Genomic DNA, 57,094 nt, shown 5'->3' on the forward strand with positions numbered 1-57,094 from the left:
GCCTAATTGCATGTGAATGCGGGACAGTGGGCCTGGCTAACCCAACCCCACTCATATCTACAACATGGCTCACCTCAAACAATCTCTGTCCAGATTGGTAGGAGGCCTTGAGAGTTGAAACACAAGTGCTGCAAATATTCCCTGGACAATTTAAAAATAGTCTACAATTCATCTTAATTAAAATGTTTGATATAAATCATGATTTATAAAGGGCTGGCATGCTACTAACACTCATGCACTGTATGTCATGTGCTCTATGTTGTTCTGTTAAACATCATGACTGATGAAAGAAAATTCATCTTCTTTGACACTTTTTGTGTTATGGCAGCTTGACTCAATGCAGTTTAGCCTGGATATAAATACAAATGTCAATTTCAAAATGCAGCTAGCATTTTTTTATTTTTTTTTTTTGCACTACTGTCATATCTGATTCACTTTCTTGCTAGAACTGTGTACTAGTCTGTGCTGCACTATATCTTACTGTGCCTATTATCCTGTTTTGGTAGTCATTGTACTGTCGTGCTGTTTACACATGTTTGCACGTGCACTTTATGTAAAAAATGTGTAGTCTCTTGTAGTTCTGTGTGATTTTATGTAGCACCATCGTTTCACTGTAAACTAACTAGCTGTATATGGTTAAAATGACAATGAAGCCACTTGACTTGATTTTGAGTTTCCAGTGATTTAGCTTCAGCCAGATGCACACAGAAACCTCCACATCTGCATACACATAAGACATTAACATCTCCATATGTGTGCATGTCCATGTTTCAAAACATTCTATTAGGCTTTTAGGGGCTTTGGGCAGCTAACAAATGACTTTTAGCCAATTAGACCATGAGAAATTGAATCGTTGCAGCATGGGGTCGATATAATTACTGTTAATTTAACGCTCAGACACTCAACTACAGACTACTAATTTGTAGGATAACTTAAATGGAAAAAAAAAAAAACAACCAGAGCAGAGCAGAGCAGACTACGGATTTATAAAGTGAGATAACTGCAGGCTGGTTAGACTGCGACTCCTAATAACGGGTTGCGCATCATTTATATGTTATTAAGTCATGTAATTGAACCATCCACAGTTTGCATATTACTCTATTAAACTAATGTGTTCTCTGTCTCGCCTGACACGACTGTCTTAGAGTCGACGGCTTGTAATTATAACAATTACATCCCGATTACTGCAAATGTTCCTTCTGTTTGAGCGGTTCATACCCACTGTTCATCCCACTCTTCATTTATATATTATTAGCTCTAATTTGAGGTTGGTCATGCACTATAAGCAGTATTATATACAGTATAAGCTTAGCCTGGAAGAATATAGGCTATGGAATAGTCTATCACGTGCATGTTGATATTTTGAGAATGTATTTTTTTTATTTAAAAAAATTAAATAAAAACAAGTTTTAAAGGGCTCTAGAAATAATAATAATAATAATCATAATAATAATAATCATAATAATAATAATAATAATAATAATAATAATAACAATAATAATAATAATAATAATAATAATAATAATAATAATAATAATAATAATAATAATAGGCTAGTAATAGTAAGCTCTAGTAATAAACCTGCAAAAACATTATTTATGACAACATGATGAGATGTGATGAGAAGGTATTCTTCTTTTTCTTCTTTTCTTCTTCTATTTTTTTTATCATAACAAAATGTGGGTCAATGCGTTTGTTGGTGTCTGAGTATATAGTCTATAAAGATTCATATAAATGTTATTATCATTATACTCAAGGCTATAAGCAGATTATAGTACTTTACAGTACAATATGACAAAATGTTATTTATTTATTTTTTTTGCCAACCTCTGAATTTTATATATAAGTATATCGTGTACAAGAATTTAAAAAAGTAACAGGATCTGCACATTCCAGCTGAAGTGCAGTGCAGATGCTGCAGAGGGAGATAGGCTACAGTTTACATTTTACACATAAAGTGTCTGTGAGGGTTCCTGAGCATGCAAAGCTGTGCGTCCTGAATGCTGACAAAAGAGCGAAGCCTACACTTTTGGACAGGAGCACATTCACCTCTCCTCGGCCCCGCGGCCGGAGCTGCCCTCAGCTTTTTTTTCAGCCTTTGTGTGGTTTAAAATGCGCTCAGAGAAGCGGCTCCAGCAGATGTGACGTGGGCGGCGTTGTTTTCATTCACATCTCGCCATAGCAACACGCAGAGGCCCGAGAAATATGTCCCATAGTGCACTCTGACTGGATGGTCAGGGACAAGGTATAGAGGGGAAAAAGATGTGTGAATAATAATAATAATAATAATAATAATAATAATAATAATAATAATATGCATTTGTACCCTTGCCTTTTCAAAGTAAGCGCATGGTTTAATTTCAGTTGAAAGTTTAACAGGGCAAAACAACAACAAAATGAAATGTTAAGTGCAGACTCTAGCATTATTTGCTGTAGGCCTAATTCAGTACCTATTCCGTGTTTATTGAGCAGTCAGCTGCAGCCTTGCCTGACTAATCAGCTCCAGATACAGAACAAACAAACCAACAAACGCTGTGCAACTCAGAAGGCTAAACCAAGAGTTCAGATAATCTAAACTGACAGGTAAATTGAGATTTCACTTTCAGTCCGCGTAAGCATTTGAAGTTGCGTGTTGCTGATTTTATGTAGTTCAAAGTCTCTTTTCCCGTCACTTCAGCTCCTCTGTGTTGGCGCGCAGCCTCGCGCAAAACTTCAAGCACCGTTCGCCAGGAGCGCAAGTGGTTCTAGCATCTCCCGTGACCAATGAACGCGTCGCTGTCAGGGGCAACCGCGTCTGTCAAGCCTTTCTGTCCAATCACGAGCGGAGCGAGGCAGAAACGCAAGGCGCGCGCCTTCACTCGGCGCTGGGGAGCCGCCTGTGGCACAAAAAAGTAAGCGTGAAACGCGTCGACGCGAGCAAAGCCCCCCTCGACTCTCCCTCTCTGCCTCTCTCACTTTCTCTCTTTCTGTGCCCTGCTGGAGGCGATGGCGACCGCGGCGTCCAACCACTACCGCCTCCTGACGTCGAGCGCGTCCGAAGCGGGAAGCATGCAGCAGGCGCCAGCTTACAGGGACGCGCCGAGCCTGCTGCACAGCGACTACACGACGCTCCAGAGCGCCGCCAACCCGCTCGGCCACGCGCACCAGTGGCTCGCGGCGCTCTCGCACGGCGACGGCTCTCCGTGGTCAGAGCAGGACATCAAGCCCGCGCTGCACGGCGACGCCGACGAGCTCCAGCACTCGCCGAGTCTGCAGCCGCAGCAGCAGCAACAGCAGCAACAGTCGCGAGCGACTCATCTGGTGCACGAGGGCGCGCATCACCAGGATCATCACTGGAGGGCGAGCACAACGGCGCACATGGCCAGCATGACGAGTTCAAACGGACCGAGCATGATCTACTCGCAGCCGGGATACGGAGGCGAGCAGGGCATGCACCACCATGCAAATGCCCTGAGCGAGGCGCACGAGGACGAACCGAGCCCGCGCATCAGCGAGCACGGCCACGCGCCGAGCCTCCGCCCGGGCCAGCACGAGCACTCGGACGACGACGTGCCCACCTCCGACGACCTGGAGCACTTCGCTAAGCAGTTCAAGCAGCGGCGCATCAAGCTCGGCTTCACGCAGGCCGACGTGGGCTTGGCGCTCGGCACGCTTTACGGCAACGTCTTCTCGCAGACCACCATCTGTAGGTTCGAGGCGCTGCAGCTCAGCTTCAAGAACATGTGCAAGCTCAAGCCTTTGCTAAACAAGTGGCTCGAGGAGGCCGACTCCACTTCGGGCAGCCCCACGAGCCTGGACAAAATCGCCGCGCAGGGCAGGAAGAGGAAAAAGCGCACCTCCATTGAAGTGGGCGTCAAGGGCGCACTGGAGAGCCATTTCCTAAAGTGCCCTAAACCCGGTGCGGCAGAGATTAACGCTCTGGCGGACAGTCTGCAGCTGGACAAGGAGGTCGTGCGGGTCTGGTTCTGCAACAGGCGGCAGAAAGAGAAGCGGATGACGCCTCAGTGCGCTCCGTTAGCCGACAACAAGGACGTGTACGGGGACACGCCGCCGCACCACGGCGATCGGACACCAGTTCCGTGATTTTGGGGGCGGCGGGGGGATTTTCCGTGATTTTTTTCACCACCTGCACAAGCTCGGACCGTGTCTTTGTCTCCGCCACAACGGCTCATTCACGGTGGACCGAGCCGCACGAGAGCCTACGTGACACCGCATAGGTGTTGCATGTTGTTGCCCGAACAATGCGGACAAGGGCGGGCGACGGGACGCATGTGTCGCATAAGACGCTCGCGCTTCACGGAAACCCAAACAGGCGCGGGGCCATGACAAAAACGCTTCATTCAAGCTTAGAAGCCCAAGGATTTGTGAAAGCACGTCTCATCGGGTTGGAGCAGAGAGCTGAGGAAAGGGCGTTCAACACGCCATCTTCCCGTCAGGGCCACAAAACGTGTCAACACGCGCCGATGCGGTGTCTGCCGTTCACTTATTATTATTATTATTATTACTATTATTATTATTATTACTCTTCAGCTACGTTCCAACCTGAGCTTAGAGGTGTAATGAGTTCAGTCTGCCTCTTTTGTGTAGTAAAGCCTGATGCTGGTGTTTAGGTCCTGATCATAACAAAAGGCTGCTAAGTGCTGTTTCCCAACACTGCAAACCAGTCCAGCTTTATGCAGGTCACGAATTCACACTGCTGATGTGCCCAGCAGAAATCCTTATCAGTGTGAGGTATGAGTACGTGATTACCAGCAGTAAGTTAAGTCTACACAAATGATGGCTCTGTGCAATACATCTAAATCGCCCTAAATCGGAATATAGGAGCAGCTGACATAAGACAGGCGTGCACAGTTCAGACAAGTGCCATTATAAAGACATTTCACATTTGGAATCTTAAATGGTTATTTTATACTGGGTTAAAAAATAATGCAGTTCTTCATATTTAGAAGGAATCAGGTTAAACTGAGATTTAAAAATGGTCTATAGGTCCTGGGATTATTATGGTATTGTCTGATAACAGATAAGTGAAGATTCTGACAATTAAATTAAGACAAATATAACACTTTGTTATATATATGGTAGGCCTAGGCCTTGGAGTCTGTCTTTACAGGTTTATTAATTAAACTGAACCAAAATGATCCATAAAAAAGAAATATAATAATTTCCCTATCAATAATAATAGGCACAACAACAACAATAATAATAATAATAATAATAATAATAATAATAATAATAATAAGCAAATACGCTATTACTGACCACGTCTTACTGTGATGGATTTAAATTATCTATAAGCTTCTTATTGCAGCGTCACCCTAATGTATATTTATACTTGTTTGTGTTTTGTATTTATCTCTTGTTTAGGCAACCAAATTGTTCCTTTGACCCTTACTGTCAACACAATGCGCCTTTCCTGCCTTCTTTTTATTGTCAAGAGAAAATATCCGACACCAGCCCTGTGCTCAGTGGAAAACCTGTCACCATTCTGATCACCAAAACAGTTATCTGACACCTCGACAATAAGGTTGCTCTAAGCTACTTGGGTTGTATTATTATTATTATTATTATTATTATTATTATTATTTGTATGGGTTTGTCGATATTGTTTGTTCTTGTCCGCTTATCTTGGCGCAGCCAAAGCACAACTTCGATGTAGCTCTAGAGCCTGTGAGACGAGCAATGATTCTGGATTTTTTTGAAAATACTTGACTGACAACTTGCACAATTTTTAATATCTTTTTGTCATTAAAGGAAATACTTGCTTTTACACAATATACTAGTGCATTAATTAACGGTAGTGATGTCAGTTGTTTTGTTTTATTATTATTATTATCATTATTATTATTAGTAGTAGTAGTATTAGTATTATTAGTATTATTATCATCACCACTGTGGATTATCCAGCTCTGCGAATTTAGAGGTTCACCTTTATCATTTTTCATTTCATATTCAGGTGCGCTCATCATCAGTGTCCATCACACATGGCGTTTGAAATGTAAATGACTACAGACAGCCATTTCTGTTTATGCACACATGGCAATATTCTGAGTGACAACCTGACAGTCTTAATATGATCTAAGATAACTACAGATATCATGTTTAGGCGCATACACTCTTCCTTAAACACGCTAAATACCCGGTCTGCTCCAGTACTGAATGTAACACAGTGTTTACAGCCTATGTCAAGTTAGACACTGTCCACCTGTTCATTCTACCCTGAAGTATTAATTCAGCACTGTGAGAATAAGACTACAGCCATTTCATAATTTCATGCACTATTCATTTATTGCACATATCAGATCAGATCAGATATATATATATATATAATATTATCAGATATGGCTATTTTCATTTTATTTATATATATATATATATATATATATATATATATATATATATATATATATGTACATATGCCCATTCTTTTTGCCCAGGAGAGTGTATATATATATATAAAATGGCAGCTATTATGCTTTTAATGATCTTAACAACAAATCATTGGTCAGAAAATTATCAACAATTAAACAATGCACTCCTGAGAGCTCCTGTGCCACCATTTGCTCGTTTACTTTTGTTGCAGTGAACTGTTTGTTTGGGGAAAAGGAAATTCACAGGGAAATTCACTTATATAACCTTCTCGTACGCAAAGGTAAAATCATAATGATTAAAATGTTTGATGTAAAATTCAAACTAACACGTGTCTGGTTGTACAAAATATTCCTGGGATGTTTTTTCTTAAAAGATTAGTCATTATTTGGTTATCTGGGAAAAGCTATCCCATAATAAGTTCCTTTATCTAATTGTGTAATTCTTGCTAATTTCCTGGCCAGAGATTTGTTGTTAAGATCATTAAAAGCTTAATATTTTGTCATTTTGGGCTTGTCCCCCCCCCCCCTTTTTTTTTTTTTTGCCCAGGAGTATATATATATTTTCCTGTTTCCTTGTTTTCGCGTTATAGTCATATTATATCCTATATATACTTTGCAGTGAATTTTAAAACCTATTCTCTTTTTTACTGTGCATTCTGTTAATTTAGGCCAATTGAAAATGCGTCCAGATTCATTTAACAGCAGAAAATGCGGTAATTAACAGCGAACTGATTCATATCAAATTAATTATTTACAGTAAACCAACCGGAGAAAAGAAGAACACACACAAAAAAAGGAGATTACTTTTAATTGAATTGACCAGTATCCTGATCCAGGAGCCGATTCATTCAGACATAATAGTGTTTACTATCTTCTGCAAACCTTATAATCAGTAAATCAATAAAACTGTCAATAACAGGCTACATCATGCCTGACATATCATATGACCGTATACTGTTATAAGGAAATCTGAAGTAGGCGTGGTTATTCTTGATCATGTCACAGGAAAAAAAAAATAAAAAATCTCCAGGGCTCAGAGATTTTTAAATCAGGGTAGCCTGCACTATAGGCTGAGGTTTTGTATAGTAAAACTATCTGGACCCAAACTGATCACTGTAAGTGTTAATTCAACACTAGCCTATATGTTTTGCTGTGTACTGTGATTTAAGTTTTAAGCAGGTAGTACTGTGATATGCCTAAAATCCTGATTGTACAATTATCATATCATTCCACCCCTAATTTGTAGATCACAAATAACAAAGAGAAAAAAAAAGCTGTGATTAAAGCTGTGACAACCTGTCATTTTTGTATTTGTATTTATAAAACTGTGATTTGAAACTTATTTAATAGTTCTTAGTTCAATCTGTTGTGTTTTGTATGGCTAAGAGGAAGTGATCTTAGACCTTGCCTTGGATTTACATTTCTATTATAGCTGTAGTGAATGATAAAACACACAAAAAAACACACAAAAGCAGGGGATATTTGGGCGTCTCTGCTGTTTGTTTGGTTGGTTGGCGTTTTTCTGAATAATACACAGTTAAATCAAACTGTCAGGGGACTGAGAAATAGGTGATTCCTGCTTAACATCAATAATGAATGCGCAAGGCTGAACGAGTAAGGTTGAGTGCGCATGCGCCACCCCGTGGACATAACACAAGTTACAAACCTCTAATGTGTATATATTGAAAGAAAGCAAGAAAGAAAGACAAAGAAAGAAAGAAGGATTACAGCACTTTCTGTAGAGCTTAAATGTTTTACTTCATGTCAAATGATCTCAAGTGGATCTCAAGATGCATTATTTAAAAGTGGACCAGTCCTAAAAATGATTTTCCAACACAAACAATGCGTAATTTCTTTTCCTAATGATCATTAAAGAAATCCCTTTTTTCCAATCCTATTTATATTACAGTGATTTTGAGCTAAGAGTACAGCAAATTTCAATAAAATTTGTTTGTAAATATGAGACAAAACAGTGATTTTGCTCACTGTCTCATTCCTGCTCTTATTTACACTCACACCAAAGATATTTCTAATAACTGAGAAATGAATACACAGTTTATTGTGAATTATTTTGAATAACAATATTGCTGAAACACCAGAATCGATGGATTGGGAAACTGACATTGGTGGAAATCGATGGCTACATGAGAATATGAGGGTTAAGGGCTTTTTCGGTGAATGACTGACACTGACATGAAGAACAGGATCCAAGCAGTTGTGTGTGTAAAAAAAAAAAAAAAAAAAAAAAAAAAAAAAAAAAAAAAGGAGAAGACGACGACGAAGAACTGCTATGGCACAGCACAGAGTGAAATTAGCACAGCTATATTTAATTAAATATTCTTTGAGTACTTGTTTTCACACAGTCATTCATCTCTAGTTACTATACACCCATAGAAAGAACCTAATTCATCTTATTTTACAGTGGTCTCCATCATATACATAATCCCCTTCCCAAAACATTACGTACATGTTTCCCAGAAGTCCAGACAAGGATCATCATACACAAACCACAAAGTCTAGAGTTGACTAGCTCTCATACACACACACACACACACCTACAAAGATAGACAAGATGAGGTTAATCTTCTGACCTCTGTTTATTGTTTGTACCCGTTTCCTGTTGCTCCTCTTTCCACTTCTGTACTTTATTTAATCTGGTTTCATGGTGGCTTCCGTTGCTTTCTATATTCATTTCCAGTGTGTTTTTTCCAACACACAAGCCTTACCTTAGGAATTGTTCAGTGTTTTTACACACACACACACACACACACACACACACACACACACACACACACACACACACACACACACACACACACACACACACACACACACACACACACACACACACACACACACACACACACACACACACACACACACACACACGATTTGGACTTGTTTGCTTTGAGATAGATGGTAGGGAAATGGAATGTTGCACATTTACACAACCATGAAACTGATGGTTGTTCTAAAATAATATTTGACCATTCAACTATTTCATATCACATTTAATAGCTTCCTTGTCAAACCCGCCAGACCTACGCGGTAGATATTTTGAGTATACACTCCCCAAATGGCCCAGACTACTGTAATTCTACACTGAATTGTCTGATTAAACAGGACTTGTCAGTTCCCTATGCAGCCTTTGTTTTAGCCACACACAGCTCTTCACACACACAGGACAGCAAGAACACAATATTTGGCCAATCTGGGATTAGTTCTAACCTGCACACATCCAGACCACATACTCCAAGCAAAAAATAAATAAATATATATACATAGTTTAAATCAATGTTTTACATTTAAAAAAATAGATTAAAAAAAACACCAAAATAAATATACATAATTTGAATAAACAATACATCAATATAACCAAAACATTGATAATAATGAACAATAAATAGGAGAAATAGAAATAAATGTGCATCAGGCACAGGACTGAACGTAATTGTACGACAATATTCAAAGGCTGTGTAGCTCCCAGTGTTGAAGTACACTGCAGTGGTCTACTCATGCGCACACACACATACACACATACACAGAGAGAGAGAGAGAGAGAGAGAGAGAGAGACAGAGAGAGAGAGAGAGAGGAAGAAGGGGAACTGCAATAAAGAGAAAAATAAAACAGGCAAAACAAAGAGGCACACTTAAGGAGAAAAAAAAACCCAGGCTGTACTATTCACGGTATAAAACGGCCATGTGTGTCCTGTAAACAAGATCTTAGTTAAGTTCTGAGTGTGTTGGTTATTTGGCACAGTAAGTAATCAATGCCACAATAATGCCTCTTTAATATTCATTACACACAAACGTACAGATCTATTACTCAAAGCCCAGTTCCAGTTAAGTGCCATATTTTCGAATGTGTGTAAGCTGCAGTCGCTGTACAGATCACTGCAGTGCAGAGGTTATGGAATAAATGTGTGTGTAAGCCACCCATGAGACAACTGCCTCATAAGTATGTGTATTCATGCATGACTATGACTCATTCATGCACCAGATGGACACACACACACACACACACACACACACACACACACACACACACACACACACACACACACACATACAAATTATACTTCACTATCCTGTACCACGTACCATGAATTTCCACAATAAAATCACTAGTGCTGAATTGACTTTTTCACTTCACATTAATTATGTGAAGGATCTGAAGAAAATTAGAGAAAAGTGAATACACAATGACGCTAACGCAAGCAAGTTTGTTTACTTTGGGCAACAATTCTTTAAATCTGGGGTTCCTGAACTTAAGCAAATATCAGTGCGTACTTTTTAAAGCAAACCCAAATACTTGCAGCAAAAAAAACATGGATGCGAAGCATCACGTGTGTTCAAATCAACTCTAAATCAACTCTAATTCAACACCGGCAATTTTATCTGGAGTCTGAATAATAATCGGTTCTAGTCTAGTCTCCAGTGGAGTCGGATGTATTCAAGTTGTCCTTTTTCTAAATATGCAAAAAATAAAGCTTTGAAAAAGGGAAGGACGGCCTTGAACACGCAGTACAGGTGTCTGCTGTCTGACAAACACATGTATTAGTCACTCATTCAAAACAAAGACAAATACAACTCATAGTGACTTAGGGATATTTCTGCATTAAACTGTTGGTCACTAGTTTACTCAGTGAAAATCACTGCAACGTCATACAGCAAAATCCTAATCAGTGTATCCAGCCGTACGTCACCAAATCTTATACTTACCCATGATCATGGCAATTCAATACAACAGACAAAATGTCTCCCTTTGGTCTTCATGACTTATGTTTTAGTACTAGTGAACAGCTCATGCATGCATAAAACACACAAAGAGGATGGATCACGTGGACAAATATGACAAGAATCAGTCAGGTGTCTTCAGACCGGGTCTTCAGACAAGCCAGTGCAAGTTCCAGAATGATTAATTTGTTTAAAAAAAAAAAAAAACATTTTTATCACATATATACATATGTGAATACACAGACACTTCCATTCCCTTCCTTCAGTTACAATGATCACTTTGCTCTAATTGTTAATTAACTCGATTATTGTATAAGAAAGAAACTGGTTTCATTCAATTTCTATAAAACTCCAAACATCACTTTTTTAAAGGGACAAAAGTGTTTTTTTCCATCAGTATCAGGGCAGTTTATGCTATCAGTATAACAAGCTTGGGTGACTTGAAAGGTCAAAAGGAAAGCATATCAAGTGCTCTCCAGATTCAAACCTACATCGATATCCATACAATAATACACTTTAAGACAGGAAGAGACAGTTTTTTCAACATGGCGAGAGGACGATGAGGAACAGTGATCTGTCACGACGACGGGAATGATTCAGCAGTGGCGTCATTCACTCCCTTGGGTTTCTCTCTCTCTCTCTTTTTTAATAATTCCCTTGCTTTGTGATTTGACTTGGTTGACATTTCTTGGCTTTCTCTCACTTCTTTTCTTTTTTCCTTTCCCATCCCTTTATCTTTTCCTACTACCTAATTTCAAATGTATTTCCTTGCAAGTAGGGGTGGGCAAAATATGACATCAAGATATCTGAGGACATTTACAATACACGATATGTATCATGGTATCTAGTTTGATCCACAAAATGGCTGCTAAACTGTGACGCAATATTTCATTTGTTGTCTAAAGAAAAAAAAAAGTAAATGGAAGGAAAAATGAAAAATGAAACTCCGGTATAAAAATAGATTTTTGTCCAATCAGCTTCAAGCCATGTGACCCTGGTCAGTGTTTATCACACCCCACAACATCAGAACGATTTATCGCTATGTCAAGATCATACTATAATATACTATCATACCCAGCCCTACTTGCAGGTAAACAGGAGATTCATCAGCTTTCACACTGTCTATCATAATACTGCACACCTTTCATACTTCTCTTGCTGTACTCATCCCTCTCGTGCAGCCAGAATTTTCAGAAGCCCCGTCCTCCTCAGAAAGGTAAACTCTATCCTTATTGAGAGGGGCTTAATGGAGGACAGAAATGCCTGAGAAGTGGCATCATGACGGAATAAGTGGTTAGCACTTGACCTGCTCCATCTCTGAGTACTCGCCATCCATGTCGGAGTCGAAGAGCGAGTGTCCAGTGCGATCGCTGTCCAGCGAGTGTGTGGTGTTGGAGCGTGAGAGGCTGCTGGGCTCCTCCGGGAAACTGTCACTGCGTGAAAACAGGCCCAGGTCAAGCAGCTGAGACGGAGAGTGTGGCTCTTCACTCAAGCCATCATAGAAGTCATCAACGTCCACAAACCACTCGGGCCAAAATTTCCTCCGGATGCGCTCACAGTACATGGCTAGATTAATGAACTCACCTGCACAAATGAGAAGAGTCTGATCAGCGAGTTACACGACAGATTATTTGGGTGGATTTTGTAAACTCAGTTCCTGTATTTGTTTATGGACTACTTTTATAATCTCCCAAACAGCTCTTATTCTGGACTCATGCAATGAAAATGCATTTAATGTTTATGAATATGTATATATTTATTCAGCTTCTGTTGAAACCTAATTGCACAGAAAGGCACATTTGAGAGCACAGATGCCAAGAGAGTGCTGCTACTGATGTCCTGTCACTAGTAGCTAGATGTAGTTCACAATCCTGAATCTGAAAGCAGGCAACATGACTGTTATGTACTTCACAGTAGTTCTCCACATCCTGCGCACATTAATTGCAGTGGATTGCAGATTTTTTTTACTCTTTCATTATTTATTTCTTCACTTCACTGTTTTACATTACCTTTTTAGCTTGTTCTTGGATTGTCTCCAAAATGCTGACAATAAAAAGGGATTAAATTTAGTACACTACCACATGGGGAGCTCCTCAACTACATTGTCCTGATGGCATCTATGAAATGTGGAACATTTCATAACTAGAGCCTCCCAAAATTAACCAAATATTGATGACAAAACAGTCTGGAAGACTGGATCGGCTCTACTGTATCATGCTAATTACAGCTATAAACTATAAAAGAAGATTATGTAGTCGAGCCTGTAACTATCTGGTCTAAAGCCGGGATTTATCATGTAATTCTAGAATAATTGAGCTTTATAATATTTGAACATTTGAGCCAGTAGACCAAATAAATATGCCCATAATTATGTGTGCACATAATTAAACTTTCCCTATCACACAATTGCCAAATTGTCAAAAAGTCTACTTTGTCAATGTATTATAATATTTAAAAAATATGCATCCAGTATGCATGAATACAACCTAGTGCAACGATAAATAATACATATATTAGAGATATATTAATAAACTAATCAATTAGGATGCATACATTTCTTACTACCATACAAAACTGTGTGTTGTTTTTGCCTGGCCCTTTTAACCCCAAATTTGGGTGGCATCAGTACTGTCTCTGTTTTGACGTGCGTTCCTGTTCCTGGGCTTCCAAAAAAAAAAAAAAAAGAAAAAAAATCAAAGAAAAATGCAATGCTGATGGTCCGAACTGCACTGCAGTCATCTATCAGTTTCTCAAATCAACTAACTTTTTGTATATATTTTTGTGCACAGATTTTTTTTCTGCGCAGGAACATCACATATGCAGCTTAGAGGGAACAGTGACTGGAGGAAACCATCATTCAATCTTAGAATACCTTAAAACTGCACCTTTTTGGCCCTTTTCTTTTGTAGAGTACTAAGTAATAATCTAACATTAACATTAATTGTCAGCTACAATTGGAAATGGTGATGCCCTTTACATGCACGCACACACAACATACAAACGTAAACACAAATGTGACTTTGTCCCTTTTGCATTCAGTTGCAGAAGAGTTTCTATTTCATCATTTTATGCACATCTTTCTTTCTCATCGGGGCCAAGCCGCCCTGTGGGTTAATCCCATTTATACCACAGCGTGGTTGAATTCTCGAATCAGAATTTGTGCGTTCATTCTCTATAACAGTAGCTCCGGCTGTAACATAAATGACTATATAGTAATTAATAATACAGTTTGGGGTGGTAACCACATCACTCCACTCCAGCGTGGTTTATTTTCATATTACAGCACGGTCTGCTGTGTGTTACTCCTCACAAATCACCCATAATACTGTGTATCGTACTATATTATAAACTGTGTTGTCCTTGCTGAGCCCCAAAACACAGTACACCATTCTAAATAAACCACGATAAACCACATTAGTGCTGCTCATATACCCTGTTCTCACTTTCTAAGAGCGTGTTTGACCAACTTTTGGTAAAAATGGCACGAGGGGTGTCTATGTATAGGGATTTGCACAAGTGGTCGGTGGTTAATGAGCTCACCCTTAATGAGCTGCTCTGGCCGCGTGCCAGGTAAAGTCCACATGGCCTGGGCAAGGTGGCCAAATACTGCAGCATCAACCGTGGAGACTTTGGGGCCCATGATGTACTTCTTATCTCCTGAAACAGATAAACGAGGTATTAAAAATGGCCCAGTGTCAATAATGCAGCACTTTCATAGCACCCCTGTGCTATTATCTCCGCAATAATACATAAACAAAGACTGCTTATTTGTTAATGGCTCCCTCTTGTGGAAAATCCTACACTTGCTAATGAATAAGTAGGTGAGAAAATAATAACAAAGCCAGATCTGTATGATTCTTTGGATCGAAAAAAATTAATAAATAAATAAAAACAATAGAAGTTATTACCTCTATTTGTTGCATGTTATGCTCATCTGTATTTATCTAAGCTGCAACATTACTGAGGGTGCAGTACATTCTTCTCAACAAAGGGTGTCAGCATGCGCGCACACACACACACACACACACACACACACACACACACACACACACACACACACACACACACTTCACATTGCTTTCACCAGGACATTTTTCCACAAGGACATACTGTAGGGCAACCTGCAACCTGGAAACCCTTTTAACTGTAAAATACATTCCACTCTAGATGCTTCCTCACTAGATTTATTTTATGAACATATATCCAACTATTCAAATATTATTTATTATAATCTAAAAGTTTAATATATTGTTTTTGTTTGTTTGTTTTTTTATTGGAGCCTTTTCATTTATAGCTTACATTTGTTTTAAAAATTGTGATTAAATTCAAATTATTCATTATTTATAGGCCAAATTATTTTTTTTTAGTCATTAAGGTTTGAATTAAAGCAGTTCAATTCAAGTGTCAAATCAAACAGACTAATCAGAACTCAATAATAATAATTATACTAACTTTAATGGACGTGAGAAGGCATTTTATATTGGGGGTGTGGGAATTTTATACAGCATGCACTGTGATGTTATGCGATATAATGTCAGTAATTTTGGTTTGATGGGCTTCTGGAAAAATTCAGATAATCTCTTTTGTGACATTATGGTTGCAATTTGCTTAGGCAATTACCTTCAGCACCGTGTGACTACACTTCAACTGAAAATTGTCTAATGTAATAAGTTTAAAGTTAATTAAGAAAAATTTATAAAACAAAAACAATTATTATTATTATTATTATTTTATATATATATATTTTCTAAACAGTTGCAGTTAAAGGAATCCTGAAAGTCAGGGGTGCTGCAGTATGGTCAGCACTTCCTGCGTCCTTTCTAACTATGAACCCTGGCTGTAGGGCACTGTGTAGGTACTGCAGTATTATCTGAGCTAGACTGCCAAGAATCATTTAAAACAAAAGTAATGTAATCTTTTTACAGGTTCATTTGTAAAAACAGGTCTCTGTTAATATTTATCAATTTCTCTAGCCATATTCTACAGTGCTTCCTAACCCTAGCTAGTTTTAATGCAGTTATCAGACTGGCCTTGTAAATATGGCTCTGCAAAATGTGTGTGTGTTCCTGTGCACACACTAAGCTGAGGTTTGCCATAAAGCACAGGATTTTAGTGCTGAATCATACAGCTCTGGACGTGCCATTAATACGTTTCTCTTCCATCTTGTTCATGTGCTGTCTCTCAACACAACAAACTCAATGGCAAGATGTGTCCTTTTGAAAGACAACAAAATGTCCCTGTGAAAGCTGCAGTAGTGTCTTTCCTAATCCTTCACACACTGACCGAGCAGAGTGGCCAGGGTGCGCATGTCCTTTTCCATCAGAATGTAGATTTCCTCTTTAGAGAAGCGCCCAATGCCATGGCCATACATCTCTCTCTTCACTATGCCACCATTAATGTGACTCAAAATCCATCTGAGCATGTCACTCAGTGGCCCAGTCACTGCCAGCATCTTCTTAGTCTCCTCCAGGTTATCGACCCACTGACAGTAGGCTATTGTCCTACAACACACACAGGTATAAAAAAAAAATAGTCACTTTAAAAGCAGCATGTTCAGGCAAAATACTATCACACCCATAGGCTTGTTTGATATGAACTTTTCCCTGATCGCAATTTTCCGTTATAAAATAACTCGATAATGGATTTAATCATCCAGGCAGGAAAGTGAGCATTTCTACCATTTCAGGTTTAAGAAGAAGGGGGGTAATATATGTAATAATATTACTAGCTGTGGAGTCAGGAAGTGTGGCAATCACGAAAACTGAGCTGGATGGTGGATTTTTAAGTGATTCTGCAGTAATATGCAAGACACATAATCCTTTTAGAAATTAATTGTCTAATGTCCACATGGCTGACATTTTCTCTGGTGATGCTGCTCAGTGTTGAGCAGGAGAGCTCCTATCAAATAAAAGGGTATTTAATTCTGTCTAACTGTACTCTGGCAGTCTTTATCAGACATTAAAATAATTCATTTGTTTATTCTATCACCGTACGTCTGTTACAAGATTAGTCAGGACACTGTTGGGTTTCTGTGTCTAGAGTATCATGACTCTGTGTTTAGCTGCTGGTGAGCAGGGCAATGGGAAAGGGGAGGGGGGTGAGCCCCCTGCTGGGCAAACAATTCACACCAAAAGAATATTTGAGAGTAAAACACTGTATACAACTGGCACAATAAAATTAAAACATTTAAACCTAGTAGGCTAGGTAGAAAAAGAAATAATTATGAAAAATTGCAAATTCATAAAGTCCTGAGTGTCTAATTTCATGTGAGCCATTAACCACTACTGTGGAGTGTGACATCATAAATTCAACGCTGAACATGAGCACCCACAAAACAAATTTGGGAAATTTTTTTGGTAAAAAGAGTTAAACATTTTCTAATTATCATCACCATTAACATTATTAAAAGTGTTAGATTTGACACTTTGTTGTAATCCTATTTACATTTTTTGCTTCAAAATCTTATAAATAAAAAAAATAAAATAAAATAAAAGAGCCATTTTGACCACTTTTGGCCAAAATGATTCTGTGATATCTGTAATCAATATAGTTAACTAAACTTAAATATATGCTTGTCTAATGTCTGCTATGTTAAACATATACTGATAAAATTGTTTTCACATTAATGAAAAATATTCTCCATTTATGAGATGAGAGCATATGAAATGAAGGGGGCGGAGCTTCCAGGATGTGTCTTTTAATATTCGAGAATTCAAAACACCTCTCACCTCTCGTTTTATTAGAGAGGAAAAGACTATTCTTTTGATGCATTTTCGAGTGCTAACTCATACTAGCATACAATGATGATTTTGCCGGAGCTCCTACCCAAATTGTATAATAGTTGTCAGGTCTGGTAATATAATATAATATCATTTGTGATAAACGTCATTGGATATTGTGGGAGTATAACATGGTGTAGGGACGATAATAACATTATATCACACGAGCCTACACATGCACCACTTCAAAGCATGCACAGTGGCTTGCATAAATTTTCTGCAAAAATATCAGAATCCAGCGGATCCCAGAAGACTTGCAGCTGTAATTGCAGCCAAAAGTGGTTCTACCAAGTACTGACCCTGGGGTGTGGACAACAAATGTTTCATTAACCTTTGTGTCACAAAAAATAATATGTTGTACCTTTAAATATTATTGTGTAAATTAGATGGTAAAAAAAAATTAAGTCCATTTCAGTACCAGGATGTAACAATGCAAAATGTGGAAAAGTTCAAAGGGGGGAATACATATGCACAGCACTGTAATACATATTATTATGTACTTATACTGTATATCCATTTCATGCATTTCTGACAAAGCAGTGCTGAATTTGTGCCACATTTAAATGCAACAACTGTTCAAGTATTCTACAGAATTTGGGGAACAATGGGAATCTAGTCATCAGGTAATTAAACTGTTTTACTTTAAAAAAAAAAAAAAAAGAAAATGTAAAAATCAAAGCAATGCAGTGTCAATTTTCATTCCACTACATAAAAATAATGGGTGGATTTCATGTTAATTACACTTAAACCTACAGTATATTCTTACACATATTAAATTATATATAAAAGCCAACCAAATTTAAAAGCTGAATTATATTAGCTTCTAAGCTGAAATGTTAGATAAGCAACTGTGAGTAAACAAACTTCAGCAATAAGAGTAAAGACTTATGATAACACTGAAAGGCGTCCTTGTCATTTAAACTACAGGTAAATATGTAGCATGTTTAATATGACATCATGATAATATTGTAAATTATATTGTATTTATCATGCTACAGAAATTTAATAGACAAACTGAATACACTTTGCATCATATTCCCTGGGAAAATATAAGCCACTGCTATGGATTTCATTTCGGAGTCTGTTCATTCTCCTCGACTACATAAAGCATGAGGAAGCAGATGTAACAGGAGATACAGGCTTCCTTCAAAAGGACACAATGACAATATGGCTGCACTGGCATCACTGATTCAGTTACACAGGCCTGCTTTCCTACTTTTACTGGCTTCTGCCTACCTTCTGGCTATTACTTTTAAAAAAAGCATAGCATGTAATAAGCAAGGACTGGCACTGTTTATTAAACTAAATTAATTTCAAGGTCTAGAGGTCCAGTGCAGGAGAAAGCTATGGTGAGAAATGGGAAGGCCAGCTAGTCTGTCTCTCACTGCAGAGAAGGCAGAAATTATGTTACCTTTACATACACACTTGCACATGTGTGTGTGGTGGCATGGGAAAACCCTACACATGGAGAAATGTTGACATTTTCACGATGTATAATTCTGAAAATGACAGACTTTCTTGAACTATGCTGCATAATGTCTGGTTTCCACCAAAAGTGAAAAGGAGGAAAACTGCTTTTAAAGATTCTATCCAATTGCGACACGTGATCATCATGGATATTTGACAGCCGCTATCTGATTAGAAAGGGAACTGATTAGGATTATGTCCATCTCGCTGGGGCATGTAGCTATCCAACAACTTGATCCAACCTTGACATTCACCATGTGAGGAAATGTAACTTAACTAGCAAGGGTTTGTAGACCTGTAGGCAGACTGACTGTTTTAGACTGGCTTACCCAAGGTTTCCTTCACAGGAAGAGAGCCTAGGCAATGTTACAAAGTTAACAAACAGATTCCCAGGTTGTTTTGGTGAAATATCGTTATGGTTTCTTAAACTATATTGTAGTCAAAAGCATATTCTTTGTCTTTTTTTGGGTGTTTACTAAGAGTGTAACAATCCAATTCAGATCCGTGCATCAATTTAGAAGGCAACAACTGAAATGAATCAGTGCAACAAATAAAAATAGACTATTATCAATTATAACTGACTATACAATGATGATTACTGAAAATAGCACAAACAACTCCTATGTAAAAACTGATGTGTAAATAATTTAGGCTAGCAAGGTGATTTGAGCGTAACTGATCATTTTAAAATAGTCCGTCTCTACTCCATCAGTCGTGAATTTACAATAGGCCTACCCCAGATTCTGTACAAAGTTGGTCATACATCAAGCCGAGGCTACTAAATCAAAGCAGATTCAGCCACCTTATGAATTGAAATTGTATTATGTTGTGCAGAAGCCTGAGGTTTGCACCCTCAAGCCTGAGGTTGGATGTCACTTAACCTGAGTTAAGTGCCACACACATGCAATGTTTCAGCTAATCAAGGTCTTCAGTGGATTTTTAGTACAAGGAAGTACAAAAGTCTTAGACTGAGCCTGACAAAGCCCTGCAGCACAAAGAATAGACTAAAACCCTTATTTATTCTCCTGTGTACTGATTTTGGCAAAAATATCCATGACACTTCTAAAATCTATAATATAATCTACAATATATAGTTTTGTACCAGTCATATGCATCTATATTGGATGGGGCAACAAAAATGCCTTCAACCTTCTGCCGAATTATAGAATTTTTAGAAATAGCCTTAACTTCATTTTGGATTTGATGTTACACCTTAAGTGACACAAACAGTGCAATTGAAAAAAACATTTCATTGCAGGAAAAAAGCACAGCACCACAGTGTACATAAATCAAGTGGAGTATGAAGTTTGTATTTCATGTTTTGCTTTTGCTTGGTGCAAAAATATGATGTTAACATTAATGTCACTTTTTTAAAATAACTGCACAGACACAAAGCACAACTTCATGACAACATACTCCTGCATTGTTTCTGACTCTGATTCTGTAATGTGCCTTTAAATTCTAAAGATATATTGAGGACAAGCTGCTCACTGGTGTTCTAAGATCATAGATTTGTGGTTTGAAACAGGATATATGCTACAACAACCCTGATGTTCACAAGCAAGACAATTCTTAATCTGTTCATTGCTTGCTATTGTCAAAAATTAGCACATGGAATTTCTGCTCACGTTTCCTGTCTCGAGACTTCGGAGTCATTTTATTCCCTGTAGGAATTAAAGCTCTCTACCTACCACTGCAAATCCTCAAAAACTCATTTATTCTGTGCTCAATCTGACAAAGCTGTCATTTGTTCGACATTGTGCTGTTTTCCCTTTCATGCTACCTCTCAGGGTTGATGTACTGAGAACGGTAAAAGAAGACTCGCTCACCAGTAGAAATGCTCCTCCACCATTTTGGTGATGGCGCGTGACATGGCTCGCTCCTCGGGACTCAGGTTACTGTTCAGGTTCACTCCAAGCTTCTCCTCCAGGAAGTCAATGATGAACTCAGAGCCGCTCACCTGCTCCTGGTTGTACTCAATCCACGGCATCTTCCCCTGCGGAGAAAGCTTCCCGTCAAAGTAGTTCTGATGGGGAAAAAAAAGAAAAAAAGAATGAGTTAAGTAACAGATTACTAACAGATTCTGAGAGTTTTTAGTTATTATTATTATTATTATTATTAGTGTCTCCAAAGTGAACACACAAGCACCTGGTAAGGCAGGTCTACCATTCGCAGGTAGGTCTCCATCTTGAGGCAGAAAGGGGACAAGCTGGGAACGCCGTTCTTGGGCCGGGAAAATTGGTGGAGGATGATTGTGTCTTTGGAATCCAGTTCCTGCTCTTTTCTGTGCGACAAGAGGAACACATCAGTGAAGACAGGTGGACTTAAAAGATAAGCATTAGAGCAAAAGTGAGCATCAAATGCAATAACATTTTCCAAACCCTTGAATTCCCGACCCTTATTATTGGCAGGAAAACACTGCGTCTATAAACCTCACTGCATGTACAGTATATAGCCCAAGGAGATATGTTGCTTTCCTATATGTATTTAGATCAAATCAGATGAATATTCTCATATCCTAGGCCGTGAAATACAGCTCGGCACTCTATGTCTGACATAATTAATGGTGTAATATTAATTTTTTATTTCTTACTTGCACAAATAATATATAGAAAATGATAAAAATTATGTGATAAAATCATGATAAAAAAAAAATAATGGCGTATTCCATGACCTCAGGACAAAAGCATTAAGGGGCTGAGAAAACCCATTTGGAAAACTGACATCAGCAGAAAGCTTGTTTGTGTTTGTGCTTTATAGATAGTCTACTCTACAGGCCAGTGTCGATCCTGGGGATGGGGTTTTGTGAACATGGGAGGGAATGGGGGGGTGGGATCAAGGAGTTAAAAAAAAATCATTCAAATATCGAACCCACCTACTTAACCATTAAAAATGAGTCTTAAAAATTGGACTAATCTTACCTAACTCTACTCTATCATATGATCCTATATCTTTCTCAGTGCAGGGGATGGATAAGGAAATATACTAAATAAAATCACTGCATGATCGGTACAATTATACTGATAAGTCTGAAAGAATTTGTTATTTAATCATTTAAGGCACAATTTTTTGTCAACCAATCTTACATTATATAAATCACATAAAATATTGCCATAAAATATCTTTATGACAGGTCCAGTGAAACTGATTAAAATATGATGCTAATAATAGGGGGGAAATTACATTTTAACTTAAAACTAGATCTACCTTTCTTTTTCTCTTCCTGCAGGAAACCTTCATCGCCTGTCACCTGAGATCAGAGTGTAGCTAGCTGGCTTTCAAACAGTGATGGGAAACATGTATAATTCTGACTGGTAAATAATGTTTCTCACCATAGTAGCTCATAGTCAGTAAATGTGATTAAACAAACTAAGGGACACATTTGATGTATGGTGTGGTATGTATAAGTAATCATTATTATGATTATTACGATTACTCTGTTTACCTTTTACGAACATTATTATAGTACAATTACTGTGCAAAGAAATGTTATCTGGCCTTGAAATATATTTCTACACAGCAGTTTGTGCTACAGCGATGTTCTTAAAAGGTATATACACTATAAGGCCAAAAGTATGTGAACACCTGACCATCACCTGCCCCACATGTGCTTGCCCATGTACATGTACTTATGCTTGGCTGGGCAGCAGTAGCTCACTGATTAAGATGTTGGCCTTCTGATTGGAAGGTTATGATTTCAAATCCTACCACTGCCAAGCTGCCACTGCTGGGCCCTTGAGCACGGCCCTTAACCCTCAACTGCTCAGCTGTATAAATGAGATAAACGTAAGTCGCTCTGGATAAGGGCATCTGCCAAATGTTGTAAATGGCATATCATATACTGACGGAACTCATTCACTTCTCATCATATTGGTTTGCACTGACCTTTACCACAGTATACATGTGTGCATGGTATTGTATCATTTTGCTTTGCTTTATGGAGGTAATATGAACAATTTGCTGTGTATACACACACACACACACACACACACACACACACACACACACACACACACACACACACACCCCTTCCATTTTTGGTCCTTCCTCCTCCATTTTACATACACACGACATGACATGACTTGGTCGCTGTCCATGTGAAGTGGTGCTGAAATGTGCACGAGCATTATTGTCCACTACAGCAACACTCTGGTCACTGACACCTCACCAAGCTCAAGCTTACAGACAGCACCACCGACTACGACACTGATATTATATCCGGATAACATTTTAATAACATGCTATCCAGATAACATTAATAATTTGAGTCATCAGCTAAATGGCATTTTCTGCATGCATGCATGCACGTGTGCTGATCTGTGCTTCCACAAAAAGGGGGAAGATTTTTCTATAACACATTTTCTATCCAAGAATCCTTCTGAACAGACATCAGCAAAGGTCAGCAAAAGGTCACACTGACACAACAACAACAACGGGAGACATTTTCCTCTAGGGGAAGCCATTGGAAAGATGTTGTCCTCGGAGCAAACCACAGTGTTTTAGGGGGGGGACAGACACTATAAAAGCTATGTATTCACTGTGCATTAAGCTATTCAATTTCTCTCTCTTCCTGTATCGCGTATCAGCTCTAGCAGCAGCCCCGGGAAATTATCGACCATTTCACACTCATGTGACACATTATTTCCTCACAACACCAGGACGGACCCCCCCACACCTCCATCACCGTGCTCTCTCCTACACTCAGCTCCTCTCCTAGTTACGTAATATTGTGTATTCTCATAGAGACGCGGCCCAAAACTCAATAACAAGGGCAATGAGGGACTACCCGAGTACACACAAACACTGCACTGGAGTGTCATGCATGAAACCGCGACCCAGCAGCTACCTGACGACGAGCAGCTCGTGCAGTAAATAAGCAGCGGCGGCGAGCAGCGCGCCCCCGGTGATGTACAGCGTCTTCCGCCACCACGAGTCCGAGCCCAGGGCCGCCATGATGCCGCCGTAGTCCTGCAGCGGGTACGCGATGACGTAGCCATAAAACGAGAGCTGCTCGTCCGAGCTACAGAGAGCGAAGGGGAAGAAGCTCTTGTTGCGGCCGAGGTCGAGCACGCACGATCGGCTCCACGCCAAGCCCACGCGCCAGTACACCATTCTCGCGCTCCTCGTTCCGCCCTTCGGCCCCGTTCTGCGTCGTCGCTGGAGGCGTCATGGGTGCTGCTTGGTGACCTTGATCATGGGTTTCTTGCGGAACGGTTTAAAAAGGGGCATCACTTCCCTCCGGGTCGTTCCCAGCACCAGCACTAGCTCAGTGTCCCTGTCCCTGTCCCGGAGCCGCTCGCCGCCGCCGCTGCTGCTGCCGCTGATGGCGCGTGACGTCACCACGCAGGACGCTGCGCCCTTTATAGCAGCGCGCGTTAGGAATCGACTGACTGAGTCGATTCTTTCGAAGCATCCATTTCAGTGGATCAAATTGTACGCGAGTTGGAGCGTTGCATCTGAAAATAGTTTACGTGATTGGCTATGATTTCATCTCCTGCTCCAAAACCCTCATACACCTCTCACTATGCTGCTGTCTACTGCGTTTTTAAAAAAGAAGCTCAAGATAGCAAAGAGCACATTTACGATTCACAGTCCGTTTCTTACGTGCTGTGCAGGTGCACCGATAGTCAGAGCATTACAGAAATGATCATAACAACGAAAACGACAATTCATCATTTTTATTTCTTTTTTTAAAAAAATGCAATTAAAAGCACGTCGAGTCGTTGGTGCTTGCGAATCGATTCCACTGATTCAACAAGAATCGATTCGTTCTCTACAGATTCATCAGCGTGTTTACTAGAAAACTCTGAAGCTGTGCTATCCCTCCAGACTTTAGCTCCAGACTTAAAGTGTGTACAGCTTTGTCTTAGTATCATACTGAGGCTAAACTGCTGAAATCATGAAAACAGCCCAGTTTCTTTGGAAAAGATTCAATCTGTCTGAAATAAGGTTTCTTTTGAAATCATATCATTTATCATACTGCTTGAGAGTCTCTGAGGAAGAAACATATTAACTTCACATTCATTTAATGTGATAGAGTCCATTCCAATTCAGTTGGCACATTTCATAAAAATTATTTAAAAAAAAAATTTTTTCTGATCTGCTGACTGAGATGGCCATTGCAAAACTGCATTCCAGCAACCATGCCTTGTACATTTGGGTGTATGTTTTTGGGTGTTTATCCAGTCTGAACCTCCTGGCAGAGACAAACCAGGTTTGGGGCTAAATTATCCTGGTACTTAGCAGAATTCATGGTGTCATTAATCCTCACAAGAACCCTGGACCATTTGCCATAAAACAGCTCCAAAGCATCAGATATCCACTGTCATATTTTACGTTTCATTGTATGCAGATCCAGTTTTGCTAAACATGGCAATGATGTGCATCTACAAAATAATAATAAGGAGGGCGTTCCAGCTGTAGGCATTATAGTGACGAAAATTCAGGGACTTGGGTTTTTTTTTTTTTTTTTTTTTTTTTTTGTGGGTCTCTCCCAGGAAAGGCTTCTTTTGTGCAACTATTAGAAACAGCTTTCTGTTCTGAAGGAGGGTCATCAAACCAGACAAATCTAAAGAATCATTTAAAAGGTGTAATTCGTCACCATCCTCCTCACTGTGTTTGGGGTGGGGAGTCAAATGCTCACATCTACTAGACATGTCTCTTTTGTGTTGATAGTTCATTGGGTTTCCCAATGGTAATGGATGACAAAGGGATTTTACATGTGTGCAACCTCATATTTATACCCCAAAGAAACAGGAAATAGTTAAAGGTACCTAGTGACTGAGAGCAACACACACACAGTTACACACACAAACACAAGGGTGTCCATGTGTTTGCATTTATTTTTAATCATTCTGTAGTAGGTGCCAGTCTGCCAATTTATTGAAATATTTTTTGTTTCTTTTAAGTCATTTTGAAGTTGACTGTCTGGTGCAATTTAGCCGTATACTGCCCCTTTCAGTACCAGAAGTCCTTGACATGATTTTCTTCCAAGTAGTGTATTCATGGATTGATAGTATAATGTGTAATGTAATGTGTAGCCTATATCACCTTCAGTTGTACAAATGTTGTATAAAATTTCAAAAATGGGGTTCAGTGAGTCAGTCAGTAAAAGAAAATTTGATATCCAGGCCAGCTTGCAAGAACACAGAGCAACTGCAATAAATTTGATGTTTTACAAGGCTTTATTTGTCCAGATCCACTGTTTTCCTCTGACATTTTATTTGCCTTTGACTTTGTTATTTGGCAATTAATTGCGTAAATAACATTTACTCTGGCAGCTTTCATTCTAACAGCCAATCAGAAGCAGAGCTATCACAAACCAGAGCCTGCAAAAAGGGGAATGGAGAAATGGCCAAGGTCCAAAATGCTTCTTTCCATAGAGAAAAGCTGCAGAATTATTGAATGGGTTGCCAGAGGCACACTTTTCAACAGTTGCATTTAAAATGTTATTTTACCCTAAACCATTAAGATGTTTCTTTTTAAAGCCTAGTTGGGTACAAGTGCCACGTACTGCGTGTGAAATATTGACCGGCATATAAAACCAAGATACATAATCCATGTTGTTAAAATTTTCATGTGACCATTATGACTTATCTTTGTGGTTACTAATCTATAAATTTAAGTGTGCTTTATATAAGCCTACATTAAAATAAACAGCTTGTTTATTTTATAAATTTGTCAGTGTATTTTTTAATATTATTTTATCTGTACTTATCAATCCAATAGACTATTTAAATACATTTCAAAACTATAAAGAAAGTACTTCAATTTTGACTTTTCAGCCAGCAGCTTTATTGAATAAGGCATTCAGTCTGTAACACCCAAGAAGTTAAAACGATTAAAATTAAAATTTTTAATTAAAAATGAAAACTTCACAGTTCATTGACAGACTGTTAAACATATTCACAGGTAATAATACTCGCCAACAAAACAATGTTTCCAAAAAACTTCACATAGGTTATATTTTAGCTACTGCACTTTAAGTAAAAGAGAATATATATAACTTTCACCAAAACAGTACTGACGGAAATTAACTAAATTTTTCAATGCTTAAGATCCACTGCATCTGCGAGAGACTTGATCTCTCCAGCGATCCTTCCAGCCAAAAAAAAAAAAGAAAGGAAAAAATCTCCATAAATCTCCAATAATGGGATAAAAATACTGACTAGGAAGAAATGTGTGAATTATATGCAGCTGATGTTTAAAAACAATATCTAAAAGCAATAAAGTCGAGCCATAATAGAGACATGAATTCAAAAATAAAACGAAATAACGTGTGGTTGTACGCACATACAAATGTAATAAATTCAAACTAAATGATCTTAAAGATTTTTATTTTCATATACATTTACAAAGCATATATACAAGTGCAGTTTTGGGAGAAAATGGTAAACGAGCACTTCTAAAGGAAACAACCTGTACGCTCTCGTTCACAGTGCCTACACCTAACCGCAACAAAAGAAAGGAGAACTATCCGAGCAGGATATGAGTACACAGTACAAGGTCCGATCACCATCATATAGCCCTGTGGTCAATCTTTTTCTAGAACCGTGTCCCTGAGGAATGCAAACTGTGATATGGTCAACAAGAGGCGCACACACACAAAGACACACACACACACACACACACACAAAGACACACAAAGACACACAAAGACACACACACATGCTTACACTCAAGAATGCAAAACATGATCAAGTTTTCTCATATTTTTTTTTTTCAAGAAAGTCAGGATCATTGAGAGCAACACAGTTTAACACACGTCACAGACGGGTGTGTGTGTGTGTGTGTGTGTGTGTGTGTGTGTGTGTGTGTGTAGCCATAATGCCAAGCTGTATGAGCCATACCAAAGAGACCAGCACTGTGAATCCATACAGTAAGTAAAGATTAGCTCCACACAGTGGCGTTGTGTCTGCTCTCACAGGCGTCTACTATTCCTCAGTCTTTAAAACAAACACATTTGGACTTGAGCAGAGCTCCATGGTGTGCTGCTGTGTGTGTGGTCTGGGCTCTCCCTGTCCATGTGCCTGGCTGCTCCAACAGGGGGAGCTTTAGGACTGGCTGTAAGAGCTGCTCTGACTCCCGTTAGCGCTCTGGTCATTCTCACTGCAACATGGCAAAAGAGATGGGGAAAGAGGTGGGGAGGGGGAGGAAAAAAAAAAAGAAAAAAACACATTAGCAGTTACAGTATGTTTCATATGTAATAAGATCTTAATGTGATTTACATGCAAGAAATTAAAATGAATGCATGAAATACATATTAAAAATATATGGGCTTAAAGTGTTACACTACATCTTCCAAGTCCCTTACTATAGCACCAACTGACAGTTGCTCCGTTCATGGCCAAGTGGGAAATTTCTGACTTCCCAGTAGGAAAGATCTGTTTAAACAGCTCTCTAACTTGTAATTCCTACTCGGAAAGTCTGAGCTTCCGAACCCCCCCAAGGTGTCACTTCAGTATTGTGACCCTCACAGTGAAAAGTAGGGACAAGATATAACAGCATGATCTGAGGTTTTTAAGCTGTCATTTGAGTTTCTGTTTATATTTGAAATCATTAAATACTGGGTTATACTTTGATAATTGAAATGTTAATTTGCTTTCTGCAAGATCTTTTCCTCCAACTGCTCTTTCATGTAATTTTCAACACTATTAATAGTGAATTAAACACATCCATTTTAAAAAATAAATTAAGCATTAACCAAGTAGCTCTTTAATGCCAGTTTTTGTAGACAACATACAGTGATAATTTGTTTTATTTCTGACATCAGGTGGCTTAGTTCACGTGAATGCTCTACTGTAGGAGGTCGGACGTTCTGATTTAGAAAATTCCCAGTTCCCAGTTGTTGTGAACGCAGCATGTAGTCAGGATCAGCAGCCATTTTGTACCTGTTTGGTGGTGGCTTGGGTTTAGGCACCTTGTTTAGCACGGCAGGCATTTCTTTCCGGTCATCAAAGTTCTTCCACTGATCATACAGCTTCAGGATTACACGAATAATCTCCAAGATCTGTGTCAAAACACAGTGCCAGAGCAAAAGATGGTACAGGTTTAATCAACACCTGAATGAACTAAAATATGATTATGATTAATATTACTCAACTACATTGTGATCCTTTAATAAGATGACAAAAGAATAGGCAAAAATGTGCTATGCTTTTTAAAGCTCATAAAACACACAATACAGCAGTTATCTACTTCTATAGACTTGGAATACTTTCCAATCAGCATATTTTAAAAGGTTGGCACTAATATTAATGCTGAAGTTGAACATACTCCTACCTTATCCATGTCCACAGAGAGCTCAGCGAACCACTGCCGGGCGTCCTTCTGCTGCACTACACATGCCACGTGCAAACACGCTGAAGCAGAGAATTAAACAATGTAAAACCTTTAACGCAGGACAGAACGAGCACCCGAGAAAGATTAAATAAAAGTAACAACAGTTTTGTGTCAGCTTTCTAGGTTTATATTCTCTAGGCCATGTAACAGGAACCTTTCACAAAAACACTTGGCTTATAAGGTTTGTTATAAAAATAAGGGGGGGGAAGAAAAAGAAAAAAAAAAAAAAAAAAAAAGGCAGCTTTACCTAAACACATAAAATGTCCTGCACCATGTGTGTTAATGATGCCATGCAGACATTTTAGGTTTTGTATTTGGAGGACAGCTGAGATTTTACTTGTTCAGACTTGCTTTATGTAAAAGTTTGTTTTTTTAAGGGCTAATTCTGAGGTTTCTATATTCCTGTATGTGTTATTTAGCTTTACAGTGTCCACTAATGCAATCTAAGCCTTCGCCTTGTACTAGGTACATACCAAATTTACTATCCCATGTGAAATAAAAAATAAACATATAAATTGAATTCAGTAGAACAGTGTCACTATTTATGCTCAGACAGCGAGAAAGAAATGCATGTAAAAGACGACAACATTCAGAAGATGAACTTTCAACACCGCAAAAGGAGAAATTACCCAGAGCTATCATGAAGGGAGGGTAGAGCAGGCACAGGTCTGTCCTGTACGTGTCGTTCACGATCCTCCTGTAGAGGCAAAGACAGACATGACTGAGGCCATGTGACTCCACTTGTGTCAAATAATGCATGTTGATGTGACTCTGATGGACAGACTTGTGCAAGCAATTTATATGTGCCTCCTGTAAAGCTTCAACATGATGGACTGCTATCACATATAAGCCATTTATTAAAAACATGTACTTGGACTCTGCATGGTGCACACGGTGTTTGAGAGTAGCGCAGGCTCTAGGAGGCATTTATCAGGTTAAGAAGGCTGTGTTTTTCCTGTATTGGTTTAAACTTTTAAATAGCATTTATGGATGTTTTATTTAAAAATTTAAATATATACACAGTGGATATAAAAAGTTCACACATCCCCTGTTAAAATGGCAGCTTTCTGTGATGGAAAAAACATTATACCATATAAATCAAGTTTTCCCACCCACAATGTGAAATTACAATGTATAAAAATTAAGTGAAAACCAATCAGAAACATTTTAGGGGCAAATAGGATTTGAGATATTGGACTTTAAAGCTGCCATTTTAAAGCTGCCATTTTAACAGGGGTGTGTAGACCTTTATATCCATTGTGTATATACACACACACACACACACACACACACACACACACACACACACACACACACACACACGTACAATCTTGAGTAGAACATTTTGAAAATTGTGTTAAAACATTAATTCTAATTAACCGATTTAATTGTGAAAATCGTCCAGCACTACAGTCATTCTGAAAATAGGATGACAAGGATTTTAAAATGACTAATGTGTGTATTAAGGTCAGTATTGTGATGATTCTTACCATGCTAGTGGGAGGAGCATGTCCTCCTGACCCATGTCCTGCACATACTGCAATAAAGGTCTATAGGGATGGTACACAATCAGACAGCAATCCTGAAACACAGCCACAGACTTAAATTAGTGCCATCACTAATCACTAATCACTTATAAACATTATGGAAATGGAGAGACACTAACCATAAGCTCCAGTAGGTAGAACTCACATTCCAAGATCTACAATGTAAAGGAAGGAAAAGTGATGACATGTGGGTCATGTCTGTAAACTGCATTCATATATTTGTAATCATTTCCCTGGTCTTCCTTACTGAGCCTCATGATTACGGCCCTAACACAAACACTAGTTTTACGTTGCTACATTTTTATTTCTATGCCATTAACTTTTCACGTTAGGTTCCAAATTTTATATATATATTTTTAATTAAAATGCAACAATTTAGAATCATTTTATTAGACAGAACTGCGCTTATTCATTTTTAAGGTGTCCTTGTTATTGAACTCACACTGCCCCTTTAGTCTGGAGATCATTTCCACCATTTCACTTTCACCTTTTAAAAATCTGATCCTCACACACTGAGTGCGTTTAGTTTTGGGCTGTGCATTCTCTCACACATATGCACATCTGACCCAAAGACTCATTTGACAAATCATCAGTGTGCAATGAAAAAAGAAACAATCTTCCTCCTCAGGACATTTAATCAGTGACTATGAACCTGAAACTTCTGCCTCAGTCTCTCCATTAGAGAATATGTATTATTGAGGAGCAGGTCATGTGACTCTCAGAGAGATGATCTTACCTCAGTGTTATAAAATATAGCTTGAATTAGAAATGAATTCTTTGTACGGTCGCTATAATCATCACAGTTGCATTTCCAGAAAGCTTGTAAACAAATGTCAACATGAGCTAAAAGTAATGAGCAAGCTGATTAAGGTTCCTGCAGCGGAGGATAACCTCACTGCTCCTCACAAAGCACTTCACACAAGTGTGTGACAGAAGAGCCAAGCTAATTTTCCAGGGTGATATGACTTCACCACAGCAATGGGATTTTCACACCAGGGCATCTGGGAGTGTGTGAGTGCGGAACTTACACTACAAAATTAAAGGTGATGCACGGTATGTGACTAAAGAATGAGCCATCAGAGGATACACACACACACACACACACACGCACACACGCACACGCACACGCACACGCACACGCACACGCACAAACAAGCAGGCATACATACACACGGGAGTCAAAGTAGCCGCCTTATCACACGATCCGGTCAAAAGTCACTTTCAAAAAGGCAGTTATGAATTTTTTAGCCAAGATGAGTGTTACTTACATGGTTCATTCGATATGGAAACTCCTTAGGAAAGGCATACGAGAATCGAGTTTTCACTGCAGAGATGAACAAAAACATTTTTGTCCATTTTTCAAATACATAAAATGAATCCTGAGGATATTCCAACGAGAGCATTTTAATGCGAGAACATTATTTCTTCACTTACACACAGACGTGGCTGCAGAAATAAGGCGGGTGTTTGAAACAACGCCGAATTCCTGCAAAAAAAAAAAAGAGGGAAAAAGAGTTTTGAAGTCGCACAACTTTTAAATACATCCTGAACAAACAATTATACGTTTTTTTGTTACCTCAACTTTAGATGCTAGAAATACACAGGTAGGAGCCATCAACACTGGGTCTATGCTCTTCAAAGAGTACCTGTAAAATAATAATATAATAATATAAATAACAATAAATGAGAACCAATATCATAATCAACAACAACAACAACAACAACAATAATAATAATAATAATAATAATAATAATAATCTTGATTGAATTCGAACCCATTTCCACCTAAATCCTGGTATAATATCCTTTTTCAAAGAGGGTGACGGTATAAATATTTTAACGAAAAACAAAAAAAGACAAAAAAAAAAAAAGAGAGACTATTTTACAAAAAATACTATTTTATTTCAATGCAGTAAATCTTGCTCTAACTGCTGGAGTTCTAATTTCCAGCATGAAATTAGCCAATCCTCTCAGCTACGTACTCACGGGAACGGAGACTCACCGGGCATAAAAGCGCTTGAAGTAAACAGTTGCTGTGGCAATAACTTGCTGGCGGAGCTTCAGGTGCTCTCCCAAAGCCTGGATCACTGAAACAGCAGCACAACATCACAGTTACGACCTGATCAAATTCATTTCAATATATTCTTACTGCATTTAAAAAAAAGAGTCTCAATTTAATCTTCAGAAAGATTATGAATACCTCATTTCGACCTGTAATCAGGGTGTCTAAACATATCCTTCATTATATTTATACTTTAACACCACCTCACATGTAATCTAAGAGCTAATATGCAGTGAAAAATATTCACAGAATATGTCTGTTTAGAGGTAATGTACATGGAAAAACAAAAGATAAGGTCTACTGGGATTGGATTAGTTTATCACAGGGATGTGTGTAATAAGATTTTTAAACTTTTCCTCAGTGATAAAACTCGCATCCAGACATCAATAAAATTCCCACAGGAGCGAGTTTCTAGTGGGTTGAATTTTCTACAAACCCAGATGTTTGCGTCATTAGATATTTCAGTAACTGGCAGCCAGACAGCTAGTCAGTATTTATAGAAAACTACAAGTTGATGATGTGAACATAAACATAAACTCCTTTACTCAGCCTGCCGGATCTCGCTTTTTTGATTTTATGGTTTTATTTTCTTTCTCCTCCTGAAAATGCTTTCCCAGATAGCGTGTGTAGTCGACGTTTTACCCCCCAGACCAAGTCTATGGTTCAGTGCCTCTTCTGTTTTTCGTTTGACGTGTTTCGTTTTTTCGTAAGTGTTTAATATCTTGGGGAGGGACACTGATATGCTCGCTACGAGACCAAATACAGCAAGCAGCAGCAGTCAATCTTTTTTTTCCCCCAATACGAAGCAACATCTGCAAAAAAATAACCATGGATGTGTGTATCCAGACTAAAATTATCAGACAAGAGCCAAGTTTGATGGAAAAACAGGAGGTAATTTGGCCTGTAGCGTTCTCAGAGGAGGAAGGAGAAAAGCACTGACACGGCTGGAAATAAAGTCACAGAAGAGCTCCTGTGAAACAGGAAATTACCCCAGGACCTTGCTGGAAGCATGCTGTGTACATTTACAGTCATGGGAAAAAGAAAGTACACCCTCCTTCAGTAGGACAAAATGACTACATACTGAAATTTGTTGTGTGTGGGGGTTTTTTTTTGGTCACATGAGATTGTTTGTTTGTTTATAGAAGAATGGTTAAAAGAATATAGAAGAAGTGTTATTTAGGCACTGATAACTAAAAACATAGAATTGAAGGACGATGTCCTTTCTTTTTCCCCATGACTTTAACCCTGTCTGAATAGGGCTACAGTGGTGTTACAGTTTTTCAACATAAAATTCTGCTTTTCCTAAATAACTTCTGACCAATTTGTTTATTATTCTGCATATTGTTGCATATAATCTTTACAAATTATATTTCATGATTCTTGAGTGGTAATTACTTAGCTGCACTTTTCTATATGATTTAAATATAATAAGAGATGACATGAAAATGCAGACTCCAGCTTTAAGAGATTTCTTTGAAGACAATCATATTAATATACACTCAAAACAGTGTGTTTCGGAGCGCAGCGTGAGTACGTTTTGGACGACTGTTTCTCTGAAAGTGACAGATTCTTTAGGTAGTTTGTTAAGCAGGATATTTTCTTGTGGATTCAACTATTTTATTTCATAAATAGTTTAAGATTTAGGAGAACTTTTTTTTTTTTTTTTTTTTTTTGCTTTTCCTAAAATACAGTAGAACTCTAATTTGGTTGAAAATTAGATCCTAGATCATATAAGACCTTTAATTAAAATGTACAGTACTTTCAGAAAGATTATGACTTTACAATATTTTATACACCATGGGAATATCAGCTTAAGAATCTTTGGCCTTCGAAATAAAATATTGCCCCCTTCCTTCTCCATTTTAACAAATGCTACCAATACATTTGAACATGATACTGCTAAATACAAAAAAAATATATCGTCCAACCCAGCCATATGCACACCAGCATCCACAAAAGAAATGAAAATCACGTAGTTCTGTACCATTCGCAAAAAATATCTGCAGCTTCCAGTACTCCTCCTCTGTGAGGAACTTCAGATCTTTCTGACGCTCTTTCAGTAGGTCCTGCTTATCCAGCACCCACTGCAGGCTAGAAACAGACAAGAAGGGACTAATTATACTGGTGTAGATGTAGTTAATGCAGAAAACGAACTATTGAACTCTAGTAAGTAACTTCATTATACCCGGAATCAGTACTGCATTTCAAACAAATATCCAGTGCAGCAATGAATACTGATTATATCCAATTACGTTTGGATTACCTTCCATGTATTGAAGCTTAAATATTAGGAGCTTTTCCATCCAATACGCTTCACTTCTTACTGAAGTATTCATATCTTTTAGAGCTTAGAGTTCTTTTTTAAACATAGAGAGCTGAAAGACTCTTAAAAGACCAGCATTTTAATTTTATTTATAGTCTGAAGACTAAAACCTGCAAGTTTGCCTTCATTTATTTACATAAGCAAATTAAATAAGTCTGTCTAATCTAACCACATCTAAACCTAATGTCTGTAAAGCATAGCCAGGGAGTCTGTTATTTATTAATTTACTTACAGCGATGAAAATCCAAACTCGCCATTAACAAGGTTATTATTAGAACTGCACAATATATCCAAATTATCGAAATATTGCAAATGTAAAAATCGTGATATGCATATTGCAAGAGCTTGCGATAACTGAACAATTTTAATACTTCAAAAAGTTATGAAAAGTCAAAGTTTTAGGGCGACACAGATAGCAGAGAACATGAAACATATGTTGGTTATGTCATTTTCAGATTAAAATATATGTGTGTGTGTAATTTAAATTGATTTTACCCACTTATAGCATTATCATACCGCATATCACATTATTTAACAAGTTATCACATATCATATTTATCTTCAATATCATGCAGTCCTAGTTACTATAATTGATTATTGAGTTCTTATAGTTATTAGCTGGTTTGACTGGTCTCTTGAATTGAATGGGTTCAAAACAAAACCAAGCTGCCTATGAATAACGTCACTTTGGACATAATGTGTTCTGTCAGTGGAAGGTTCAGGAATAACAGACAAAACAGACAAAATGTACTACATTAAAGGAGCATTAGCTAAGATTAGTCCATGAAAACAGCAGTTAGTATGGTCAGTGTTATAGATTTAACCAAGTACTGTATATTAATATTGTATATGTATATTATATTACTGTATATTAGTACTGTACACACTCTACATTAGTCTGTATATTAACTGATTTAAAAGCTAATATTGCTATAAACTAATGGAAACGTAGAGATGGAGGACTTTACAGTCTGAGCGGCCATGTTGATTTGACGTCACTCCGTAAATATGGAAGGAACTGGTAGTTGAGAAGACGACCCCAAGTTGACGAGTTGAATTTTCATGTTTAGGGGGTGTTTTCGGTGGTTTTTATCAGTTGTAGTCGAAGAATTACAAGTTGCAAATTCACCTCGAACGCAGAATAAAATGACTAACAGGAGAAGAAGCCTAACACAAACAAGCATTCCGGACCGGAAGTCAGTTTTCCAAATCGGTTTTCTCAGCCACATAATACTTTTGACCCGAGGTCATAGCTTAATCCAATATTTTTTTTATCATGTTTTACATATTTTACAGGTTATATTTATAACTAAGAACGAAGATAAATCGAATAATGCACCTTAAATAGCATGAGCAATGCAAGGCCAAAGCAAATTAAGAAAACAAGAGCCTGTGCTGTGCATGATGTTTTGATGACTGCGCAGTCTATAGCTGCAGTTATCATTACAGAAGATTCCCATTCGATTAAAATTGTAAATTTGTGGTTGAGGAGAATTAGAATTTTTTTTTAATAAAGTAACTAATCTCTATGCAGCTTTCGCGACCTGCGTTACCAAACTGTTTAGCGAACAGTAGCTAGCTTTCCAGCTGTGCAGAGAAATGGCTGAATTCTGACATATTTCTAAACAGACTGATCTGGAATACCACTCACACAGCCCATGACAGAGTTACATCCGAAACATTATTCCTCCACAGATAGCGACACATAAGACACAGCTCCCTGATTAGCCATAACCACAACATGCTAGGCCACAAAACTGATCAAAGTGGAAATATTTATACAGTAAAAATACTTACTAATGTGAACTCTGCCAGAAGTTCCCTGCCATTGCTGTTGAACTGAGGTAGAGAATTTGACGTTAAATTATTTTAAATTTCTAAAAAAATAAAATAAATAAACTAAAAATGGACGCTTCGAGTTCACTGCAAATAGCGGAGCACCGAATAAAACACTCCGACTATTCTCCGTCCGACCGGAAAACTGTCCGGATGGGGTACAACAGGAGTCCTAAATATGGTTCCGCAAAGATTTGTATGCTGAAACTGGCTGGGAGTTAAAGATCATTTTTCTGTAGGTGATTGAAAACTATAGTATACTCTATATAAAAATGTAGATATTACTATATTTAACGATATTTTGTTATGCTCCTTCTGACAGCAAAACTTAGAGAGAGTATGGGAGCTCGATTAGTTTACAGTGAAGAGATAATGGACAATATTAGTGCAGAATAACTAATAGAAGGATAAGTTATGATTTTGAATACAATTTTTGGATATTGGATATTTAACAACAACATTAATATTAATATTAATAATATCAACTATGCTATACGGCCAAAGTATGTGGACACCTGACCATCACACTCATGTGAGGTTCTTCTCCAAACTGTTACCACAAAGTTGGAAGTACAGAATTGTATACAATGTATTATAATTTCCCTTCACTGGAACTAAGAGGCCCAAACCTGTTCCAGCATGACAATGCCCCTGTGCACAAAGCGAGCTCCATGAAGACATGGTGTGTTAAGGTTGGAGTGGAAGAACTCGAGTGTCCTGCACAGAGCCCTGACCTCAACCCCACTGAACACCTTTGGGATGAACTGGAACACCAACTGAACCCCAGACCTCCTCACCCAACATCAGTGCCTGATCTCACTAATGCTCTTGTAGCTGAATGATCACAAATCCCCACAGCCAAGCTCCAAAATCTAGTGGAAAGCCTTCAAAGAAGAGTGGAGGTTATTATAATAAAATAACAATATCATAAAGGGGAATAAATCTGGAATGGGATGTTCACAAAGCATATATGGGTGTGATGGTCAGGTGTCCACATACTTTTGGCCATATAGTGTAATCTCATTGCCAGGTCTGAGCATTTCCTCTGATGGAACAAAGTTGTGAGATGCACAGCACAGTTATCGTACTGATGCCAGTTATTCCTTCTATTTCTAGCAGGGAAAAATCTTTTTCGCGGTGGCGCGTCAGATGGCTGAGTGGTTCATCTCGGTGTTAGACTGAGCCTCGACATTCCTCAGCCCGGCTCAGGCGGATATATAAACTGCCACCGTGTCTGAGGAGCGACACAAACCGATTCCAGCTCTTTATCTCCAGCGCAGCAGAGCGAAGGGAAACTCAAGCCTCACCATGAGTCGCAGCCCAGAGCGCATCTCCTCGTACCGGAGGCACTTTGAAGGAGCTCTCGCCTCCTCCTCCTCCACCTGCCACATCCGGGTCTCCAGTCCGAGTCCACGCAGACGCGAAACCCGCCACCGGTCCGCCAGCTACACCCGCAGCGCGCGCAGGGCTCAGTCCGGCACCCGCAGCGCGCGCCTCACCGGGTAACACCACTGCACTTTTTATCTTATAAACATGTTCATGACTCATTAAAACCCCATAGCCATTTGAAGTCCCCATAGCAAATTCTGATCAAATTTAAGCGAAATGGACGAATAGATTTAAAAATTAAAAATGATAAATCATTTCCTGGAATACATTACAGTGTTTATGAGCTAAGACTCATTCTTAAATTTTTTTAATATAATGAATTTCTAATATGGTAATCAAGCAGTTTTTAAATATCCCAAAGGATGTTCATCAATCCTTACTCTTCTGTACTGCACTGTACTCTACTCTACTGTACTGCACTGTACTCTACTCTACTGTACTGCACTTTACTCTACTCTTCTGTACTGCACTTTACTCTACTCTACTGTACTGCACTGTACTCTACTCTACTGTACTGCACTGTACTCTACTCTACTCTACTCTACTCTACTCTACTCTACATTACTCTACTGCACTGTACTCTACTCTGCATTACTCTACTGTACTACACTGTACTCTATTCTACATTACTTTACTGTACTGCACTGTACTCTGCTCTTCTCCACATTACTCTACTGCACTGTACTCTACTCTGCATTACTCTACTGTACTACACTGTACTCTATTCTACATTACTCTACTGTACTACACTGTACTCTATTCTACATTACTTTACTGTAGTGCACTGTACTCTGCTCTTCTCTACATTACTCTACTACACTGTACTCTACTCTACATTACTCTACTGCACTGTACTCTACTGTACTACACTGTACTCTACTCTACTCTACATTACTCTACTGCACTGCACTCTACTGTACTACATGTACTCTACTCTGCATTACTCTACTGTACTGCACTCTACTCTTCTCTACATTACTGTACATCACTTTACTCTGCATTACTCTAAAGTACATCACTTTACATTACTCTACTCTACCACACTGCACTCTACTCTACATTACTGTACATCACTCTACTCTACATTACTCTAATGTACACCACTTTACATTACTCTACTGTACTGCACTCTATTCTACTCTACATTACTCTACTCTACTGGACTCTACATTACTCTACTCTGGTCACAGTCTACTCTTCTCTACTCTACTCTCAGTCTACTCTACTCTGCATTACTTTACTGTGCTCTCAGTCTGCTTGACTCTACATTACTCTACTCTACATTACTCTGCTCTACTCTCTACATCTACTCCCACTCTACTCTCTACTCTTACTCTACGCTGATGTAGACCTACTTTATCTATTCTAATCTATATACTCTACCTACTTTTACTAACCTACTTTACCCACATTTTATTCTCTCATACTATTATAGTCTTTGTCTGATCAATTCTTTCTTTCTTTCTTTCTTTCTTTCTTTCTTTCTTTCAGTGTGTTATATATTGTATGTGATATACTCTTTCAGCAGTGTGAGTATGGGCGCTCTGTGTGTTGGTATGGGTCTTGGAGGTGCACTGGATCTGGAAGCTGCTTCTGCTGCCAATCAGGACTACCTAAACACACGTACAAGTGAGAGACAGGAGATGATCACCCTCAATGACCGCCTGGCTGTCTACATCGAGAAGGTAAGGTGCCTCAGCGTTCACTCTCTCCACTCGCCTTTCTCTTTTGTGTACCTAAGTACAGCTGTAATTAAGTCAGTACATTCGTTTGCAGGTGCGTTCTCTGGAGCAGCAAAACAAACTGCTTGAGACTGAGATTGAAGCCCTGAAGGGCCGCTATGTGAAGCCTTCAGGCTTGCGCATGATGTATGAGGAGCAGTTGAGAGAACTTACGAGGGTTGCTGACCAGATGAGAATGCAGAGGGTAAGCAGAGAACACAAAATGAAAACCGTGTTCAAGGCAATAAGTTGTTAAGCTGCTCAGTTGCAATAACACACAACTCTTTCCTGAAGGACCTTGCTGTTGCTGCTAAGGAGGCCATGGCAGCGCAGCTGGAGATGGTCAAGGCCAAGTATGAGGAGGCACTGGAAGCCAGGAAAAAGGCTGAACAGGACATTGAAGCTTTCAAGCCTGTGAGTTCACTACAGATGCTAGCAATATATAATTCTAGTTGAATTCCAGTGAGACATAGCCCAAGAGTTTCATCATTGGCTTAACAGTACAACATGAAAAATGACTCACGGTTATGAACAAACCAAAATTTTATCAACCTCTTATGGAATTAAAGTGATAACATCTGAGGGATAACATCTGAGTGAAAAGTGATAAAAAACCTTAAAATAAAATGTAGTGAAATGTATTGCTGTTTTGCCTGCCAGGATGTTGACGCTGCCACTGCCGCCCGCATTGCTCTGGAGAAACAGCTAGAGAACCTGGAGGTAGAGATGGAGTTCCTTCAGAGGATTCACAAACAGGTAGGACTGTTTCAATTCCACACTGACTTTCTGTGTTTATATTAGGTAGCATGTTAATACTTAACCTTAGTCACATGCATCAACATGATAGCAGGAGCAAAAAATTTCAAATAAAATGCCCTCAACAACCACATTTAAAGGTATAGAAAGTGAGGTTTTGGATTGTAAACATATTGTAAAACATACTGAAGGGAATTTAATCTGAAGATGATTTGCTGCATTTCTATTACTTTATTTATGTAATGGGGTTACTTAAAAACTTATTTTAAAACATCACATCACACTTGTTCAGGAAATCGAAGAACTGATGGCTCAGATTTATGAAACCGTGTCTAAAGTCGATGTGGCCTTCGCTCTTCCTGACCTCGCATCCGCCCTCAAAGAGATTCAGTCCCAGTACGACAGCATCGCTGCACGAAACCTGCAGGTAGACAACAATTACTACAAGCATTGATTGTGCGTACTTATAGAAATTAAGCTTTAATAGGTCATCTATGCATGATATTTTTGTCCATTATGTATAAATGTGGTGTAAACTTGGTGTGAGCCAGTGTCTCTTTACCTCCTGGAGGTGTAAACCTTTAATTTTACAGATTAAAAGGTATCATGTAACAGTTTTAATGAAAATGTATGAATAATTTTTTTCCTCTTGCTTTCCTTTGTGGCACTTGTAAATTGATTTACCTCATAATAAGAAACCTTGCTTTGTTTTACCATTTTATCTGATGATCATCAGGAAATGGACGCCTGGTATAAGACGAAATTCCAGGACTTGAACACGGCGTCAACGCGGCATGTGGAATCCGTACGGGGAATTAGGGAAGAAGTCGTGAGCTACAAGAAGGACGTTAGTATATTACTAAATTTGCTCATTTCTACCTTACCTCTACCTTTTGTAGTTAAAAGTACAGGTTCATTCAAGCCTCAATCTGTGTGTGTAGTCTTATGTAGTTCTTTGTTGTTTTATATAGCACATTCATTTCACTGTGTACTGTACTAGCTGTATATGGTTGAAATGACAATAAAGCCACTCGGCTTGATTTGTGTGTGTGTCCATAGATTCAGAATAAGCAGCGGGAGCTGGATACACTTAACATCAGGTATGAGACTTTGTTGGCTCAGATTCGTGACAACCAAGAGAAATACAGGAAGGTGGAAGAGGACTTACAGGTAAGAATAAAGTAGATGTAATTAAAATACACTAAAGATAACTACAGGAAACAGAGCTTTTATTATAATTGTCTGTTACATACATAATAAAACAGAAGAATTTGTGAGTGGGCCTAAAACAGTTTATTATTTATAATTTATACACTACATAGAACAAAAATGGTTTAAGGTTGATTAATGTTAATAGAGGCTCATCAGGGTGTGTTTTGTAGGCCCGTATTGAGGCACTGAAGCTGGATATGAAGGCAGTGAAAGAGAAGATCGCTCTGCTGCTGAAAGAATATCAGGATCTCCTGAATGTGAAGATGGCTCTTGAGATCGAGATTACCACCTATAGGTAGTGTGATGTTGCTGAAGGATTTCTCCAGTTTAAAACGTTACACAGACATACTGATAGCTTACACACCTTGAGTTCCAGTACTGCTTTTAATACACCTTCATCAATTTTGACTGATATTATGTCAACTGCCATGCCACATAAAATTTTGGATAAATGCAGCAAATGCAATGCTTTATATACTATATTTTAATATTTACATTACATTTACTGTATACATTGTACTGTATTTACCCATACTGAAGTCTAAGAAGACATCTGATAACCTTTATATAATAAAAGTAATAGTCCTTAAGATGGCAACAGCGACTACCAAGGAGAATTGGTGCAGGCAAAGATTAGAACAAAGGCTAAGATTAGTCCTTTTTTTTCAGAATTAGCTTTCTAATGGTTAAGTAGGTGAGTTACCCATTTTTTTTAACTCACTGAGCCCACCCCCAATTCCCACCCATGTTCACAAAGCCCTGCCCTAGGATCTATGGTGGCCTGTAGAGTGTCTATAAAAATGACTAATGGGAGACGTATCTGAACAAAAACAAGCCTTTTGGCTTAACACTTTTGTCCTGATGTCATGGCTTAAAACATTATTTATTATCATGCTCTACATATTTCGTAAGTTATTTGTACAAGTAAGAAATAAAAAATATTGCACCTATAAATAATATTGAGGACAACCTTTACTCATTTCTTTGCTTATCTGCAATAAGAATTGTGAGTAAATCTGTGCCATTTTTACTTCTTCAGGAAGTTGATTGAGGGCGAGGACACCCGTTTATCAGCAATGGTGCAAGGCATGTCTCTGATGAGCATCAGCATCTCAGGGAGTCTCAGCACCTCAGGGGTGAGAGCGAGCGGAGCCTTGGCTGAATTGGCTGGTGGAGCAGCTGCGGTGTCCTCAAAGCTGCCGCCATCTTCTAATGGCCAACAGGAAACCACAGAGGAGTTCTCCCACGAGCAGGCCGTGGAAATGACGGAGAGGAAGACTGTCCTCATCAGGTAAAGGTATCCAGATGTGCCACAATAATCACAAAATGTATGCAAATACAGTGTATATGGCTTGCATATGAAACAGGAATAATATAAATTATAATAAATTTCTAAATTTATCACTAATGATTATGTAATATGGCATTATATTTCTGCTGTAGCATTTCTTGACACTATTGCCCTTTGTTTAGAACAGTTAAGACAGATGAGGATGTCATTCAGAGAGACACACAGGAGCGCACCATCACCATCTCCGGAGCAGCAGATGAGACAGACGAGTAGCCTGACATCACACTATGAAACCACGTGACAGTGGAGGATATCTCTCTACCATATTTTTTTCATTTTGCCCCTGTACTTGTAATTATAACTATCCAAATTATCCAAATTACTAAGTTATTATTTATAACTAGTTACACTGTTATAAGATCTTTACAATTCCATATCACCTCAGAAGATTTTACAAAGATAAAATATTCTCTTTCTACCTTGTAATTGCAAGCAAAGGAGACAATGAACTATGATAGAGATGCATCCCATATAAAACTCATCTCATGGTGCTTGTCTGTGACGACTAAACCGCTAATGCACTGTACTCTAGCTTTTAACCTCTGGTGATGCCTCTGGTTCTGTTCAACCACATGCATGAAATAAACATGACTGCAAAGCATCTTTTCCGGAATATCAGAAAGTTATTACTGGTATGTTCTTATTATGAGAGATACTTACTGACTAGAAATAGAATGACTTGGATTGAGCTGTTTCTTGTGAAAAAGAGCAATCGGAGGCCATTATGAGATCACATTCTTTTATTACTGTTTTCATCCTTTCATGATTATTTTTGCTAAAATGAACAATTTTTACATGATAGTATCAAAAACAACTTTTCACAGTTTATATAAGCACTGTCCAAAGTCAAAGTGCAACCAAGAAGTGCAGCATCAAATCAGAAATAATCTGAATGATCTAAAATGTAGTGTTTACTCTCGGCATCACTTTAAAGGCTTTGGCTCCTCTCCAACTCCTCCAGCTAGTCGATATACAGCCAAACTTACTTGATGTGCCAAGCCATCTACATTTTCCTGCACACAGAAACACGCATTCACATTACCATACTTCTGATACAGAGCAGAAAAGGTGATTCTGATTGTGATTCAAGAATTCAGAGAGATTGGGAATGTCCATGCAGGCATGTACCTGGGTGTCAGCTTCAGCATACACTCTAACCACATCCTCAGTGCCAGAGGGTCTAACAAAGGCCCGGGCTTGTTTGTACTTCTGGACCAGAGCGTCTATAGAGTCTTGTAATCCTGCTGGTGTTACTGCCCGACGCTCTGCATCCGTTGTGTCTATCACACGCCTGTCTGCTACCTAAAGTGGAAGAACAGGGCCGTAAGACACACACCAGCATTCAGAAAGAAATGAAATGATTTACGGACAAACATATTCAACTGACATACAAAGATGAGCAAATTCATAAATAAAATAAAAAAAATAAAATAGCAATATCAAAAATATTTCTTTAAAAGTTAACAAACTCATTCATGGAGGATTTTGTATCAAAGATGCAAACTGATCTTCAAGTGGCTCTATATACAATGCCGTGTATAAGAATTCACCCCCCTTGAACTTTTCCACATTTAAAAGTGGTTTGTTGAAGAACATGCCTAAAGAAACAGCATTACGAAGAGCAAAGAGCTATCGAAACAAGTCCGGGGTGAAGTAGAAAGTGAAAAGAGACACAAAGACCTTGACTTTGAGCTGGCGATTGGGCAGGTCTGTGTAAATAGCATCCCATTCCTGAACAGTCATCCCTCTGATAGCCAGCACTGCTTCAATTAGCAGCATATCTGAAATGGCATCACCTGTAGCCTTCAGCAGAAATTAGAGAAATAAATGAATACATAAGCATCAATTTCAGTATAAATATATGAATCAGGAACAACTTTGAACCATAAGGCCAACATTGTTTAAATTCTGTCATGCAATCAGTCAGGTCTGTTCATACTAGTCACTGGCACTAAACATAAAAGATGCAGTAATTTGAGTACTGGTGTACATCCTGATTCTGTAATAAAATAATGAAACAGCTGGTGCTGGTGGTTGAACCTGGTTGATAAGGTTCACAGTGTTCTCCAGAAGCTTTGCTGTGAGTTTCTTCTCATCACTCGCATTCGGGTCTTTGGCTAGCTGCTGGATCTTCTCCTCTGCTTTTTTACTGAACAGAACCTTAAACACACCAGGAAAAACAACTGTTGTTACATGCTGGATTCTTACTCTTTGAAGCTTTCTCAGTCCTTAAAGCTAGTAAAAACACCTCTTAGCAAAAACAGTAATATTGTAGGTATTATACTTGCACTTACAGTTCCATGGCCATTGGCTTCAAAGTAAACTCCAATGTCAAATTCCTGAGCTGCGTGATGTAGATGCTTCACTCCTGTCTTCGTACAGCACACTGTAACCTAAGAGTGAAGGTTTAAGACAAAATAGTAGTAATTGTAGCATCACTGAACAAGATATACTATACTAATACTAATAATATTATGTTAACGTTTAGGAATATCAGGTCAGAAAATCTCATAAAACACCTTCATGACATTTTCAAGGTACTGTGTAGAGCTTCCATTGGCATATGCTGTTTGAACCACAGCGACCTGCAGGTTCAGCCCTGCCTATAGAAAAACACACACATAATTAACACATAATTAAGTCAAGATGAAGCACTTGCACCTTATGGAAATTTTGTATTTGTTGCTGCCAACAGAACTGCCTGAACTGAACCACTGAAACAGGAAGTCGGGTAGAGCTCACAGAGTGTGTTATAGTGTCATAGCATCCAGAGACACTGTGTGTAAATCTACTGTAGTTACATACACAATTCATCATTTTGTCCTTTCTTAATATCTGTAGATACTTATACAGTGTTAGAACGAACCTCTAAATCATTAGAGGATATTAGGATCATCTGGAAGGAAAAAATTGTTCAGAATATAAGAACGTGTGTGTTTTCTACCTGTGTCAAAAGCTCCTTGAGGTATGTGCTAATCAGAGTAGCTATTTTATCTCCGTCCAAAAGATGGAAACGTCCAGCAGAGTCATTATAATAGTAAACAATACGATCTGCATCACCATCGAAGGAGCAGCAGCGCTGAACCGGCCCCATATGCATACCTACAGCGAGTGAGTTAAAGGGAATGGAGAGAGAGAATAGTGCATAAACATTAATGTATAGTATGAAACTATGAGGATAAACTGCAGTGCTTGAATAATTTAAATATAATGTACAAATTTCATAAGGAAACAGTAGAGCCATTTTTTTAGATCCTTAAAGATGACCAAGTGAAGTTCTCTGGTTTGTATTGTTGATGAAAATATCCGTCCTTTGAATTTTTTATTGTTATTAAGTATCTGAAAGTGTACGCAAGAAGCAGACAATCAGTCTTTCTCTGAACTGAGCTGTCAGAATTACTGCATGACAGCAAATTTTATACATTTTAAAGCTACTGTGTATTGTAATATTTAGTTAAAAATAAAAACTGAACATTCAGCAGAGTCAGGGAACAACACTGCTTTATAACATGATGTTCCTGAGATTCATAAGACGTCCAACTATATGGAATATGAGATGACAGTCAGCCGATTTATCCTCGTAGTCAGTTCAGTCGGAGAACCAATGATAGGCAGCTACTGACCAATGGAGAGAGCGAGTCATCTGTGACAAATGCTCACATTCTAGTGCAACTTTTATTTATTGCTCATGTCTAATGGCCTCAAACATGTTTGGAGCTATCTCTGATGCATTCAAAGTCTCTTTCACTTGCTCCTTCGCCTCATATTCAGTAACTATGTATCAAAAAAAGGGGAAAAAAGGTCCTTATTCTCATGTGTCTGTAATACTGAACAAAAGTAGCATTTAATTATACAAAAGCACCCCTGGACTGGACTTGGTGTCCCAAGCCACATACTACCATACAATTTAGTGCATCAGTACGCTATCAGAAGGTGAAATTTTTACATTCAGCAACTTTAAATATATTTAAACATCTGTGTCTCAGTAAAAGTCACGGCTAAGTAGCTTGGACAATTATGTGAGCCAGTACTGAAACAATACTAAACACTGCCAAGTACCTTGTGGAGGTTTCTGCTGCACTTTCACATAGTCGGCTCCACACAGATAGTTAAGTCTGCCACTGCTGCCATCATTAAAGAGCTCCACCTGCAGCTCAGACTTGAGAAATGCCTCCATTTCTCGCATCTTCAATGCTCCGATCCCATTGGCCCCATCCACCAGCAGCCTCTTCTGGTCATCAGTGCGTTTCGGGGCCTGGAAGACAGGTACAGGCATGGGAGGGTATGTGCTGGTCTAGATAAACTTGGTTGGATTTAAACTTTATTATTTATTTTGTTTTGAACATACTCCAACAGCTACAGCTATCTTGCATTTGTTCTTTGTCAGTATCACTGTCAGTTTCTTAAACAGCTTTACAGCAGATATAAAAAGTATACATACCCCTGTTAAAATGACAAGGTTTTTTGATTAAAAAAAAATTAAACCAAGATAAATCATGTCAGAACTTTTCCCACCCTCAATGTGAAATTACAATTTATAAAAATTAAGTGAAAAACAATCAGAATCATTTTAGGGAAAAATAGGAAAAATAACAAAGTTACAATAGCCTGGTTGCATAAGTATGCACACCCTTTTATAACTGGGGATGTGGCTTTGTTCAGAATGAGCCAATCTCATACAGCTGTCAGAGACCTACAGCAACATTAAAGGAGCTGCAGGAATGTCTGACATGTACTGATGACTCTGTGTATGTGACAACAATATTCTTCACATGTCAGGGCTATGGGGTAGGGTGGCTAGAAAGAAGCCCTTTCTCACAAAAAAAAAAAACATCCAAGCTCAACTAAATCACCCCAAACCACGTGGCAAAATGTGTTATGGTCTGATGAGAACAATTCCAGAAGGTATAATAATTCCATACTGCCAAGGTATGTTTGATAAAAAAATACCATACCAAAGGTGAAGCATGATGGTGGCAGCATCATGTTCTAGGGCTGCTTTCTTCAGCCAGAACTGGGGCTTTTATCAAGGTGGAGGGAATCATGAATAGCTAAAAATTCCAGTCGATTTTAGTGCAAAACCTTCTACTAGTCTACTAGTAAGCTGAAGATGAAAGGGAATTTCACCTTTCAGCTCAACAATGACCCACAGCATACATCCAAATCAACACAGGAATGACTTAGCCAAAAGAAGATTTTTCTGAATGGCTTAGCTAGAGCCCACACCTGAATCCAACTGAAAATCTGTGGAGTGACCTGAATCAGGCTGTGCACATGAGATTCCCTCACAATTTGAAAGTGTGGGAACGTATTGCCAAGTCAAGATGTGCCATGCTGATAGAGTCTTATCCAAAAAGACTGAGTGGTGTAATAAAATCACAAGGTGCTTCAACAAAGTATTAGTTTAGGGGCGTGCATACTTATGCAACTAGGTTATTGCAAGTTTTTTTTCCCTATAAAAGTTTCTTATTGTTTTTCACTTTATTTGTATACTTTGCAATCGCACATTAAAGGTGATAAAAAAATCAGACATGATTTATGTTAGTGTCATTCTTTTCCTTCACAAAAACCTGCCGTTTTAACAGCAGTATGTAGACTTTTTTATATCCATTGTATACTTAGACTGTAAAATGCATCACTTCTAAATCACTTTGGATGTCAAATATACAGTAAGTATATTACAAATACATGTAAATATGCTGCAAGTATCAAATTTGAACATTATTCTTGTTCTCTCAAAACAAGTCTTACATTCTTAGTGAGCTCAATGAAAGCCTTGGAGAGTTTCTCATAATATCCTTGTGTTGTAGCAGTTCCATAGCAACCATTGGTGTTGCTACATAGGACCATATAATGCAGCTGAGGTGTGGTCACCAAGCCAAAGTCTTAAATAAACACACACAGACACAGGAAAGTGATACTGATTAAAATATAATACAATTAAAACTAAATGTCCCATCAAATTAAAAGGGACTATTAAATTGTTTCTAGGACCACACTAGTCTGTTTGGAGAAAAGTTAATTTTACTTATGTATAAGCACACCTAGACTATGGCCTTCTAAACAGGAAACTCCATCCAACACGGCCCGTGACAGATTCTCACTGCTTGGCCTGAGTGGCAGAATGTACATCCAGTCAGTTTGCACACAACTGCACTTGCTATTAATCTGCTAACAAAAAGAACACTGTAATAAATACACTGTGCGCTGAGATACCTGGTGTCACGGCCAGTGACAACACTCGCTGCCTCACTCATGTCAATGGCTTCTTTCTCAATGATATCCTTCAGGACAGTGCATAAAGCTTCCTGTTCTGCATTGGCCAGCTGAGTGGCATAGCCTTCCCAAGCTGGAGTCACCATCTCCCCCATTGGGTCAATCAGCTTCACCCCATTGTCCTCCTGAGAAAGCACAGAATTCAAGAAAAGGATGGAGAGAAATACAGGGAAATGTGTGTACAGTCAGCAACATACATAACCAACAAGTATCATTTGTTAAAAACCTTTAATAGTGTAACACCACCCACCTCTGGATTGTGAGAGGCAGTGACCATGACTCCAATGGTGGACTTGGTTTTTTTGGACCTCAGCATGGCCAACAGGCCCATGCGGAACATCACATGGTCCAAATGATTCGCAGTGGTGCGGAACCCTGCCGTACCGTACTGCAATGTCAGCCCCTTCGGTTTTGGATGGAGTGCAGATTTCTTGGACACTTCCTCAAACTGGGCCATGGCTACAGAAATCAAAAAGCATAAAATGCTTAGTTATTTCCTTTTTACCCCCACACATGTGCCACTGCCTTTCAACACCCTGAAATCAATAAAGAATAAAGAATGCCTACAAAGTCCTCACAACCATAGAGACCATTTACACCAGAACAGTGCATAATACTCAAGGTGCATTGGATTTAACACACAAGACATGCCAAATGGTACACTATATGGCCAAAAGTATGTGAACACCTAAGTACTGAAAAACATTGAGCTGTTCCCTTCTTGCTGTTATAATAACCTCCACTCTTTTGGGAGGGCTTTCCACTAGATTTTGGACCATGGGGATTTGTGCTCAATTAGCCACAAGAGAACAAGACGTTGGGCACTGATGCCTGGTACAAAAAAGTTCTAGTGTTCCAGTTCATTCCAAAGGTGTTCAGTGGGGTTGAGGTCAGGGTTCTCTGCAGGCCACTTGAGTTCCTTCACACCAACCTTGGTAAACCATGTCTTCACGGAGCTCGCGTTGTGGTAAATCCTAGTGTTACAGCATACAAAGACATCCTTTACAACTGTGTGCTTTTAACTTTGTGGCAACAGTTTGGGAAAGAACTACATATGGGTGTGATGGTCAGGTGTCCACAAACGTTTTGGCCATATAGTGAATGTTATTTATTTATTTATTCGTTTAGGCTGCTACAGAGACTCCCCATTTGTTAGGTAGCAGGGCATGTGAGAAGAGTAGAACAGAAGCTGCCACAAAATTTCATTTTCAAAGGCTGTAAGGCTGCATCCCTCCCCTAAAGAGCACAACCAATTATAAAGTTGTATACCTGCCATCATTACACAGCTCTAACCACAGCTATACGCATATCTTACCTGGGCAAAAAATGCTACTTCCTGCTGATAAAGACCAGACTCAACTTTATGCTCTGATTGTTCGAAAACATGGTTGGCATAACTTACTTTTTTACATGCTGCTTATTACTGTTGCTCTTATATCCTTTAAAATCATTTTTTATTCCTTTTTTTTTTTAACATTCCCTATAAATCTGAGGTCACAAAACACTTGAGCAACCCAGTTATTACCTGCACAAACATGCTGCACTGAATATTAGGCAGTGCCAAGCGTAATATAGTTTGAACATCAATAGACAAATATGTCCATTATTCATTTATAATCCTATTTAATCACCCTGTTTCTGTGGAGGTAAAGTTGACTGATTAGGGTTAGGGTTTGGGTTAGGTATTTAGATGTTGTTTTCCAAATTTCTGGTGTTCAAAAACAATGTGCAAACTTATAAAAGACATCAAATCTGATGAGTTGAGGTTCAGCTTACAGGAATACTCTGTACTAACTTAGTTAACTATCGACTTAAGCCAGAAAATTAAATATCTGGCGCAAATTTATCTCAGTGACAAACTCTGAATGATACATAAATCCGGTCAGACTGGTACAGTTCAATCTTTCAATCACTGTATCTTCCAGGAAACTTGCACTTACTGCAATACTGGCATCTCGGCTAGAATAAATGTGTTCATAAAAAATACAAACGCAGTTTTACGATTGCTTCTTTTTTTCTCTCAATAATTTTGCTAAAAATAAATAAATAAAATAGACTTGTTTTTATGTTTTCGTACTCACTTGGTCAGGTGTTGTAAAACCAAATCTGGAGTGAATGGCTCACTTCCGGGTTGGTGATGTGGCTGTTTGACGTGGGCTCAATGTTAAATGAGTCCCTATTCCCTTTGTAGGTGCACTACGTAGGGCGTGAAGTAATGGCTTCTACACCCTGTGTAGTGCAGGATGTGTTTAACAGGGATCTTTTTGGGATTCAGCAGACTTGAGAGGCGCGTCCATGGAGCTCACAGTCCAAACACACCACAGCTTAAGGGCTGATTTCTGCTTCCGGCATTGAGTGAATTGCGCGGTGCAAACTGGGCAGGGGACTCGGATCAGGTAGGGATGATGATGCTGCCCGAACTGCACTGCGCATGCGTTAACGGTTTCGGCTCGAGTCAAACCACTGCGCATGCGCAAAAACAAGTTATGAAAGTTGAGTGCCATGTACAAATGGAAATTGTTTATCTTCTTATTTTGAAAAAGATATTAAACATGATAATAATTTGTCCACCCTAGAAAACAAGAAGGCTAAAAAAAAAAACCTTGGATGTCTGTGCTAAAGTTGGTGTTTTTAATGTAATTTTATGTATTTAAATAAATAAATAAGTAAATAAATAAATAAATAAATTGTGTTTTTCCTTGTTGTTTGTATTGTCCCTCTGGCTCTGAGAGAAGAATATTTCACTTTCTAAAGTTAATGTTGTCTGTTAATAAAGTGTATTAATTTACCTAATATGGAATATTATTTCTGGGTTTGTACTCAAAGTTTGTTTGTTTGTTTTTGTTTTTTAAATCTGTTATATAATTACAACCTATCAAAACTACCAATTAAGCTATCCAATATCCAATATTTTTTTTTTACATTTTTATTCAGATTTATTAAAGTTTCTAAAAGAGAATTTGCTATGGTAATTGATTTTGTTCCTAACACAGTTAATATACTTTTAAATATGCTGTATGAGTCATTTCGCAATGTCACAGAATGTGCTGTAATGTCATGAAATCAAAGACAGGCGTGGCGCAAATCGGGCAGGGGATGACAGATCGGGTAAACACAAGATCTTCCAAGCAGCAAAGACAGACATAGAGCCAATATTTAGACTTGGCAGTGCCTGGAAAGTTTCACTCTGTGTTTATGCATACTGCTCTCTCTGTTTTTTTCATGGCCATAAATGCAAATCTCACGTTTTTTTAAACATAGCAACAAAAATGTTTGTTTCACAAAATTCATGGCATGTTACAGAATATCATCACAGCAACACTGTGAACCTATTTACCTCCATCCAGCATAACCGTCCAGTTCTACTTGTTGAGATAAGGCTAAGACTAAACCTCTAACAATGGACGCTAATGATGGCAGCTACACTGTATGGCCAAAAAGTATGTGGACACCTGACCATCACACCCATATGTGATTCTTCCCCAAGCTGGGGATATGGTTTGAAGACATGGTTTGCCAAGGCTGGAGTGGAAGAACTCGAGTGTCCTGCACAGAGCCCTGACCTCAACCCCACTGAACACCTTTGGGATGAACTGGAACACCTACTGCACCCCAGACCTCCTCACCCAACATCAGTGTCTGATCGCACTAATGCTCTTGTAGCTGAATGATCACAAATCCCCACAGCCAAGCTCCAAAATCTGGTGGAAAACCTTCAAAGAAGAGTGGAGGTTATTATAACAACAAAGGGGGACTAAATCTGGAATGGGATGTTCAACAGGCACATATAGGTATTATGGTCAGTTGTCCACAAACCTTTGGCCATATAGTGTATGCTGCTTTATGCATAAAAAAAAATTTGGAGCTCAGTCAGGCAATTGGGCCAAAACCAAAGAGCTCACCTCTTATGAAAAAAAGCCTGAATATTTTGAATGAGTTTCAAGTCATTTTTTGCAGTTTTTAAGATGTAGCTGTGGTGGGAATTTAGCTTAAATTAAGCTGGCAACCCTCACCATGAGCTTCACCGACCCGCTCTTTAAGCTCAACATAAAAGTAAAACTTTTTTGTTTCTTCCAGCAGGATCCCAGTCCCTGAAGCTGGCAAGCTTTCTAAAAATATTTTTCATATCTGTATTCGTATTTGTTTAGGGCGCATTATCTGTTCAATTTAAATAATTTATTCATCTTCAGTTACACCCCTACCCTAGTGTGAGCTAATTAATTTCTGTAGTTAACTGATGTTTCTGTAGCGTAAACAAATGGTCCTTAGTTCAGAAATAATCTTCAAAAATAAACATTTTATTATTTCTATTTATAGTTCATAATTAGCTGCAGTCATTTAAAAAAGTGTGTTTTTATGTCTTCAGTCTTCTTGCTGGGAGTTTCAATCCAATTAAAAATGATCAGAAATTGCTTTGGACTGTTTTGAGGTGGTGGTGGAAAAAAAGACACTATATAAACTCACAGCCACTCTGGACAATAAACAGCATTCCCTCCATGACCTGCTGGTTAAACAGCAGAGCTCCTTTAGTAGAAGACTCATTCAGCTCTGCTATAGACAGGAGCAGTACAGGAGGTCGTTTGTTCCAACAGTGATCACACTGTACAGCAGCTCATCACTGTGCTGGGACACTATTTTGCATCGAGCCAGTCTTAAGATAAGCTCATTGCACAATACTTGAACTTTACCACCATCCAATATCCATATCCATATGCACTGCCACTTTACTTCTATTCATTTTCTCTTTTCTTTCCTTTTCTTTAATTACACTCAAGTCAAGTCTGCTTATATCTACAATGTTTACACCCCGCTGCATTACCACATTGCACATTGCTTACGCTATATATATATATATATATATATATATATATATATATATATATATATATATATATATATATAGATAGATAGATAGATAGATGTAGATATAGATATAGATACTTATTTTATTTCATTTATTATGTTAAATTACGTTCAGTGTACTTCTAACTCTGTGTGCTGCTGTAATAGGTGAATTTCCCTCTGGGATGAATCTATCTACTTATCTTTCAGAAAGTAGTCCCAGGAGTCCTCACAAAAACAGTGAAGATATTTGAAAAAGGTATGAGGAGTTTTAGTCTCACAGCCATTTTGGATTCAACTTCAACTTTCTGCTTTATTTGTCCCTGGGGGAATTGTTGAAAATTCACTATCAGCTGTTCAAACATAGAAGCCAAACAAAGGTTAGGGGGTCTTCCTGCAAAGCATCTTACTGAAAATGTTCAACCTTTTATTTAAACCCACTTATTGCAAGGTTTTATATTCAAAGATATTCATACTTGTGGTCTCATTCAAATTTATGATCTTGTAAATTTTAAATTTAAATGTAATCGATAATTTGTAATTTTCCTAATTTGTGAATAAGATAGTTTGGTGAAGTGCAGCAGACAGAGCAGACATTATGCCATGAATCATGCACAGGCTGTTGTTACTGTTGATATCTGTTTCAATATACAAGAGTGAGATCATAACCAAAACCAAAGATGCTCATGTTTCTGTGCTCAGGACTTGCTCTTTTGCTTAAATTATGCACCATTAACAGTATCCATTCATACTGGACAAAGATGTTCCTGCAAATGCATTGTCTACCAACCTATTTGTACACTTAATGTGTGTGTGTGTGTGTTCTTTTTCTGAAAGAACACAAGCTTTGCAGCTGCTCCAGCAAAGGACAGAGATGTGGGGCTTTATGCTGTGTTCCTGTCTCATGCTGTGCTCACATTTAAACAAGGTCCCCACACACACACACACACACACACACACACACACATACACACACACAGAGAGAGATAGATAGAGAGATATAGAGAGAGAGAGCGAGCAGAGCAGAATGGCCTTTGCCTCTAAACTGTTTTAATTGCTAATGGCTTTGTTCCTGAGTTACTCTGGTTACTCTGCTTGTAGAAACAGGACTTACAAAAGAACAGACAAAAAGCCGATAGAATCATATAAGTGCCTCCAGCTAAATAACAGGTTCTAAAAGCTCACAACTGAGAAAGTAATATAATAATATAATGTGCACTTTAACACAACTGCATATGTTTTGTAGTTTTTAATGTAGAGGAGCATTTTAGGGAGACTTTATTTTCCATGTTCAAAGTAAGGTGTTAGCTTTATCGAATTACTAACGTAGAGGCTTTCCACTAGTTTGAGAGTTACCCTGACTTCAAAATGACACAATTTGATGCTGTTGTTTATATTTTAAATCTAATATTTATTGGTTGAGGCTGCAGATGACTGCCAGAATGACAGAGACATTTGCCTATGCTCTTTCTGTGATAAAAATTAAATTAAATTAAATTAAACCATGACTCAATTTCCCTGCATGTTCCAAGTCTCCAAACCTTGACTGACCATTTCATCCAGTTCATCATTTGGTGTTTTGTGGATGATTCACTCCATGTTCTCCAACTTGAAGCTTTGTGTCTTTAAGAGCTATGGCATGTGGTTTGTATCATTTTTAGCAAATCAGTTTCCTGTAGAAATGACATTTCACATCCATCAGTGTGGAAGTGTTTTTTTTTTTATCTAATTTTAAACTTAATACAGAGTCCAACAGTACAGATATGACTAAGTAAACACAGGAACTACATCCGTGCTAACTCCTGCTATGTCTACAACCACACTAACAATCAGCAGTAACAGCATTTTCTGGTTCAACTTAGCTAGCAAGGTTTAAATATTTGTTTTGTTTTGTTTTTAAAAAAGAGCCCCATATGTTTAACCTCAAAATATCACTCAGTTAGCTCAAAAGATCACTCACTGCATCTGTTATTAATTTTCTTATTCAAATATAGAGAAACCCACACTCATTATTCTGAATAGTAGTAATTGAAGAGTCAGTTTGAGCAGATATGTAGGTAGAGACTGTGCCTGCAAAAAACTTACTC

The 57,094-nt window shown here is 38.4% G+C and overlaps 5 protein-coding genes across 8 annotated transcripts; 2 read left to right on the top strand and 3 right to left on the bottom strand.

Moving 5' to 3' along the window:
- Positions 1–2,167: 2,167 nt before the first annotated feature.
- On the top strand, positions 2,168–6,302 carry pou3f2a (POU class 3 homeobox 2a). Its single transcript, XM_026923358.3, has one exon. It carries the CDS (start codon positions 2,986–2,988, stop codon positions 4,081–4,083), a length of 1,098 nt encoding a protein of 365 aa, XP_026779159.1. The 5' UTR covers positions 2,168–2,985; the 3' UTR covers positions 4,084–6,302.
- Positions 6,303–9,153: 2,851 nt separating this feature from the next.
- On the bottom strand, positions 9,154–24,672 carry faxca (failed axon connections homolog, metaxin like GST domain containing a). Its single transcript, XM_026923788.3, has 6 exons — positions 24,198–24,672; positions 21,500–21,635; positions 21,181–21,377; positions 16,389–16,606; positions 14,646–14,762; positions 9,154–12,689 (listed from the first exon to the last, which is right to left on the bottom strand). The coding sequence occupies exons 1-6, from the start codon at positions 24,461–24,463 to the stop codon at positions 12,400–12,402; spliced, it is 1,224 nt and encodes a 407-aa protein (XP_026779589.1). The 5' UTR covers positions 24,464–24,672; the 3' UTR covers positions 9,154–12,399.
- A 2,998-nt stretch (positions 24,673–27,670) lies between these two features.
- ccnc (cyclin C) lies at positions 27,671–37,607 on the bottom strand. The gene is made up of 12 exons (XM_026923832.3): positions 37,422–37,607; positions 35,286–35,392; positions 33,242–33,326; positions 32,816–32,885; positions 32,674–32,725; positions 32,508–32,563; positions 31,359–31,394; positions 31,183–31,274; positions 30,322–30,389; positions 29,633–29,712; positions 29,242–29,360; positions 27,671–28,459 (listed from the first exon to the last, which is right to left on the bottom strand). The coding sequence occupies exons 1-12, from the start codon at positions 37,451–37,453 to the stop codon at positions 28,405–28,407; spliced, it is 852 nt and encodes a 283-aa protein (XP_026779633.1). The 5' UTR covers positions 37,454–37,607; the 3' UTR covers positions 27,671–28,404.
- A 1,088-nt stretch (positions 37,608–38,695) lies between these two features.
- On the top strand, positions 38,696–44,490 carry ngs (notochord granular surface). Of its 3 annotated transcripts, none has more exons than XM_034313376.2 (11): positions 38,696–38,962; positions 40,375–40,534; positions 40,626–40,775; positions 40,865–40,984; positions 41,231–41,326; positions 41,619–41,753; positions 42,063–42,173; positions 42,386–42,496; positions 42,709–42,833; positions 43,578–43,835; positions 44,012–44,490. In XM_034313376.2, the coding sequence occupies exons 1-10, from the start codon at positions 38,769–38,771 to the stop codon at positions 43,831–43,833; spliced, it is 1,458 nt and encodes a 485-aa protein (XP_034169267.2). In that variant the 5' UTR covers positions 38,696–38,768; the 3' UTR covers positions 43,834–43,835; positions 44,012–44,490. The 3 variants fall into 3 exon arrangements, with proteins under 3 accessions (XP_034169267.2, XP_026778580.2, XP_026778581.2); XM_026922779.3 differs by having other exon boundaries at positions 43,578–43,829; XM_026922780.3 differs by having other exon boundaries at positions 43,578–43,829; positions 44,017–44,490.
- A 121-nt stretch (positions 44,491–44,611) lies between these two features.
- pgm3 (phosphoglucomutase 3) lies at positions 44,612–52,504 on the bottom strand. 2 transcript variants are annotated; one of them, XM_026922681.3, is made up of 13 exons: positions 52,247–52,504; positions 50,416–50,624; positions 50,106–50,290; positions 49,934–50,001; positions 49,641–49,774; positions 47,949–48,144; positions 46,834–46,991; positions 46,409–46,492; positions 46,184–46,282; positions 45,930–46,049; positions 45,570–45,692; positions 45,018–45,191; positions 44,612–44,902 (listed from the first exon to the last, which is right to left on the bottom strand). In XM_026922681.3, exons 2-13 carry the CDS (start codon positions 50,620–50,622, stop codon positions 44,813–44,815), a joined length of 1,638 nt encoding a protein of 545 aa, XP_026778482.3. In that variant the 5' UTR covers positions 50,623–50,624; positions 52,247–52,504; the 3' UTR covers positions 44,612–44,812. The 2 variants fall into 2 exon arrangements, with proteins under 2 accessions (XP_026778482.3, XP_034169265.2); XM_034313374.2 differs by lacking the exon at positions 52,247–52,504 and adding an exon at positions 52,106–52,124.
- Between the last annotated feature and the right edge of the window lie 4,590 nt (positions 52,505–57,094).

Source organism: Pangasianodon hypophthalmus, chromosome 18, assembly GCF_027358585.1.
Source record: "Pangasianodon hypophthalmus isolate fPanHyp1 chromosome 18, fPanHyp1.pri, whole genome shotgun sequence".
NCBI lineage: Eukaryota > Metazoa > Chordata > Actinopteri > Siluriformes > Pangasiidae > Pangasianodon > Pangasianodon hypophthalmus.

What these genes read in the sequence shown, in the direction of transcription:
- pou3f2a (XM_026923358.3), top strand. Translation starts at nt 2,986, where the DNA reads ATGGCGACCGCGGCGTCCAACCACTACCGCCTCCTGACGTCGAGCGCG.
- faxca (XM_026923788.3), bottom strand. Translation starts at nt 24,463, where the DNA reads ATGGTGTACTGGCGCGTGGGCTTGGCGTGGAGCCGATCGTGCGTGCTC. An exon ending in GTGGAGGAGCATTTCTACTG is followed by an intron (nt 16,607 to 21,180) that starts GTGAGCGAGTCT and finishes TGTGTGTTGTAG; the next exon opens with GACAATAGCCTACTGTCAGT. An exon ending in GCCAGAGCAGCTCATTAAGG is followed by an intron (nt 12,690 to 14,645) that starts GTGAGCTCATTA and finishes TCATTTGTGCAG; the next exon opens with GTGAGTTCATTAATCTAGCC.
- ccnc (XM_026923832.3), bottom strand. Translation starts at nt 37,453, where the DNA reads ATGGCAGGGAACTTCTGGCAGAGTTCACATTA. An exon ending in TTCTAGCATCTAAAGTTGAG is followed by an intron (nt 32,726 to 32,815) that starts GTAACAAAAAAA and finishes TTTTTTTTGCAG; the next exon opens with GAATTCGGCGTTGTTTCAAA. An exon ending in TCTACCTACTGGAGCTTATG is followed by an intron (nt 31,275 to 31,358) that starts GTTAGTGTCTCT and finishes GCTGTGTTTCAG; the next exon opens with GATTGCTGTCTGATTGTGTA.
- ngs (XM_026922779.3), top strand. Translation starts at nt 38,769, where the DNA reads ATGAGTCGCAGCCCAGAGCGCATCTCCTCGTACCGGAGGCACTTTGAA. An exon ending in CGCAGCGCGCGCCTCACCGG is followed by an intron (nt 38,963 to 40,374) that starts GTAACACCACTG and finishes ATACTCTTTCAG; the next exon opens with CAGTGTGAGTATGGGCGCTC. An exon ending in AGGTGGAAGAGGACTTACAG is followed by an intron (nt 42,497 to 42,708) that starts GTAAGAATAAAG and finishes TGTGTTTTGTAG; the next exon opens with GCCCGTATTGAGGCACTGAA.
- pgm3 (XM_026922681.3), bottom strand. Translation starts at nt 50,622, where the DNA reads ATGGCCCAGTTTGAGGAAGTGTCCAAGAAATCTGCACTCCATCCAAAA. An exon ending in TTTAGAAGGCCATAGTCTAG is followed by an intron (nt 49,775 to 49,933) that starts GTGTGCTTATAC and finishes TGTTTATTTAAG; the next exon opens with ACTTTGGCTTGGTGACCACA. An exon ending in TCATTGAGCTCACTAAGAAT is followed by an intron (nt 48,145 to 49,640) that starts GTAAGACTTGTT and finishes CCTGTCTTCCAG; the next exon opens with GCCCCGAAACGCACTGATGA.